The sequence below is a fragment of the Ceratotherium simum genome, chromosome 7, assembly GCF_057802395.1.
Source record: "Ceratotherium simum simum isolate JZ-2026a chromosome 7, ASM5780239v1, whole genome shotgun sequence".
NCBI classification, from domain to species: domain Eukaryota; kingdom Metazoa; phylum Chordata; class Mammalia; order Perissodactyla; family Rhinocerotidae; genus Ceratotherium; species Ceratotherium simum.
In genome coordinates, this window is record NC_141906.1 from 84,635,412 (window position 1) to 84,707,500 (window position 72,089).

Sequence of the window (72,089 nt, forward strand, 5' to 3'; positions counted from 1 at the left end):
CACACTCCAACTCCAAAGAAGAGGGAAAAAAATCACCAGGGGGCAAGGGGAAACGTAATATTTATGAATAGCCCTTCATAGTTTACACTGCTCAGGCATCTATAATATATTAATTCTCCCAACAATGAGAGGTTACTCTTATTATGCCTGTTCTACAGATGCAGAAAACAAAGGCTGAGGAAGTCTGGCGACTTTCTCCAAGACACACAAGGACCAGAAGTGGTTTGATCTTCAATCCAAGGCCAGTTCCTTCCCCACAGCCACTCTAATATTTTGCACACATAGAGGTCCAGGCCAAAACGCACACAAACCATACCCAAACGCACATGTTGTGTTTATTTTTTACTTTTTTGCATTTAAAAATAAAAATAGTCTTGATGTAAAGTTAAAAACAGGAGGGTGATTTGCATAAGACCCTGAGTTCTCAATTACATCAATTACTTTATAATTACAGGCAATGCCATCTTGGGTTTTTCAAAACCTATGTCTATTCTTACAGAATCTGTCAGAAAGAAGGCTTCTTCTCAGGGAGAGGTTCCAATTAGTATGCATGTTGTATGCAGAGAGAGAGAAAACCCGCCGGAGCCGAGGAGGAGGAAAGAGACAGGATTTTTAAATATCCCTAGCTTAGCAAATGGGCCTGCTGGGAAACCAAGACCTCTGGAAAACCTCCCACCTCTCACCTCTGGGCGAATGTTATGTCAAGGCAAACTCAGCCTGAACCCTCTTGTCCCTGCCTTCCCCCATCCCACCTGTCTGTTGCCGCAGCAGCCACCTCTATACTTTTGAGGTAGGTGGAGAAGAACTTAGCCTGCTCAACTTGGATTTCTCATAGCCATGCTTACAAGCTGCAGGGGAGAAACAAATGGAATGGGTCTACCTCAAATCCCTCTTGCTGAAATCACTGTCTTATCTTTCTCTTGCTCAGTGCACAGTGAAGTGTCACCATCTTCTCTACCCCAGGGGGTATTCGCTCAGAGAAATTTCTTGGAATGGGGTGTGAAGGAGAGGACATTCGCACTTAGTAAGCCCAGCATTTTCATGTCTTCAAGTTACATTTTCTAGGGTCTAGTTACTTTCCGTGCCCCAACCACCTTGCCGCCAGGTCAGTAATCAGAGTCTTCTCTGCTCCCATGGGTCCTGATTTACCCCTGAGTTAGAAAGACAATCTCAGTTAGTTGGAACATCAAGGAACCTTAGAGATCCCTGAGGCTAACTCCTCACACTATGTGAAGGAGGGCATTTTGACTCTGCCATTTGGGGGCAAGGTCCACTCTAATGTTACTGGTCCAAATGACAGTGTCAACATGCAGAGTCTCTGTTGAACAAAGCAGGTAATCTGACCCTTCCCCCCAAATAAGGACACGTGTAGCCATGAGATAAGGGTACTTTGTTTTGCTCTGACAGATAGACCTCACCTCTCCTCTGACTGCCAGTGCAAGCAGGTAACGTGGTACGTCTGAGCCAACTGCAAACTGGGTGCTCAATACTAGAACAAGCACCTTGGAAGTGCCTGTCTCTCTTCCTCTCTCTCTCAAAGGAACTGCTGCCTTCCTACAATTATCAGTCTCTAGGCTTAGACTGACTCTTCCAAAGATATCTGGTCCATACTTGAAAATTCACATTTCTTCCAGTGTCGATGTCACTCTATCGCACTGCATTTCTTTAGCAAGGACACCTCCAGTTACAGTTTCCTAAGCACCTTCATTCATGTTATCTCAGTCTTCAGGCATATCATTACTGAGAAGGCAGTTTCCACTCTATTCCTCCACAATCTGCTCTCTCCATTTCTACTCTTTAGAAGACAGCTGAAAAAAGGAATAAAAAAAAAAAAAGAAAGAAAGGTTGTAGGCATGGATTTTGGGAGATTGGATTTCTCAGTGGGGTTATGCTTTGAGTGGCTCCTTTTACACAGAAAACAAAGTCTAAGCTCTCTGGCCAGGTCTTGCACAGCATCAGGGCCTCTGCTCTTTTCCCACCCCCTAAATTATAATCAGACTTTTCGTGAATGGAAAGCCTTTCCCTGCTTGAATCACCAGGAATTTATATTTCTCTTTCTTTGCTTCCATAGCATGTTGCACCTCTATTAAAATAGTATTTCTTATCTTGCCTCTTATCATAGCCATGTGCCTCTCTCACCTATCCTACTGATTTTCTGAGTCCCTCACTACATGTCCCAGGTACAGCATCGCTAATTCTGGTATTATCACCCCTATTTTGCAGGTGTGAAATGTAAAACTCAGAAATATTAATCAACTTTCCCAAGACCACATAACTGAGAAGGGGCAGTACAAACACTAGCATGAAGACAGTATGAAATAGTGGTGGATAGCATGGATTCTGGAATCTCTCTCCCTGGATTCAAATCCTAGCTCTGTACTCAACAAGCTGTGTGGCCTTGGTGAGTTTTTTAAACTCTCTGTGCTTCACTTTCTTCCTCCATAAAACAAAGATAATAGTGCTCCTTCATAACATTGCTGTGAGGATTAAATGAGTTAATGCATGTAAAAAGATTAGAAAATGCCTGGCACGTAGAATACACTCACTAAACTTAGGTATTTTTGTTACTCTTTTTCCCTCTTTGTACCCAGTCACCACAAGCAGCCCCCATCTCCCAGGCTCTGACACCCATAGGCTCTGTGCATCACCTTTTCCGATCTTACCTCTCTTCTCTCCTTCTCCTAACACCGTACCGCTTGTCCTCTAGAACTCAAGGCCGATCATTAGCCAGACTCCATATCTTCTCCTTCTTGCAAGACCCCGTGTCTTTGCCTTCTTCTGTAAACACTCCTCCACCTTGTGCCTCTAACGAAAACCCTGGAGACATGGCTTCCTCTTCAGGCCTCTCAAAGGGCTCCTTTGGCATCTGGGCCCTCTTGGGATGCATCTGCCCTGCTCCTTAGGGTGTCTCCCCCTCTTCTCTGTGCTCCCCTATAAAAGTACCTGCTTGGACTCTCATGTCATCTTATTAAACCACTCGCCTCCCATCCTTGTTATAGTTATCTAGTGCCCCTTTTACTCTGAAGAGTTTAGCTTCTGATAATCCCTCTCTGCAACACTATTTTTTTCCTCACTGTGGTGATTTAACAAATAACAATGCTTCAAATACCCTCACCTCCATTCCCCCATGGAGGTTTCCTCTTGCTTAATTTATCCAGTCACCCTCATGATCACGCCCTTGATCTTGTCATTACCAAAAGATTCAGTCTCTCTGAAAGCATAATTTCAAACATCACCTATTCTGACCACACCTCCTGTATTTCAAGTCCACTTCCTCAAGTAGCCCAACTCCAGCACTCATTCTACCCTCTCCCCCAAAATTTTTGATGCATTGATTCTACAAGCTGTCCCTGTCCCAGACTTGCCCATGTCTCCAGCTTAGATCCCATGTCAATCATATGCTGTACTCTCACCTTCACTCTAAGTGCTCTCACCCTCCTTCCCACTACTACCACTTACTTTCTTATACTCAGCCCAATCACTATCTAGTTTTGCCCGACCAGATTGGACTGCACCTGCATAGCTGGGCAAGTTTAAAAGAAAAACACGCAAACATGCTGGCTTGCTTTAGTTCGTGATCAATAAGCTTAGGGGGGCTGTGATGCTGTCTGGCATTCATAACTGGGGCACACACTCACACTCTCCTCCTCTGCTAGATGGCTATGTCCTGTAATCTCATCGTTAATGTTGGATGGCTCCCCACCAATCCCCACTCTCAGCCGATGAGTTTCTACTTAATTGAGAAAATTGAAATAATATGAAAAGAGTATCTGCAGGCTCCCACCACACATCTATCCGCCTTCCGGCATTTGTACACGTAACGTTCCCTTCTCTTCTATCACTGTGAGTGACTGAGCTCATATCTAAGGCCAGCCTTCCACTTGTTCATTTGATCCCATTCCTCCTCATCTTTTCAAGGACAATGCTCTAGCAATTTTCCTCTCTCTTGCAGTATCAATTTTTCTCACTCAACTGGATCTTTTTTACCAACATACAAACATTCTGTTGTTTTTGCTATTTTAAAAAAATCTCTCAACCATGCTTCCTCCTTTAGCTATCCCTCATTTCTCTCTTTCCCTAGAGCAAAGTTTCTTTAAAAACTTGTCTACTCCTATTGTTGCAAATGCATCTCCTCCCATTCACTCTTGAAATTATTCTACCTCAGTGTCCACTCCCACATTTTCACCAGCACTGCTCTTGTTAGGGCGACCAGTATCACTCATGTCGCTAAAGCCAAGGTCAATTTTTAGTCCTCATTTTGTTAATTATCACCAGTAACACTGTTGGGCACTTTTTCCTCCTTAAACACTTCCTTAGCATGGCTCCCTGGGTCACACATCCACCTGGTTTCCAACAAATTTTGACCATCCCTTCTCACTTTCCACCCTTGGCTCCATCTCACCTCATCTCCAAACTCTAGAGTGCCCCAAGGCTTGGAGTTTAGACTTCTTCTCTATCTCTTCCCACTGCCTAGGTTTCAACATCTAGTCGCCGGTTTTCAATACCATCTATGTGCTAATAATGCCCAGATTTGTATCTCTAGCCAAGGCCTTTGCCCCAAATTCAACTCATATATCATACTGACTGGTAAACATTCCCATAAGGATGTCTAATGGACATCTGAAACCTAATATGCTTAGAACTGTGCTCTTGATATAACCAAACCTGTTCTTCCTGCTTTCTTCCCAATTGGTTAATGCAACTTCATCAGAAACGTTGGCGTCACTCTTGACATTTCCCTGTTCCTTATCCCACATCTGATCCATTAGCAAACGCAGTCATCATCCCTTTAACATATACGGAGAATCTGCCCTCCTCTCGACTCCACTGCCACCACTCTAGTGCGAGCCCCCATGATCCATCCACACTGGGATTATGACAAAAGCTACTGGTCCTACTTCCTGCCCTGTCCTGTCAGTCTACGGTCTGTCCTCAGTACAGCTATCAGAGGGACATTACAGAGGCCAGATCATTTCAGTTCTTTGCTGAAACCCTCCATTGAGTTCCCAACTAAGTCCAGGGGACATCCTGAGGCCTTGCTCTGACCTTCCAAGCCGAGACGGTCTTCCCTCTCCTTACCTTTGTGACTTCTCGTGTTCTCAGCCCCATTCACGCTGCTCCATCACACTGGCCATCTCTCTGCTCTGGGTCACCACAGGCGTTTTCCTGTCTTCAGACCCATGCAGTTACAGTTTCCCCTGTCTTGTAGGCCTTCCTCCAAAATCTGCTCAGCTCCTTGAAGCCTTTGCTTAAGTTTTACCATCAGTAAGGACTTCTCTGGACATCCTATCTAAAACTTCAACCTCTGTATGTTTCTCTTCTCTGCTTTACTTTCTCCCAGACACTCCTCGCTTTCTAGCATGCTGTATACTTATTTACTCATCTTGCATGTTGCCTTCTAGACTGTGCTCCATGAGGGAGAGGAGTCTTGTCTGTTTTGCTTCCTGCTGTATCCCCAGTGCCTACAACAGTGCCTGACACATGATGGGTGCACAGTAGGTAGTGGGTGAGTACATAACTGACAGCCATCATTGTCTGCTTGATGTTGAAGCTTCCAGACCAGAGCTCTTGATGTACACCACCCCCAGCCACCCACACACACACCTGATTTATTATTGCCCAGTATTCTTCTACCAATGTTAGAAACCTGGGGTTCATCCTCGATTCCTCCCTTCCCCAGGGCCCCAGACCCAATCCACCACAGGCCTGGCTACTCATCCTTCAACACATGCCCCAACGCGAGCTCCTGAATCCATCCTTCCCTCCTCTTCACCCCACACCCTCTGCCACCACTACTCCAGTGAAAACCTCTCTCTGGACAAGGTTTACTGCATCTCATGGGTGCCTCCTGCACTGTGCCCTGCTCACTCAGCTCTCAGCACTTTGGCCTCCCTCTGTTCTCACCCAGGTTTCTCAAGCATCTGCCACAGGGGCTAACAAGCCTTTTCCCCTAATGCCCTTCCCCAGCTCTTTGCCTGGCTGGCTTTTCCTCCCTCAGGTCTCAGTTTAATCTCCTCAGGGTGCCTTCCCTGACCACCTCACTGCCCACCCATCCCCTGCCCTCCACTATTCCCAGCACCTAAATTATTTCCCTCCAAGCACTTATCCAACTGCAGTTACCTCATTTATTTATATGCATGTTTCTTTTCTATATCCACATTGGAAATGTGACACCCTTAAAGGCAGGGACAAAGTAAGGAATAAGCAAATAGTAGATCCCCAAATGCACGAAGTGTTGGATAACAGCAAGTTTAGAAGGCTGCAGGCTCTGGAGCCATTCGCTGTCCCTCCCTGGCCCTAGGAACGGGTGTTGGACAGAAGCAGCGACAGGGACCAAGCAAGAGCTCCTAACACATCTGGCCACCAAAGCTGAGTGAGCTTGCTTCCTGTTCTTCTTAACCCATCCCTGGCCTTTCTCTGTAATTTCTCTATCTCAGTTTTGTGGGAGTGAGGGGAGTCCTGTCCATCAAACAGCACCATCCCAGACAATATTATTTGAAAGGACTTAAGAAGCAAGAAATAACTCATCCCAAAATAACCCTTACTTGGCTTCCAGCTGCTCTGAACAGCTGGATGCTTTTTCCGATCCAGATAGCTTCTGTCTCTACACTAATAAGATGGGGAGAAACCAAACACATTGAGATATGCTAAATGGGGTCATTGTCGTTAATTCTCTTAGGAAGATAAATGCCATTGGCTTTCTCCACGCAGATTTTCAACAAAAAGTTTTAAACTCTGTGTTTATTATTGGGCTGGGTATGATCAAAGAATCATGAAGTGCCCGCCATCATGAAATTTATGAACTAGATGTGCTGAGAAAAATGATACATGTTAGACGATTAGCAACAATATGATGGAACATAGTTAAGCACTAAATAGTGTCATTCAGGTTCAGAGAGGATGGACAGCTAGAGTAATTAGGAAAGGCTTCTCGGAGGAGTTTCAAGCTACATTTTGAAAGGCAGGAAAAGTTTAAGAAAAGGAAGGCAATCCAGAGGAAGAATACATTTGCAAAGGCTCAGAGGTAGGAACGAACCTGGAGGGATGCAGTGGCCTGATCAGATTTAGAAGCATCAAGAGAGAAGGATTTAGAATCTGGATACCCCGGTATGAGTCTCAAATTTACCACCTACACAACGAGTATTAGCACAAGAGTCACTTAACCTCTCTGAGCCCTTTGCCTCACCTGCTAAATAAAAATATTACCTGCAATACCCCCTTACTTACCTCAGAGAGCCCTCATGGGAGCAGAGGAGGACCGGGTGTGGAAGAGCTGTGCACACAGGCAGCACAGCAGGAGACGCGTGGCAGCTGGGTGGGATGGGGCCAGCCTACCCAAGGCTTGAGATCCAGGCTGAGATTTAAAACTGAACCATTTGCCTTGGAAAACCACTGAAGGCTTCTCAGCTTGGATGTAACAGGATGCACACTTTGTGGAAACACATTTTTTTTTTCTCATATTGAATACAAGATGGCTGGTAAGCCAAGGCCGCATCCTAGCAAGCAACAGCAGCTCCTTGCTCGACAAGTGAAAGATTTTATGAAAAGCATCACCCCAGGATTGAAAAGGCATCTAGTGCTCTTTCAAGAAAGCTATTATGCCCTAAAGTTACACTTGTCCTGTTCCGTGACTTTTTACAGCGTTGTCTCTGGAAACAAGAGTTTGGCAACTTTCTGTGGTAAGGCTTTGTTCCCTCCTAAATACCACCATCTGTGTTTAGGATATGAGGAACCCACTAGTTTGTCTGGCATTTTGCTAGCTTCCAAGTAGGAACACATGCCCTTCCAGGAAAGAGGTGAGCTGCAGTCTGGAGCAGGAGGGGTTAACAGCGGATGTAGCTAGCCAGAGCCAGCTAGCAGTGGGAACTTGCTGAACACCCCAACCCTCCTTTTCTGAATATTCTTCTGAAGTCCCACAGAAGACTTTGCCCTAACACAGAATGGTGTGTGTTGTGGGGTGCCCACAGTGTGTTTCTTAGCTCCTCCCTGCTGTGTGAATCATCATATGCAGTCTCCTTAGTGAAAAGAGCACTGAATTTGGAAACACCGAATCTGAGCTCAGAGCCTGGCACTACCCTGATACCAGCTCACTGTCTTGAACCAGTCTTTGCACACCCCCATCTTGGAGTCTAAGTTGCCTCCTCTATAAAGGAAGAGATTGGTCTACTTCAGTATATCTCAAATTTAGCTAATTACCAGAATCACCTGGGATGTATATCTAAATGCAGGCACCCAGGTGCTGGGGAAATTCTCATTCAGTCAGTCTCAGGTACAGGCTTGGTAATCTGTATTTTTAACATGGACCCAAGATGAATCACAGTGTTCAGGAACCGCTGGGTCACTGGATCCCTCTCTGATGCGGACTCTCTGATCCTCTGACTGGTTTGATGCAGCAGCCGATGCAGGACAAAGAAGGAAAGAAACGTGCTCCTGCTGTAAAGACTTCCCTGAAGCTCCCCCCACCCCTTCCACCACGCAGACTCAGTTGACCCCTCTCTACCTTTGGGCCTGGGACCATGTTGGAGCTAGTTGCCTGCTCATCTCTCTTACAGCCTGTGAACCATTGAAGGGCAGAGGACATGTCTTATTCATGTCTCTGTTCTATTGGCAGCACCCAGCACACTGCCTGGCATCGAGCAGGCACATGCGAATTTTGAATGGTGATGTCCTTAGTGCTGCAGGTCTGCGTTCTTTCTGTTCTTTCCACCTCCTCCTGTGGCCAAAAGACACTTGAATTAGGATCAGAATCAGCAAGCCAAATGTCAGAAATTTCAACCTGGGCATCCCCAAGGCACCCTTGTATCACCAAGTGCACCACAGCCCCAAGAGGCTTAGCTGCCTTCTGCCCTCCCTGCCAACCCTGGCACAGCCAGGACTGTTAGAGATGGGGACTCCTGGTCTGCAGGGTTACAATTCATCCCAGCATTCTGAGGCATGTCCTGGGAAGAAAACTGGCCTCCTCCCAGCAGAGAGCTGGGCTGCAGCCCCCAGCCACAGGCCCCACTCTGCAGCCGTGCTTGTCTTTTCCAGCTCAGCCTCTCTAGGCACCCTCCTCCCCAGGCAGTGCTCCTCCTGAGAGAGGAGTGTGTTTCAGATTCCCGGCACAGGGTGTAAGAGGCGATTCCTAGCATCTCTGCAGAGTGAACTAACACCACCAGGTTATTCCCCCTCGGTTCATTCCATCTTATTAGGGCCGGCAGGCGCCCCGCGGTGCTCATTACCTGTGCCACTCCAAGGTAAGGCTCTCTTTTAATGAGCTGAGCAATGTGGGGAGCCCCCTGCTAAGCACCCCAGATGGACACATTTGTGCTGAAAAGGGGGAAGCCCTGAACCACCCAGACCTGTCCACAGGGCAAAGTTATTAAGAAGAGAATGGAGGGGACTAAAGGGCTGACAATGCTTCTGTGCCTGGTGGAGGTCAGAGGACAGAGGGGGCCGCCCTTGCCCTCCCTGCCTGCCCCAGCCTCTCTCCTTCCCTCACGTTTGACAGCTTACAGGAAATGTTTAGTTTACGTCAGAGGCCCCCAGGCTGGAAAGATCCCAACTTCTGCCCACTTAATCCAACTACGGCCTCAATCATCACACCCTGTTTTCCAATGAGGTGTGCCATTTCCTCCAAAAGGTCTCATTTCCAGGGCCTTTGAAATTACCCCAGGAAAGAAGAAAAGAGATGGAGTTTTGCATTGGCAAGTGGGGAGAGAGGGCGTATGAGTGTGCACGCACGGCAGCACCTGGGCGTGGGCTGTGGGCGGCAGGTGAGGGTGTGGCAAGAGGAGCAGAGGTCAGTGCAGCACTGGCCATCTTCATCCCTAAATAGCTCTGGCCTTCTCCCTCGAGCTGCTGTCTGCATGAAAGAGATCTGCGCTAGTTAATCTAGGCCTCTCCACCTCGGTGAGTGAGGGCTCCCACCAGAGAATGAAAATACTGCAACAGCTAGCAGAGGATGGCCAGCTTGGCGCGGCAGGCCAGAATGAGGTGGAGGATGCATCAGGAGGGCACAATTATTTCACCAACATGTGATGCATCTGTTCCCAGAAACCTCACTGCCAAGTGCATTCCTGCTCCGCACTCTCTCTCCTGTTTGTCTGATCTGCATTTTATCCCCCCATCTCTGCTCTGCCCCCTACTCTTGTTGGGTGGCATTTAATTTGTGCTCCTTTTCGTGAGCTTGTGTCTGTGCACATTTATGTGTTTTACTACAGTTCTTAATTTTTGTGGTCCAAAGGGAGGAGCAAAGAAAGAACATGATACAGGGAGCAGGCCTGTGTGTTGGGGGCAGCTCCTCCGATGAAGGGCCTCTGCACACAGGAAAAACTCGGAGAGGAGTGGCCCACAAAAAGAAAACAGCTCACTGTGCACACGGTGGTTTTCAGCATAAAAGGGTCGCCGATAGAATGGCCGCTGTGAGGCTTCACTCACAGGGGAGTGGCAAGAAACTCTGTAGAAGGAAACTAAAGTAAAAATATTCCTGAAAAACAAAACCAAATAGGCTCCGGGCACCTGGCAGGAAATAAGTAAGAGTAATCAGATCCCAAGACTCTTCTGCCATATCTACTGCCTCCCCATCCCATCGCTCTACCACCATACCCCAACTTCTACGTGGGTTCTAATCCTGCTCTCTTCGCCCTTTGACTTCCGCTAATAGCTCACCAGAAGGGGGCCGGTTTCCAGACAACTGGTATCACTTCTCTGTGCCTCAGTTTCTCTTTCTATAAAAGGGGTGCTCTGATAATGTCCCCATCTACACCAAGGGAATTGAGAGGATAGTAGCCTTTGGAGGTGAAAGTACTTTGAACTAGTTGGATGTAGAGCACTATTCCAACACTATTCCAATGAAGGAGTTGAGTGGATTTTGCTGCCTTTAGGAAGAACAAGGGTCAAGACTTTGGGGGAAGTTGGTGGAGAAATTATTTGGAATCATAAGTTTTGAACTTGTGCTTCCACCAAGAGGGAAACAGTGAAATCTCTGTGCAGTCCCTCACCAGCCCACAGTTCTGTTCTTCAGCCCTCACCATTCCAGCATTGTCCATGCTACTCACAGCTCTTACGCTCTTCTGGCTCCGGACAGCACTGCTTCAGAAGTCAGATTCCTCTCATCCCTCTTCTCTATCACCTCCCTGGCCTCTGCTCCAGGCTTTCACATCAGGAGGGGTGATTAATGAAAAGGCTGTATAGACAATGCATTACTAGATTAAATCCTATAAAGTGCAGCACCTGCAAGATTGAAGAATCCTGGCTAGCATCTGTGCCACACCTGGGCCCCACGAGGTTTCAGCTGGTGTGAGAAATGGCCCAGGCAAAGGGCAAGGAGCTGGAGTCATCAAACCACAGAAGATTTGAGCTGGATGGGGTTTCAGAGGTCATCTAGTCCATTCCCTTAACTGGCTCAAATCCTCCTACAACATACCACATAAGTGGTCATCTAAACTTCTCGTGGAACTCCTCTGATGTGGGAGACCTCACTTCTCCACAAAGTGTTTTATTCCATGGTTATTTGTTAGAAAAATAAGCTCAAGCCTGCCTCACTTTAACTGCTATCTCCACCAGCCTCATTCATTCATATCTTCAATCATTCATTCATCAAATATGTGCAGTTCGCCTGCCATGCACCAGGCACTGGTCTATGATGATGAACAAGACATACTGTTTCCTGTCCTCCCAGAATATAGTCCTGCAGAGACACACACCAGCCAACAGGCACTCAGTCTAGAGCTTCGACAGAAGACGTGAAGAGACCTATAGGGACACATAGGTGAGATGCCAGCTGAGATATTTTTGTGGGTTATGGGGATACAGGTCAGGAAAGGTTTCCTGGGAGAAGTAACGTCTAAGCTGAAACTTGATCTAAAAGTTGGCAAGTCAAAGGGGGAACAAGGGACAAGAATGACATGTGGGGAGTCAGGAGAAGAACTGGGGCCAGGGAACTTGTAAGAAAGCTGTAGGAGATGAACTAGCATAGTGACAGCCAGGGTGGAGAGGAAGAACATGCTCTTGAGATTTCATGAGCTGTTAAGCCCTGATGACCAGCTCCCAAGTTTTGTTCCTGGCCTGGGTCCTGAGCCCCTTTCCTCTTCTACTCTGACCGCAGCCTCTCTACACACTATGACCTCTTGCACTTGCCCCAGCTCCAGCCCAGGGCTTCGCTTCACACCCACCTCCCGTCAGACTCCTGTGGCTGTTCCTCAGTTCTGGCTTGACAGCTTCTAGGTGCCATTCCGTCTCAGATCACTGTTCTCAATGGCTCCAAGGCCCCCAAATCACCGCTCCCTAGTCCTACCAGGTTTTCTCAAGCCTATCAGAAATGAGTCAAAAATTTTCTCTCATTGGTCCTGGTCTTTCCAGCAGGAGGCACAGGAAATAGGTCTAGTTCTTCCATGAGAGCTTCTGAGGTGTTTCAAAGGTGGTCTCAGGACTCCTTTTCTCCGGGTTAATCATCCCTGTTCCCCAGTTTTGAATCACCTCTTCTCCATTATGGTTATTAGTCTCTGGATGACATTTCAAATTAAAATTACCGTTTTATAAGTAAAATGTTATATAGCCACAAAGTGGAATACTCTTCATCCATAAAAAGGAATGAAGCACTGATCTATGCTACAATATGAATGAACCTTGAAAACAGTATACTAAGTGAAAGGAGCCAGATACAAAAGTCCACATATTGTATGATTCTATTTATATGGGATATCCAGAATAGGCAAATTCATAGTGACAGAAGATAGATTAGTGGTTGCCAGGGGCTGGGGGGAGCAGGAAATGGGGATGGGTTTCTGTTTGGGGTGATGGAAATTTTCTGGAACTAGATTGTGGTAATAGTTTCACAACATTGTGAAGGTACTTAATGCCACTGAATTGCACACCTTAATATGGTTAAAATGATAAATTTTATATTGTGTATCTTTTACCACAATAAAAAAAACCCTACCATTTGTATTATTCTCTGTATCGTATAAGGCATTTTCATATAATGTACAGTAGACCCTCCAACCCCCCTTCAGCCTGGGTTCCATTCCTCTTTTACAGATGAGGGAGCTGAGGTTCTGCCTGCCTTGGTGTCACAAGCAAGACCTGGGGATAAGGTCCGGGTCCTCTCATCCAGAGCCACATTCTCAGCACCACACACCCACACCGAGGCCAGGACCAGGCCTGCTTGATCAGCACATGAGGACCTGAGCTGCTGACACAATGCTCTTACTAACAAAGGTTAAAGTGGGGTCAACAGTGTGCTGTGCTGGTGAAGAATTTCATTTTACCCACTTTGCAATGGCAGTGTGCAAGTGGGAAGTTTGGCATGGGAAAGGGAATGTCTTACCTGAGAACTAGAACAAAAAAAATACAGCATGTTACCTTCTCCCCATATCGAGACCCCAAGCCTGGAGCCGATGGTGGGGTGGGTTTAGAGGACTATGAAAGCTCTCCTCCCTCTCCTACACTCAGCGACATCCTACTAGAGAAGAGAGGTGCAGAAGAGCATTTGGTTGAGGGAGAGGGAGGAGGGGATTACCCCAGATGCTAGGAAGGACACTTGGGAAGAGATTGGGAGGAAGGATTGGGAAGCATGTGGAAAAGCAGGGAGAGGCATAAAGCGGGAGTCAGGGGAAGACACGCTAATAGGCGGAAAGTGAACGGCAGGAAAGCCCCTACACATGGGCAGGCTGGGGAAGAATGTGACACAGAACAGATTTCCCTTTTCCCAAATCCCCTGGAATGGAGGGAGGGGGCTGCCTTGTGCAGAACTGGGAACTCGCTCTGATGAGGATCCTTTCCTATCTGTCAGGCTACAAATAGCTCTTAGGACCAGATAGAACAGAGGTAGGTGAGAGGCTAGAGAGAGAATACCTGAAGAATAACAGACAGAGCAGGACTGACCGGGGGGTTGGAAGGAGATTAGAAGGCAATGAATAGAGGCAGGTGAGATGGAAACCCAGACAGCTGGAACAGAGTGCGGCCATGCAGGGACCTACCCACACTCAGCCCTGGGAGGGGCCAGGTTGATGCCCCTCAGGACACACAGAGGCGGGTTCTCCTGGGCCTGTCAGGGGAAAAAAGTGACATGGAGGCCTCAGGCCTCAAGAGTCACACTATCAGTCTCTGTTATGACAAAATAATCAGCTAAGCACTTGCAAATGTTATCTGATTTATTCTTTATAAGAACAAGCCAGAAAACTGAGGCTGAGAATGTATAGATTTGCTCATGTGCACCCAGTTGAGATGCAGAGATGGGAACCCGGGTCAGTAATATCAGGATCTCCACCCTGTCCCCCAGGGTTTAAATTCTGGTCTTTAGGTGAAAGGCAAGGAGGGCGGGGGTAAGCTATAGGCAAGCTTACGCTCACAGAACTCAGGGCACTGGGCAGAGGACCTGAAGGGACAGAGCTAGGAGGACATGTTGTCATTGTATGTGTGGGAGGTAGGAACCAAGGAGAGTGTTTGCCTACCTTTCACAGGCACGGTCACATGCACCCACAGGCATGAAGGGCAACACAGGAGCCAGCTCTCTGAGCACACTTTCTCTAGGACTACTGTCATCGCCTAGGGGCCTCGAGAAACTCAAAGGTGGGCTTGCAAGCAATTAACTGTTTTTCCAAGTTGTTTCTTTTCCTTTTGAGTGTTAAGGAGATGTAACCACCAGCCATCCTGAAACTGACGAAACCTCACCACAAGAGCTATACTCATGACCTTTGCCTTATTTTTTTGTTTTAAAGTTTTCCTTTTTTTTTTCTTCATTGATGTTTTAATAGTTTATAACATTGTGAAATTTTGGGTTGTACATTTTTGTTTGTCCATCACCATATATATATGTCTCCCTTCACCCCTTGTGCCCACCCCCTACCCCCATTGTCCCTGGTAACCACAATCCAGTTTTCTCTGTCCATATGTTGGTTTATATTCCACATATGAGTAAGATCATACAGTGTTTGTCTTTCTCTTTCTGGCTTATTTCACTTAACATAATACCCTCCAGGCCCATCCATGTTGTTGCAAATGGGACGATTTTGTCTTTTTTATGGCTGAGTAGTATTCCGTTGTATATATATATACACCACGTCTTCTTGATCCAATCATCAGTCGAGGGACACTTGGGTTGCTTCCACTTCTTGGCTATGGTGAATAATGCTGCAATGAACATAGGGGTGCATAAGCCTCTTTGGATTGTTGATTTCAGGTTCATTGGATAGATTCCCAGTAGTGGGATAGATGGATCATAGGGTATTTCTATTTTTAATTCTTTGAGGAATCTCCATCCATTTTCCACACAGGTTGCACCAGTTTGCATTCCCACCAGCTGTGTATGAGGGTTCCTGTTTCTCCACATCCTCTCCAACATTTGTTGTTTTTTGTCTTGGTGATTATAGCCATTCTAACGGGCGTGAGGTGATATCTTAGTTTTGTTTTGATTTGCATTTTCCTGATGATTAGTGATGTTGAACATCTTTTCGTGTGCCTATCTGTATATCTTCTTTGGAGAAGTGTCTGTTCATTTCCTCTGCCCATTTTTTGATTGGGTTTGTTTTTTTGTTGTTGAACCATCCCTGCGTCCCTGGTATAAATCCCACTTGATCATGGTGTATGATCTTTTTAATGTATTGTTGTATTCGGTTTGCCAATATTTTGTTGAGGATTTTTGCATCAATGTTCATCAGCGATATTGGCCTGTAATTTTCTTTCTTTGTACTGTCTTTGTCTGGTTTTGGTATCAGGGTGATGTTGGCCTCATAGAATGATTTAGGAAGTGTTCCATCTTCCTCTACTTTTTGGAATAGTTTGAGAAGGATGGGTATTAAATCTTCTTTGAATGTTTGGTAAAATTCACCAGAGAAGCCATCTGGTCCTGGACTTTTATTTTTTGGGAGGTTTTTGATTACTATTTCAATCTCTTTCTTTGTGATTGATCTATTCAGATTCTCCATTTCTTCTTGGTTCAGTTGTGGGAGGTTGTATGAATCTAAGAATTTATCCATTTCTTCTAGATTGTCCAATTTGTTGGCATATAATTTATCATAGTATTCTCTTATAATCCTTTGTATTTCATGGTATCCATTGTAATTTCTCCTCTTTCGTTTCTAATTTTATTTACTTGAACCTTTTCTCTTTTTTTCTTAGTAAGTCTGGCTAAGGGTTTGTCAATTTTATTTATCTTCTCAAAGAACCAGCTCTTTATTTCATTAATCCTTTCTACTTTTTTTTTTTTTTTAGTCTCAATTTCATTTACTTCTGCTCTGATTTTTATTATTTCTCTCCTTCTGCTGACTTTGGGCTTTGTTTGTTCTTCTTTTTCTAGTTCTGTTATGTGTAGTTTAAGGTTGCCTATTAGGGCTTTTTCTTGTTTGTTAAGGTGGGCTTGTATCGCTATGAGTTTCCCTCTCAGGACCGCTTTTGCTGCATCCCATATGATTTGGTATGGCATATTTTCATTTTCATTTTTTTCCAGATAGTTTTTGATTTGTCCTTTAATTTCATCAATGACTCATTGGTTGTTCAGTAGCATGTTGTTTAATCTCCACATTTTTGTCACTTTCCAAGTTTTTTTTTTTTTTTTTGGTGGTTGATTTCCAGTTTCATAGCATTATGGTCTGAAAAGATTCTTGTTATGATTCCAATCTTCTTAAATTTATTCAGGCTTGCTTTGTTTCCCAACATATGGTCTAACCTTGAGAATGTTCCATGTGTGCTTGAGAAGAATGTGTAGTCAGCTGTTTTTGGATGGAGTGCTCTGTATATGTCTACTAGGTCCATCTCATCCAGTTTTTCATTTAAGTCCACTATTTCTTTATTGACGGATGATCTATCCATTGATGTAAGTAGGGTATTAAGATCCCCTACTATTATTGTGTTGTTGTTAATGCCTCCTTTTAGGTTTGTTAATAGTTGCTTTATGTACTTTGTTGCTCCTATGTTGGGTGCATATATATTTATAAGTGATATGTCTTCTTGGTGGAGTGTCCCTTTTATCATTATATATTTCTCTTCTTTGTCTTTCTTAACCTGTTTGATCTTGAAGTCTACTTTGCCTGATATGAGTGTGGCAACACCTGCTTTCTTTTGTTTGCCATTAGCTTGGAGTATTGTCTTCCATCCTTTCACTCTGAGCCTGTGCTTGTCTTTAGAGCTGAGATGTGTTTCCTGGAGGCAGCATATTGTTGGGTCTTGCTTTTTAATCCATCCTGCCACTCTCTATCTTTTGATTGGGGAGTTCAATCCATTTGCATTTAGGGTAATTACTGATATATGAGGGCTTAACGTTGCTGTTTTGTCACTTATTTTCCAGTTCTTTTGCATTTACTTTGTTTCTTGTCCCATTTGTTTCGGACTGCCAATTCAGTTTAGTTGTTCTGTCTTATGACTCTTCTAGTTTTCTCTTTGTTTATCATATGTGATTTTGTTTTTATTATTTGTTTAGTGGTTACTTTGAGGTTCATGTAAAAAATCTTGTGTATGAGATAGTCCATTATCTGATGGCCTCTTATTTCCTTATACTAAGTCAATTCAATCACTTTCCTCTTCCCCTTCTAAGTCATTCTTGTTATACCTTATTCTGTCTTATGTTGTGGGTGTGTGTTTACAGTGATGAGGTTATATTTATTTTTGGTGAATTCCTTCCTTTGATCTTTGATTTTGGTATTCAAGTGTTTGCTAACTTATTCCAGTAAAGATCTACTATTTTTCTGATTTTGTCTACCTATTTTTCTCCTTGCTCCAAGCTTTGTATTCTCTTTCTTTTCTTTTTTTCAGGCCTAAGGGCCTTCTTGAGTATTTCTTGTAGGGGGAGTCTCATGGCCATAAACTCCCTTAGCTTTTGTTTATCTGGGAAAGTTACTATTTCTCCATCATATTTGAAGGATATTTTTGCTGGATAGAGTATTCTTGGCTGAAAGTTTTTGTCTTTCAGTATTTTGAATATATCATTCCAGTCTCTCCTCACCTGTAAAGTTTCTGTTGAGAAATCTGCTGAGAGACTGATGTGTGTTCCTTTGTAAGTTATTTTTTGTTTTTGTCTAGCTGTCTTTAAAGATTTTATTTATTCATTTTTTCCCCCCAAAGCCCCAGTAGATAGTTGTATGTCACAGGTTCACATCCTTCTAGTTGCTGTACGTGGGACTCGGCCTCGCGTTGGACGGAGAAGTGGTGCCTCGGGGCGCCCCCGGGATCCGAACCCGGGCCGCCAGCATCAGAGCGCGCGCACTTAACCGCTAAGCCACGGAGCCGGCCCTAGCTGTCTTTAATATTGTTTCTTTGTCATTGACTTTAGCCAGCCTTACCACTACATGTCATGGAGTGGGCCTTTGCCTGTTGACATATTTAGGTGACCTATTGGCTTCACTTACTGGTATTTCCTGCTCCTTCCCCAGATTTGGGAAGTTCTCAGCTATTATTTCCTTGAACAGGCTCTCTGTTCCTCGTTCCCTCTCTTCTCCCTCGGGAATACCTATAATTCTTGTGTTACATTTCCTAATAGAGTCAGATATTTCTCGGAGACTTTCTTCATTTCTTTTTAGTCTTAGTTCTCTCTCCTCTTCCATCTGCAGCATATCTGTATTCCTATCCTCTATAATGCTAATTCTTTCCTCCATATTGTCAGCTCTGTTCTTTAAAGACTCCAGATTCTCCTTTAACTCCTCCATTGTGTTCTTCATCTCCATCAGGACTGATTGGTTTTTCTTTATGATTTCAATCTCGTTTGTGAAGAAACTCCTAACCTCATTGAATTGTTTGTGTTATCTCATATTTCATTGAGTTTTTTATGACAGCTATTTTGAAATCTTTGTTGTTTAGGTTATGGATTTCTGTGTCTTCAGGGTTGCTTTCTGGGTGCTTGTCATTTTCCTTCTGGTCTGGTGATTTCATGTAACTTTGCATTGTGGTTTCTGTATTGGCTTTGTTTTTCCTCATCCTGGAAATATCTGGTTGCAATTTCCACCCACCGCCACCATGTGGGGGTTAAGGGCTGTGTAATCCGAGCCCTCTGCCCTCTGCCCCAGCTGCTGGCTGTGATCTGCCGGCCACTTGGTCTGGTCTGGTCAGCTGAGCTGCAGTGTCTGGCATGCAGCGTGGGGGGGGGCTCTCTCTTTTGCCCGCTGGGTCCCTGGTGTGGGGGGATTCTCGTTCACCCCTCGTTATCTGCTCTCCTGGGGTGCTCAGATGTTGATGGTACCCCTGTAGCAGTTCTGAGTCCTCTGTGTGGGAGTTTCCCACTGGCTGAGAGAGCCCGAAGAGCTACAGTTTCCCTGCAGAGGGCCGCCCCTCCCCCCTCTTTTGGAGCCACGTGGACCGGGATGGCTGATCTGATGGGGAGGGAGAGGAGTTCTCCTTACCTCTCCCCACTTCCTCTGGGAGCCCAGCACGTTCCACTCTCAGATGTGTGGCAGTGTGGATCTTTCTGATCTTGCTTTTCACTGTCTAGGAGTCCGTTTTTGGTCTGTGACTGTTCCTTTTGTTGTATCTTATTGGGGGAAGAGTTTACGGGAAACTGACTCTGCCATGACGCTGACGTCACCCCTGCCTTATTTTTAATGCAAAGATTTCTCTAGGAGGAGCTTAGGCATTATGTGGAAGCATGTTCTCCAACTGAGCCTGTGCAAGCGAATACCCGCCTCTCCCTTTTGAATATTCATTCCCCAACCAAATAAAAGTTCCTGCTTTCCTTTCTTCAGGGACACCATGACTTTGGAAGTGATTCCTCATGGCCTCCTATTTGCTGCAAATACACTTCACTTTGTGAGACAACTTCCACTGGTGTAGAGTCTTATTTAACTCATCAGGCGGCAAGCCCCCTTGGCTCGGTATCATTACTGCTTAGAACTGGTGAGTTGTCCATTTCCTTCTTAGCTGGGGAACCCTGTGTTTGGTGAGGGGCTTTTTCCACAACTGTGTTCTGATCTCAGTCTAAGGACACCCGTCTCTTGAATAAGGAAGTCTGCCCTACAAGTTCCATCTCACAGATGGGGAAATTGCCACAGAGGGGTTAGCTAAGACACCCAAGGCCACACAGCTGATAATAACAAAACTAATCTTTAGACCTAGGGCAATCTGATCCCTTCAACCATGCTTTCCCACCATGCAAGACTGCCTGTAGACTTCTCAGTGAGATCATTCTTGAACACTGGTCCTTGACCAGGTTAGCTTCTTCCGAAGACCAGATGCAAAGAAAGAGAGCTGCGCACAACCCAGGGGGCCGAGCACTCTGATTCTCTGTGTGTGGTGTTGGTGGAGGTCCACTAGCAGGTGTCCTGCCTCTGACTCACAGCCAGAGACCCCCTTTCCTTGGGCCTCGTGCCACAACCCTGCGCCATGTTTTGAAAAACAACATGAAAGAAGCCACCCAATAGGAACCACTCTACTCCAAATTTAGGGACCATGTGGGTTTTCAACCAGAAGCTGTGGTTCAAAAGCCTGAGTCACAGGTTTTGATACAGGATGCAATGCCAATTGTTCAGATTTTTTTACCCCACATAGTCTCCTTAAGACAGTGGAGATCTCTGTCTCAAGACTGTCTTTGTCAGCTGCCATTCTGCAGAGCACTGTCCTGAATGTAAAACCCCTCTCTCTATCTAGATATATCAAGAAGGCATTCAACCAGTCTGTGCTTCTCTTTTCCCATCTTTAAAATGGATGAGAAGAACCAGACATGCCTCACACAAACCCTTGCTCTGCTCTCTCTAGATGTGTGGCCCTCGTCAAAGCACCAGCATCTGAGAGCCTGTTCCCCCTTCCACAAAATGGGGAAAATCATCATCATATACTTTTTACTTTTGAATCTGCCCAGTATCCATCCTCCATTATTCTAAAAACATCATCTTTACCTTCCTTTGAGGTCTGATGGGTCAATTCCTTCCAGGAGGTATAGGGCTTGTCTTGTGACTCAGGCCCAACCAATCAACATATTCCATCCCCCTGGCCCTGCTGACCAGTTCAGGGATAGGCCACATGCACAGAGGGCAATTCCAGGATGTTTGCTGAAAATGCTGTGATCATTTGCAGTAAGGATGACATTAGCCTGAGGCTGTCCGGGGCCACCCTTAGGAAAGAATTCATCTGAGCATGAAGCCAACATAGAGGAAACCAGAGCCACAGTAGGAGGGGAGAGGGATAGAGGGAAGAGAAACAGACCAAGTCCTAGTGACGTTGGTTGAGTCCCTGGAACCAGCTATGCTTGAAGCCAGTCCTAACTCCTCCACTTTGTTTACATGAACCAGTGGAATTGGGTTTCTGACACTAAAATAGAAGTGATGCCTGTAAAATAGGTTTGCTGTGAGGCTGGTTGAGATAATATAATTGAAGCACTTCATCCAGTGCCTGGCACATAGTGAGCCCTCAACAAATAATGACGACTGTTGTGGAGAGCAAATGAGATGACAGATGTAAAAACACTCAGAAAGGCAAAAAGTGTTATATAAAAGTAAGGTACCTGTTATATGCTTTCCTGTTCTCCAGTGATCTACACCTCCCACTGTGGCTTTATTGCCTACTCTCTCATTCTCTAAATATTTCATGTGCCCAATTAGACTCTGAGAACCTCATGATAGGAACCAAGGGTCATATTCTGTTGTAGCCATCGTAGAATATAACATGGTTGAAGCATACCACAGCATAGCAAGGTGGTTCACATCAGAGGTTTTAGTGCCTGAACACCTGGCTTCAAATGCTAGCTCTGCCCCTTTCAGGCTGGGGAACCACAGGGTGCTGATTTCACTCTCCTGGGTCCCAGTTTTCTGTTCTATAAAGTGGGGCCAATGATAGTACCTACCTCATTTAGTTGTTGTGAAGATTAAATTCAGTAATAGTTGTAAAGCATATATGACAGTGCCTGTCACATAGCGATCCCTACAAAAGTGTCTGATAAGTAAACACTTCCCAATTATTTTGTTAGTGTAATTCAAAAGTATTTACTGAATACTCAAATGATATACAGTCCTTTCCTTAATATTGCAATGAAGAAGACAAGCCCCTGCCTTTCAAATAATAACAGCTATCATTTTCCAGGGCATTCTCTCTGCCTTCATCTTTTATTCCTCATATTCTCATCATGCACTTTAAACCTGGAGGGAGCCAAAAGAGACTTCTCACTTCACGGATGAGAAAAGAGAGGTCCAGCAGGCTTCATGATTTATCCAAGCTGGCACAGCTTGCTAGAAACAAAATGAGAGGGAGAATCCAGGTGCCCTGACTCCAGACTCGTTGCTCCTTCATCACTACACCACACTGCATAAGGAGACAGTACACAAGCACATGGCCAAGACCACAAACACAAACACCTGTGGCTGCACAGATTCCTTCCTTCCTTTAACAAATATTTATTTAGCACTGAAACATGTACAACTGACAAGAAATCAGGAAAATGGACTAGAGTGAAGCAGAACCACTCGCCACCCTGTTGTTCTTGTAAAACAGGTAGTGTAGTTATCTTTCTCATTCATTTGGCAAATATTTAAGCACTTATAATTTGCCAAGCACTTGGGAAAGATAGTGTCAACATGAAGAACATAGTCCTTGCCTCCATAGAACTTAAAAAATCATGGATTTGGCCATACTATAAGTGCTCAACGATGTTTATTGAATCAATGAGTTAATCATTGAAAGTGCCAACGAACCAATGGATGGATGGACAGATGGATTGATGGATGGGATTTTCCAGGGACACACGTCTTTGAGCTTTGTGCACAGGACACTGCACAATTGTCTTCCCTCAATTTTTTGCCCCAAGGAATTTGACATGTCGCATGAGAGATTGAATTTGGTAATTTAGGAGATGGGAGGAACCTGAGAGATAGGGAAATCCAATTCCCTAACTTTATAGATAAGAAAAGTGGCACTCAGAGAGATGGAGGTCACACACATGTTTGATTCTGCAACTACCTTTACAAATATAGCCATCCAGCAGCATAGATTCCCAGTCCTGGAATGGGATCACATCCCAGGAAAGTTAGGGTTCATCCCCAGAGCTCCTCTTCGACCCAGAGAAGCCATACTTCAAGAAGGCTACCTCTAGAATGCACTTAGCTTCCTCTAGAAGGTTATTCAGGCCTTTGTCCCATCAGGAAAGAGTGAATCCTAGCTAAGGACTCAAAGATCATCAGATGGAGCTTAGGGCACCAATTTGTAAGGCTCTAATAAAGTCCATCTGCTTGCAACAGGAGTCTGCCTCTTCCAGTGATTATTGCTCAATAATTGTTCTTGAGGGAAAACATCTGTTGTTTCTATCCTGTCGCTGGTTATCTTCTCCTATTTGTCTTACCCACATTGCCGGTCTGATCATGGCTGGGCTGGTGTGCTGTGGATAGGCAATATGTGGCTCTGGTTTCCTCTTCATTTCCAATTGTGCCTTGTCCCTTTGCTAGTCCTATCCCTCCTTGGCCCAGCTGTATCCTCTGTTGCTTCTTGCTCACTTAGTATCTTCATTTGGGAAGTATCTAGTCTAACCCAAAAGTACTGGGTCTTCTCTCCTAATCTCCTAGACTATCTTGAAACCGCAATACCTTTGGCTCCCATGCCTGGGCATACCGCTCAAGTATACCTTCACTGCTTTGGAAAACTATATCAGTCTTCTCGGTTTTCAATGAGATCATCTCATGACAAAAGAATTCCAAACTGAGACTTGAAGGTGATGGTGTTAGCCACAATAACTACTATCAGACAGGAGGCAGAGTACTTATTCCTTGAAATTTTGTTGCAAACCACCCAGGCTAGTGTAGGATTCCTAAATGCAATTTAACTGCTGGAAGGCAATGAAATTCCTCATAGCCTCCCTATGGAACCAAAACATCAAATGACACAGGTTAAGAAATGCAAACCTAGCCACCTGCTGTGCTCTTCAAATATTTCTAACGATTTTTCTGATGCTTTGAACTGATCTGACCCAAAGAGCATTTGGCCCCTAAACAGTTATTCCTTTGATTTTTTAACTGGGGTGTAATTTAATTCACAGAGGCCCAACTCTCCTGTATTTCTCAGTACAAGGCTGGAAGCCACAAACCTCCAAATCTCGTGATACTTTTTTCCTTAGGACAAAAAATTATGGTTTATTTCTGTCCAAAGAACATGACCTAAGGCAGGGAGGAAAATGAGCAAAACCACAAAGCCCCAGGGACAGAAAGAAATTAGGTTGAATCTAAGGAAACCACGTATGGAGCATGGAGGGATTTAATTTCCAAACAGGAGATGTGTCCTAGTCTAAACCCCTGGTCTTGCCTTCTTCAAGATAGTCCTGCTCGTTGACAGTGATGGGTAGCCTTCAGGACACTGAGAAAGGTCACAAAATCTGGGGACCATTAAGGAAGACAATTAAAAATTCCTTCCTTTAAAAATTAGCCCAGCCTCCTACACTTGTTTTACCTCTGAACCAGAAGATAAGCAGCTACAACCAGATTTGAGGTACACTACGTCTCACAAGGCAGTACATCAAAATAATCATCTCTCCAGGGGCAAGGCAGGCAGGGGCAGAGGCAGAGGCCAGGCAGAGGAACCTAGCTTGAAATGAATGGAAGCAAATACTGAAAAAGGAAGGGATGCCAGCTTGAATTTGTAATGTCCAGCCTCTGGTGCAATCATCATTCTACTAACTCCATTTATTTGTATTGAAGAGCCAGCGTATTTGTTCTCAAAGCAAGAGCTTCCCTACAAGCACATTCAGAACTGTTTGCCGAGCCTGTGTCCTTAAATGTTCACAGTATTTTTATCGAACATTAGGAAAGCCCTTGGTAATTTGCAGCAATTTAGTATGCTTGCTTTGCTTTCAGAAAATCCACAGCAATTCAATAAACACCCAGTCACTGTGGCTGTTAACACATACACAATATCTCTCCACAGCTGCCTGCCAGCTGTCACTCCAGGAAAGCAAGCCATCAGAGCCTCCCCACAGCCTCTCCTTCTCCATGACCCGCACTCCATCCTCTCTTCTACTCTATGTGAAGATCAGCCCCTGAAAACCATGTCCCCCACAGCCTGCATTCCCCTCCTCTCTGGGGCATTTGGAAACCCAGGGCACACAGATGAGTGGGTGGGCCCATTGTGTGCCCCAACCTGTCTTCATTTGACTGTTAGGGGCCATCTGTTGCATTGTCAAGGTTGAGCAAGACCAGAGAAGAAGGATCCACCTCCCCATCTGCTCTCTTTAGCACACGCTGGTTTGGACTTGCTAAGCCTGGTCCCGGATGCACACATACAAAGGCAATAATCTGGACTTTACCACCAAAGCCTGCTTCTTCTGCTGGTTCCTAAGTTTAATTACTGGTCTTTAAATTCCAAATAACCTTGTCTTTACCTATTTTTCTCTCTTGACCTGAAGTTCTAGGGATAACAATAGCGATTCTCCCTGAATAAATATTCTACTCTTTGCACTTTACCAAAGAACATACTTGCACAAACTATCAACAGGTATCATCCTGTCTGTGAGATCACAGTTCTGGAGGGACCTACTGCTTTTTTGAGCCAAGACCACATCTTTCGGGCCTTATCTTCACATTCTTAGCATAAGACTTGACATATAATAAGCACTGAATTAATATGTATTGACTTCAATAAATGAAATCATTCATGATTCAGCACCATTGTCTAATTACTTAGACAGTGGAGCATAAAAAGGCTCAGTGACCTTGCATCTTGTCCCTTCGATGAATCCAAACCAAACACCTTCCTGGCAATTTCTATCAGCAGCCTTTAGCATCTCTGAAATCAGTTAAACTCAATATTGTCTCCAAATAAGACTAAAAATTTTGACATTCCCTCAGTAAACAGGTCATGCCCATTTGACGCTATGCATCCCCCCATCAGTCGTCAGTCAACAGTTATCAGCTGACAGTTGCCACTTACCCGTAGCCACCGACGACTAGAAGCAGGCATCTAGCAGCGGCAATCTTAGAGATACATCTTCACTGCAGCTTCCACCATGTTCCCTCCTCCGACAAACTTACTACAACTAAGGCAGTGCAAATCTGGCCACCTCCCCCACCCATCTCTAGCACTCCTTGAGCACACAAGCAACTGCTCCTCCTCACACACGACACAGAGCCATGTCACTACTTTCACACGCATGTGCCTTCTAGCACTAAATGGTGAGTAGCATCTTCTAATGGGGCCACCACCTCCTGTGGAGCATGATGTAACCACAAAGGCTACTTCAGGATGCCACCCTGCCATCCTCTTCATCCCAGGCCTTCCAGCCTGGAAATCCTCACAGCCACAAACAGCTGTCAGCAAGGAACTAGCTACTTTTCTGAGCTGTGTCATGTTTGGGTTCAACACACTGCTTCCCAGCTGCAGATACACGTTGTGATGGATATCTGTGAGGTATGCCAATGTCCCAGATGGCCTCCATCCCCAACACTGTCCTCCAAAACCCAGCCTCCCCAACGGTCGCATGTTATCACAGCCTCAGATGAACACTGTGCTGAGAAAGGGATGGGACAAGAATTTTAAACGGTGCTTCCTGCATCCATGGCCCACATCAGAAGTCCCTAAAAAGACTTGTTTGAGAAATTCATCCAAAAATCACAGGTGACTAGGAGCGGGGTGAAGACAAATTCTTCACACATTTACAGGTTTATTAAATATTTAGAGTTGCCACACAGATCTAAAGAGCCAGGTTATTTATTTTTGCAGGGTTGATCCATCATTTGTTTCCCCAAAGAATGCCAGACCTTTAACTACTCATCTGATTGTGTCTGCGCCAACCACACTGTCGCTGCCCTGGTGCTTAATATTTTATCTGCACGGCTCCCGGGCTGACCAGTGGCTGCGTGAGGCTGATGCTCCAATGGGACTATTTGCTTTGAGAGTCATTTTTCCATCCCCATCGCATTCAACACCCCCTCCCCAAAATTAAAAGGAATTTCTTTTAAAGAAGAGAAATGAAATAATAACTGTTTCTTTCTTTCCTTCTCACTTCAAACAGGAGATTTACTTTCAAAAACCCCATTAAGAGTTTGATGTGTTTGTTGAAAAATTGCTGCTGAGTTAAAAAGCACCAGAAAACTACATTGGCCTGCAGCCTCTAGTAGCTGTGAGACTTCAAGATAAGGCAGGGCTCTTGTCTCAGCTGCAGTGGTGTCGTTTGAATTGATACCAGCCCAAGCAGCAATTACCTTTCCACATGTTGGGTGGCAGGAGGGATTCCATTATTTGCCAGTCTCCATGATAACAATAAACAGGTGTTAAGTGCCTGCAGGTAAGCTCGACATGGTCCCAGATACAGAAACAAGGACGCCGCCCTCAAGTTGCTTCAAGCTAGAAGAGACGAGGCAGTGACTCTGTCCCCGATTTGGACTCCAGCCTCATCGGACAATTTGCTTCCACTCGGAGCCACCTATTTCCTGCAATGTCACAGTAACACCTCAGTCATTTGCTATTCCTAATTATTTGGTTTAGGCTGTAAACCTACCTTTACATTAATCTGGGGAAAAAATTGGTGGAGAGAGGAATGTTGGGGGAAAAAGAAAAGGTATAAATGAGCTAAGGGAAAGAATTGTACTTCCATAGGAGAACCAAGCAGATTTACACACCAAGCAGCAGGCACTCACATCATCGCCATCATGTCAAGGGGGATTTCTCAAAGGCTGTCAGACACTGTGCAGGTCCAAGTCCAGAACAGATGTCTTTGTTCACATTTGAACTGGAAAGGGCCTTTCAGATCAAACATGGTCATTTTCCAGTTATGGGAACTGAGGCCCAGTGAGTAAAAAGACTTTCCCAGAATGTCTGAGTGTTTCCATGATGCTCATTACCAGTGTTTAACATCCCAATCACAGGAATAAAGAAAGTTGGGCCCTTGGAAGCCAGTTTGAGGTAGATCTGACACACACACACACACACACTCACACACTTATTCTCGTACCACCAAACCCTTCCCCAGACCTATAATTTAAGCAAGCATTCCCAGCTGTGAGCATAGCATCTGCCCCAGACACACTCACAGTCTAATTATGATGGTCTAGCTTAGGAAAACATTACAGGATGGAAATCCATTACACTACCTGTTAGAGTGTGTAGTGTTGGCTCTAAGGGGCTCAGTATAGAATAAGATGTGGCGGCCCAGTGAGTGTGAGCAATAACAGTGATAGTGGGGAGACATCCCAGCCAGCTGGCCAGGACTTGGCCAAACATCTGGACTACCACCACACCACCCTGATCTCTCCCCTGGCCTGCAGAGACAGCCGTGAACTCATCTCTCTGCTTCTACTCTTACTCTCTACCCTTCCTCCGCTGCTAATTCATTCTCAGTAAAGGAGACAGAGAACTTTTAAAACATGAATCAGATCACATCACACTCCTGCTTAGCACCCTCCAGTGGCTTGCCATTGCTATTGGAATAACTGCTTACACCACCCCCAAGACTCTTCATGATCTGGCCCTGAGAACCTTGTCAAGCTCACCAACAGCCTTGCTTCTCTGTGTCCCCCTTGCTCCAGGCCTTCCTTAGTTCTGGAAGCAGCCCCGGATGGGTTGTGTCACAGGTCTTGGCAATGGCTGTTTCTTCTGCCCAGAACACTGCCTTCTGAGAATGATCTCTGACTACCCTATTACCCTCTGTCACACTTCCTTGTTTCAGTTTCCTTTACACCACATATCACTCTAAATTAACTTGTTTAATTATAGGTTTATTGCCTGCTTCCCTGTAGAGTGTTTCTGATGGCCTATGGATTGGCAGGGAGAGAACACACACGTACAGTAGAGTCTAGATTCCATCTTCTCAGAACAGAAGGAAGCATATGGAGGAGCCCAGAAGCTTTCAATGACGTGGTCTGGGTAAGGTTGCTGCAGAGCTGAGAAGCTCAGTGCTGCCCTCCCACTCTCTTACACTCAGAGCTTCTGTCACCATTCAAGAGGCATTTGCAGTTCAAGGAACCGCTTACAAAATCAAGTCCTCCTGATCCTTCAGATGGGCTCATTTTTGGCGAGACCACCTACTCATTGGGGTAGAGAGAGTAGACTCAAGTGCCCACATGCTTCTATCTCCAACTTCCCAGCATCTAGAAAGCACATTTCCCTCACCTCCTCCACCCGAAAATGAAGGTCCAGAAGAGACAAGGACTCTGTCCAGCTTGTTATTCTCAGTATCTCCAGAAGACTCTCCCCAAACCAGGGTCATGCGCTAAATAGATGTGCAGTCAATTCTCACTAAATGAATTGAAAATTGGTAAAGATACTCACAAATGAAATCCACTAAATCAGACAATTCATTCTGGCTTTGCCTTCAGTTAGGTTAATTTAGTAAGATTTATATTAAGAGGTTTCTCTCATCCTCTAAGTAAATCCCATAAAAATATCTAACTCATTGACTGATTTACTTTTTGCCTCAAGTCACCACAGATTTGCAGGAACTTTGAAATAATTGAGGAATTGGGGGTGAAGAGAAAAGATAGATGAGAAAACAATGAAGTCCAGTGCACGTCAGTTCACAGAAATGTGTATAAAATGGACCTACCTGGGTGAGTCAGCTGCAAACTTGACTCCGTGTTTCCTAGTAGCTGAGGCAAATACTACACAGCGCAGTGCTCCGTGCTCCCAGAGGGCCTGCGGTGTGCCCCAGGGTAACTGCCCTTCTGCTGTGCCCTATGTGTTGGTAGGTGCTGCTGTTTGCATTTCTCTTAACCAGCAATTATAACACATCTTTTCTTTTTTTCAAAAAAAATGGGAAAGAGGGTTTATTATTTTCTCATTTATCTTTTCTCTTCACCCTAAATTCCTCAATTTCTAACCTGTTGTCCTTTACGTATGTTTTGAGGTTCCTGCAAATTTTTGGTGACAGGTGGCATAGGGTGAAGCAGTCAACGATGTCCTCTTGTTTGTTTTGTCGTTTTTTAACATCAAGACTAACTTTCTTACAAAAGACTAAGGCTTAACCTTTTCTTGTGAACTTTTTAAGCAGAATATTTTTGGTGAATTGCTCTGACCTTTATTCTTCTAGACCTTCATTTCCCATGATTCACTGCGCAGTTACATGGTGGTTTTCCTTGGACCTGCCCTCGGTGGGGTGTATAAACCATGTAGACAACTCTGAATGGGACAGAGAGGCACCCTGGGGGCTGCAGAGCAGCACTGGGAGCCACGCGGATATTAAACAAGGACTGTGAGTCCCAGCCTGATTGCCAAGTGACGACCCTGCTCAGTAGGCCCAGCGTCTGAAACAGGACTCAGTGAAATCTTGAAATCATGTAATTTTTCGCCTCAGTGAGCATGCAAATGTATTAGGGGAAAAAAGGAGAAAGGAGTCTAGATTCAAAGACTTCTGAAAATGACAAGGATGAATGATAAAAGGCCTGAGATTACAGGCACAATGAGGTGACGCCCATCCCCCCCTTTGCTCAGCACAGTAAAGAGAGTAAGACCCCCAGACAGGACAGTTTGTGCTGGCCTAAGAAAGCCAGGGATACCTAGGGATTCAGGACTTGGTGGGGAGTTGCTTACCAAAGCCACTCGTTATCCTCCTGCTGCACTAAGCACTGCTCTGGGACAGACAGTAGGGCCAACTGAGTGGCATTGAGGGAAGAGGGAGGGGTGAAAGGAGAACATAGACCAGCCCCTGTCTTGAAGGAGGACAGAGAAGATGGAGCATTTGGAGTCAAGCCCATGCAGATGTATATCCCCTATGTCTCATCATCTCTGAGAACAAGCAGAGTGAATCTCTATCTTGGAATTTTCCAGATCCATGGGCATTCTCCAGACCTATCCTAACCATACAATTAGAATAGCCAGTGGTCTTAAAGGAAACAATCTAAACCAGAAAGGGAGAAAATATTTAAAGAATTTTCTGACAATGTCATAGAACTTAGAATAGACAAGCATCAGAGTAATTCTATAATTTTCTAGAATATGCTGTTTGGATCCAGGGAAGGATGGGGAACTGCCCATGTTTCTCACCAGCATCTACCCCACCTTGCACACTCCTGATGAGGCAGAAGGTACCTTCTGTATGCGGGCCGCCCCATCCAAAAAAGCAACATGTTCAGTCTAGGGATGAAATCAAGAGGCTTCCAGACTGACAGCCGCACGTAGAGGTGTTCACAGCATTTGTTCTCTTAATTCCAGAAAACCAGTTCGTGTGCAACTTCAGGAACTGGAAAATAGCATCCTGGATCTCTCCCGTAACCTCACTAAGGTAAGTTAGCATCCTCGGGGCTAATGAGTCTCACAACTTGTACACCCTCTAAAATCTCGTGGGAAATAGACCTCCTTGTTTTCAACATGGGAGAAAGAAGCGAGGAAGAGTGGTGTCAAATGTCATGAGCATATCTCTACCACTCTGGCATGGAAAATATAGCTCCCTATTCTCCAGGAGTTAAGATTTTCACGACAACATACTCATCAAGAATTCAGACTATAGGAGGGGGGAAAAGCAGCATATCACCAAGAAAGAGCATGTATCTGTATTTTCCTATATCTTTTAATTCCAAAGTAATCCCCTTTTAATTATGTTTATAAATTTAAAATGGTTAATATGGTGCCACGTTAGACACTTACACCCACCTGAAAACTGCACGTCAATTTCCAACTCAATTGCACATATAAATTTGAATACTGGGCAGATGAGAACAATTTCACAGCCTCCCTCACATGAGCTGCTTTGAAAACCACAGTTGCACTTTAATTCCTTCAACTACATGTATAAATTTTTAAAAAGTTAATGCCATGCTGTAGAGAAGAGCTTTAATTGAGTGTTAACGAGCTGCCAGATCAGCTTCCAGCCGGCCCCATTACAGCAGGGAGCCTCAGAGGGGTCCCCCGGATACGGAACTAAAAGCATATAAATAAACCCTACGCACCAGTCACCTTCCCATGCAACCCGCACTGGCACTGGCCCTGGATTTCAGATCCTCGCCCTCAGGCCTGGTCTGTCCTGTGAAAGGAGGTTGAGTCAGATTCACACAACAGCGCATGAGCATCAGAAGAAGGGCAACTCTGAGGCAACCCTGACTATTCTATTTAAGGTGACCACGACACTCATATCCCTTTAGAATTCTAGAACATAAGGGCCAGAGCAAACCTAAGAAGTCATCTAAGCCTACTGCCTTATTTTGTAAATGAAGAAATAAGAAATATTTTACTGAAGAGGTTGAATGACTTGGTCAAGTTCACACACTGAGTTAGTGATCAGAATGAGAAATCAATATCATTTCCAACTTACAATGCACTGCTACAAGACACTTTTAAATTTGGGTTTTATTGTAACAAAATAATATACACGCAGCATTTAAAAAGACGAAAGGCCTATGATATACACAGGCTGCTTTCGGCCCCACCCTCCTCATTGCTAGTTCCCACTCTCCAGAAGTAGCCCCTCGACCCCTGGAGGCCTCCGCTCCTGTGCTCCATGTGGGACTGACTGCTTTCTAGGCCCACCGCACAGCTGTAATCCTTGTCCACTATCTTCCACTTCCATCCTGTAGCTTCCTGAACCCCAGGTCTTCATCTTTGGATACTATTCTAGCTTTCCGGTTGCTGCTGAAAGACCAGCACCATCCTGATCCCTAACACTGGGACTGTCATCCACCCACCACAACTGCCCCTTCCCAGGAAGTTTTAGGAGCTTCTCTTTATCACTAGTGTTCTGAACATTGACAACGATGGGCTTTGAGGTAGAATTTTTGCATTCGTTGTATTGGGCACTTGTTTAGCCCTTTCAATATGGAATATACCTGCCTTCAGTTCTGGGATATTCCTGGAAATACTTCTTTGAAAAATATCTTATCTCTGTGTAACTCCCCTTAATTGAAGGATGGGCTTTCTGGATCAATCCATATCTCTTCTCTTCTGCATCTGGACTACTGGATATTTTTTTCTGCTTTATCAACTTTATCCTCAAACTCCTCCATTGAATTTTAAAATTCCTTTTATCGTATTCAGTTGTTAAGGACAGTTCCTTCTGTTTTGATTGTCCCTTTTCATAGCAACCTGTGCTTCTTTCAGAGATGCAACATTTCTATTCTGAGATCAATTGGGGGACTTTGTTAAAGTTTCCTTCTGTTCCCTCAATTGTCTCTTTTCTCTTAGTTCCTTTTTTAAACCTTGTGTGCATTGGTCTCTGTTTTTCATATTAGAGGGTTTTGTCAAGTGTTGGGTGATCCTTGGCTCTCCATGCATGTTTAAGAGAAAGCCACTAAGAAGCTGATTGGAGATTTTGTGTGCATGAGCTGGACTTGGATGGTGAGCATCTGGCCCATGCACAGATATTTTGGTTCTCCTTCCAGGCACATGGTCTGACTTGTGGCCTTTGAAGTTAGCTGTGGCCATGTGACTTACTTTGACCAATGGCATGTGAGCAGAAGTGATGCACGTCCTCTTTCCCTCTGCCATGGCAAGCAGCAGACCTTCAGATGGCAGCTGTGTCAGCTTCTGTCTTGAAGTGAGGATGACTCAGAGAAGAATCTCTAAACAATCCACAAGAAACAGGTAATGAGAGTAAGAAATAAATCTCTGTTAATATAAGCCACTGAGATTCTAAAATTGTATGTTACTAGAGCATAACCTATACCATCCTGAAGATACAGAAATCAACATATGGAGTAAGCAGCTACCACATCAAATACCTAAAATATGTGGCACCAGCTTAATGGTCTGGCAGTGGGCAACAAGAAAACTCACCAGGGGATAGAGGAACGGTGGTCCATGTTAGACAATGGGGAAACATCTGACATTGGGAAACATTTGGTAAAACTTTTGCTGCAGATACCTTAAGACACAGAAAATAACTATGATGATTAATTTTATGTGCCAACTTGATTGGGCCACAAGGTGTCCAAATATTTGGCTAAACACTACCTGTTGTGTCTGAGAGGGTGTTTCTGGATGAGACTGACATTTGACTACATAGACTGAGTGAAGCATATTGCATTTCCCCATGCAGGTAGGTCTCATCCCATCTTTGAGGGCCTGAATAGAACTACAGGCTGAATAACAAAAAATTCTTCCTCTTTGTTTGACTGTATTAGAGCTGGGACATAGGTTTTCTGCCTTCAGACTCAGATTTGGACTAGAACTTACATCATTGGCTCTCCTGGTTCTCAGACCTTCAGAATCTATGTATATATATAGAGAGAGAAACTGAGAGAGATATAGATATAGATATGGATATAGATATAGATATGGATATGGATATGGATATATAGATACATCCTATCAGTTTGATTTCTCTGGAGAACCCTAATACAATAACCTAATGAACTTGTAGCCTAGGGAAACAGAGTGTTAGGAGTGTGCATTTGTTGATGTTAGTTGCATTTGGTATAAAGCTAAATACAAAAGATAGTGATGAGCTTAGAAAAGAACTTGTGAGTGTCCAAGTAGGAATGCAAAGCAAAAGAGTCAGTGTCACTCATTTTCATGGTTGGAAGAAGGACCTGCTTCTAAAACCCAAATAGTAATAGAAAAAACCAAGAAGGACTATGAGAAAGAAATTTTGAAGAATGATTAGAAATTAACCTTAAAGTAAGATCCACAAAAGCATGGCCACCATCTCCAATGCTAAAACTCCTGAATGGACTAAGATGTTCACTTTAAAAAAGAAGATATGGTATCCAGAATATACTTTCAAACGAAAAAATGACTTAAGTATGAGGCTACAGGTATGGCTCTCCCAGCAAAGCCTGATCAGATTTTTCCAAGGTACCTGTAATTCATTTGAGAGAGAAAAAGGTATGAGAGCAAAAGAACAAATATATATAGCAAATTTAAGAAGTTTTTTATAAAAGGACTATGTATGGCTGTGGCTATTTGCACATGGAACTGACTATAATCAAATAAAATTTAACTACATTTTTGAGAGCTTTATATTGTCAAATGAACTATCAGGCTGGACCGTGACTTGTCAAAACTTAAAATGACCCCTGAGCTCCCATGATCTATGGAAAGGAAGTAGGATAAAAAGCCTGCTCTATTCCAAAAGGAAGGCATGTTCCCCAACCTCCACCTCAAATGAGGCAACGAAGGATAATAAAAAAGGAAGAACACTGGAAAAGGCAGAGCAATGAACCACAAAACACAGTGGGCCAGGGAACAAGTGTAGGGCAAGGAACATTCCCTCTCTGAGATCAGGGGACCCTAAGCATGACTGCTCAGGGCATTCACCACTATCCACTGTATGACTCCCCCCTTCTCTTTTCTGAATAAGAGTAGAGTTGTTCTGTCCTGTTCCGTGATTATATATTGGGAGAGTGGAGGGGAGGCCAATAATTGGTTTATTTTGTTATTTGTTTTTTTGTTTTGGGGTGGTGTGTATGTGTGTGTGTTTGTGTGTGTGTGTGTGTGCATGTGTGTGTGTGTTTAATTCCTGAGTCACCAGATTGCTGGGAGCCACATATGTACCTGAAATAGAGACTCCAGAGCACCATCCTTTGGTAAAGAAACTGGCAGGATGTACCACTATCCAGAGGTTGAGCTTGATGCCATTACTAGATGAGTCAGTACAGCGATCTACCCCAAAGAAAGATAAGTGTACTTTGCATGTGGGAAAGAGAGTACAGAGAATATTTGGGGACCAGATGGGAAGGCTCCTGTCCAAGTTGTTCACAAATATTCCAGTTCTCCTTCCAGGCACATGGTAAAGTTTCACTCCCTTACCAACTTTAAAGTTAGACGTGGCCACATGACTTGCTACTGCCAATGAAAAGTGTGTGGGAATGATAGGTATCATTCCATGGGGAACTTGAGGAATCTGTGCAGAATTCACAACACTAGTTCCTTCTGCCTTGATGATGGCTAATGTGCCTGCTAACAGCTGCTCCATTGAGTCCCAGTTTGGCAGTATCCCTAGCCAACCCATGATGGACATGTAGCTCAAGTTGGCTTGACTTCGATTGGGCTATGCTCACTATCCGAAAATCTTTTATTAAAGGCCAATCAGTTTTCTCAGAGAGGAATCATCCCATCTCCTGCTAGAAAGGTTGGTTGCCTGGTTTGGGGAAGAGGATAAGAGAAGGAGGCTGGAAGTCTCACTGTTTAGTAGGCAAACTTGCACTTAATCCTGCTTTCTCTACAGAACAGTGTCTCGCCTCTTCCTCCTCCATGCAAACCTCCTGGTTTCTGCTTGGGTAGGGACAGAGCAGTCACAGAGCTGCACAGGCTGGGGGAGGTAATCCAGGGTCTACTGCTTTTTGGCAAACCAACCTTCTCTTTTCAGCCACAGAGGTAGCTAGTGCATCCAAATCCAAGGCCCAAGACTTTTCAGTTTTCTTTTTGTGTTTTCATCCCACAAATGCACACACACACACACACACATGCACAGGAGCTTAAGTTTTAGCTTGTCTATTTTCAGGCAGTTGCCTTTCTTTCATCTGCTAATATTTATGGTCATCTTTCATATACTTTTGTCTCTTTTCTTAATCTCTTTGTATTTATTGATATTTCTTTCTTTTAATCCTTTACTGCCATTTTAGTGGACTTTGGGGGAGGAGCCAAGATGAAACCATGTGTTCACACCACCAAGTTTAAGCAAAAATCCTCTACTAGCTACTAATTCCACTTAAAATTTACAACATTCCTTGCTGCCGTGAGGGAATTAGGCTTATTTATCAGTCAATTTATAGTTACTGAGAAATTCACATACCATATGGAAGATACTATCATAGGAAAAAGAAAAGTAGAAGCCAATTTTTTTATTTAGGGGTCTCTCAGTCTCTCTCTATCTCTATCTTGATCTCAATCTCTCTTCCTGTCTCTCTTCCTGCCTTTCTCCTTCTCCTGAGTGTCTAGAGTGTAAGAATCATGTATCATCTTTGCAGCTCCAGAACCATCTCAAGGATGATTATTTAATAATCAGGTAAATATTTGTGTAATATCTATGACATAGTTCCAGCCCTCAAAGAACCTCAAGTTCATCTAAAGAATAGATATGTTAGTAGATAGTATAGATAATACAAGGCAGTAAATTTTAAAGGAATGAATACCAATGAAGTCAAGCTGATTTTTTTTCAGCAGTAAACGTTCTTCAAAACAAAAACCAGAAGCTCAGAGAGATTAAGCAAATTGTTCAGCATTACATAGTGCTACAATTACTACCCACTTGTGTATTTATACCCAAACTTGATCTAAAAAGAGTTTAAATTGGCTATACCCCAGTTAGATAGTAACAACAGCAGGCTTTCTGCAGCCAGGACGGTACTTTTACTCTTAGCACTTCACAGAGCCTAAGACTGGCCTTGCCTAGGGAGCTCTACAAAAGGTTCAGGGAAGAGGTGGGGTTTCAGCAGGAACCTGAGTGATCAGGAGAGAGCATCACTACTCCCCAAGCAACCCTGAGGGAGGGCTCTCAATATTAGGTAATTCTAGGAGAGTCCACTCATGTTAGAAAGAGTAGGAGCCCTCACAGGACCATGGAAGTCATCCTGCCCACCAACACCTCTGTATCCCTTTCTCCTAAATCCCCTAAAGCACAGGTAAAAGTGATGTCCCGGGGTCCTCGGGGGGGCAGGAAAATCTGGATGATTTCATCTGAGGCATGTGTGCCATTTATTGAGTGCCCAGGCCCTCTCTGGGCTATCATTTCCACAGGCTTTGACTCACCATATCCAACCCTCATGGCAACCCCACTTAACAAATGAAGAGCCTGAGACTTGCTCTAGGTCAGGCATCCCAAATTCCAACCCAGACATTTGACCCAACATCTGCTGCTTCTCTCACCAGTGTATGCTGCCTCCATACACTTCATTTTAAATTATGGCATCTACTTTCTCTGGCATCATGTTCTCTTCCATTGTCCCCCTACCTTTGCCTTACCAGAAGCAAGCACCAAGGAGCAGTGAGATAGCCCAAAAGCAAGCAGAGAAAGAGCCAGAAGCAGTGCAGCTCCTCCTAAATGGCTGAGACATGCTTAACCTTAAAGCCCAGAGAAGCTCTGTGAGTAAAGTCAAAACAACCGATCAGATCCAAGAGACACTCTGACTCCCCATCCTTGACCACTCAGGGGACATCAGGAAGACGGCATGGAACTCAGGGCCCCTTGAAGATGTCTCTTGTTTGAGATAAAGGTGAAGAATATATGGGGGACTACAGAGCCTCATGCAGATGATTGTAGATAAGAGAGTAGGAAATAGGGGAGAGATGATGGACAACGAAAGGGGAAGCTAGTCAGGTACCGTGCTTTGCAGAGTAGAAACGGCTGCACTGGGTTTGCCGAGATAATTTCCTGGAGAGCATCAGAGGGTTTGCACAGAGGCTGGTCTGTGAATTCCCACTCAGATGGCTCCAGCTATGAGGACAGGAAGCAGCCTTTAAACCCTGCCGGAACTCACAGATGGGAGTGGGAGGGTTGAGTCAGAGAGGCTGGCGAGGGACCGGAGTGTACCAAAATGGGAGCCATCTTCAAATCAGATTGAAACTCTCCATGCCAGTGGTCTGATTACCAGAACTTTGATGGCTCATCTACTAGTTTTTAAAATCCCCAGAGTTTCAGGCTTCCACTTCTAATCTTGATTGGAATTAGCCATCGGAGGCAGATGTGTGAATCAGGCAGGGATATCAAAGTAAACTTGTACAAAATGAGAAGTCAAGGAAGTAGAAGGCAAAAATGTCATCACCCTATCCGCTCCACCTTGCCTCAGAAGTTCTTGCAGTTTCATTTTTAAAATTCCCTAAACAAATAACTAGCCAAATCTTTTCTTAGAAGGTCTTGAACATGCTGGTTCTTCTAAATAAAGGAGTAAAGACAAATAGATTCAGCCAAAGCAAGTAAGGATTAAAGATATGAGATGCAAACCAGCAGGAAAGGAACAGGGAGCCCTTCACAGATGGAAGAAAAGCCAATGGATGGAGACCATCGGATACTCACTGAATACTTATTCTATTCCAGACAGCAATGTAAGAGGCTTTATAGGTGTTATCTCATCAATCCCCGTGGGAACACTCTGAAGAAGGTATTCACAGATGAGAAAACTGAGGTTCAGAGTAGTTCAGCAGCTAAGCAAGATAACAGTTATAGCAAAACTGGCATTTGAGCACACTTTTCTCTGATTCCAAATCTTACATCATCTTCCCTACACCATGCAAGAAGAAGCACCATGTTTTATAACTCCAAACCACATCCATGACAAGCAAGCTACTTCATCTCACTGTCTCCTATGATAGGAGTTCAAATTGCAAAAAGCTCGAAAACATAGTACCCTACCCCTAGGATGCCACCTCATGTCAACTCTTTTTGCCATTTCACAGTTATAAATTAGGATGGGCAAAGGGCTGGCGCAGAGAGGTCTCTCTCTCTCATGGTGGGTGAAGTCATTCAGTTTTTGCCCATTCATTTCCCCCACCCCCATCTCCAGCTCTAACAGGCTCTCTTGCCTTCTGATCTTTAGCAATGTATTCATGCATTCATTTAAAAGTTCTGTCTCTGCTGAAGCCAGTGCTGCTTGTAATTGCTGGCAGCCAAATCTGTTCTGTTTTTTCTGGCTGAATGTACCAGGCAATCATCAGCTGTAATTATTTCGAGTCTTGTTACAGATGGAACTTCGAGGTTTTCAGTCTTAAACAGAATTCATTATTCAAATGTTTCCAGAGCTGACAGAAAGGGGCAAGGGGTGAGCCTCCTGGTGAGCCCAGGAAACTACAAAAGATTCAAGAGAAGAGGGCTGCCCAGGTCACCAGACACTGTGGTGGCTAAATGTGACCTTTAGCCCCAAATCTGGAAGCCTAGGCCTCAAGGTGCTCATGCCACTGTCTCACTCTTGAGACTCCAGTTCCTTCTTGCTAACTATTCAATTTCTTCACCTCAACCTTTCCCAGGGACACAAATGTGACTTCACACATCTCCCTTCTCCAAACCCAGAAGAAGACCACCATAGGTGTATCTTTAGTCCCCAAAGTACAATCATAGAGTCTCCCTCATGAACCTTCACTCGGTTAATACCGAGTTTCTTGGGAACAGAGCTCTTTTGAGAAACAGGGCAATTTCAAAGCTCTGAGGGAGTGAAGCAATTCTCATGACATCAACTCCACTAGTACCAGGCTCCAGTCCAGCTTTGGAAACGTACATTAGTGATCTCCCGACTCCTGGGAGCTTCATGAGCAGGTAAGTGAGATGTCACTCTGACTGTCCAACCAGCTCCCCCTCCCTAGAGGGAAGGATCCTCCAGGGGGGAGGAGTGGCAGGTAGAAAGTCCAAGGTTCCATCTCTTAGGGCCCTTCTGAGGACCAGATTTGCATAGAGAACAACTTTAGAGGCAGGATCTAGAGGAGAATTTTGAGGCAACTGTTATTGAGAGACTAGGCCCTTTGTCATAAAGGTATGACAAGACTCCATCAGTACATCTCTCCACTCCCATTCCAAAATGACAGGGAACAGTGTACACACAAGCTCTCTCTGTCTCCTGTCCCAGAGGGAAGGGCCAAGTGCCCAATGTGGATCCAAACAATAAGAAGCCCCATGCTCCTGGAAAGGATAACATCTCTGATTCAAGAGATAACTGCATCCCAGATACTTCTTCACTGCTCTTGGCAATTTCAAACTTACTCCAGTCTGCTGCTCAGCTCCTGCTGTGTCCTGGTTTCACTTTCTTGCCCTTTGGCTCTGCAATTCCGCTTGCATGATGCAGATTCTTGCTTATACATCACAGCGCTCTCCTGCGCTCGCTCTCTCTCTCTCTCTCTCTCAGGCGTACACACACTCTCTCTCTCTCCACCTCCCCATCCTTCTCACCCAGCCCTTCTTTCTGACTCCATTTCTCTTTCCATTTCTCCCTTTCTCCCTCCTGATTCTCTCACTCTCTCTGCTTTATTTCCTTTCTCCCTCCCATTTTTTCACTTGCTCTCATTTTTCCACACTCCTAACCCCGCTTCCACACACAATATCCACACCCTCCTATCTGGCCACTTCCCCCTGATCAGGGTCAATCAGGGTCCTAAGAATGGCACTTGGCTTATGAGGCCTCTGGGATGGGGCTGGAGCAGAGAGGCAGCCAGGATGGGACTAAGGCAGAAGGAAGAAACAGCAGGAAGATGCAAAAACAGATGGCAAGGCTGCTCTGGCTACACAGAAGCGGAGGCAACCCCCACTCCCCAGAAGGTACCTCCCTCTGGGTGACGTCTGCACCAGCCCATCACACTCTACTTCTTCAATCTACCACAACAACAAGCCCCCATCTATTCCACCTGGCAAGTATTCATGAGGGGCCTACTATGTGCTTAGTGCTTGCCAGGTGAGCAAGTGGGCAAGAAAAGTAATGAAGAGGTCAGAAGCTTATCCAAGTGGTTGATCTACAGCCTAACAGGGAAATCTACAATTACAGAGATGGTTCCCTGGCAGATTTTCTGTTTCTGTGGTTCAGTCAAGGAGTAAGACCCATGGAGGCCTGTGATCTCAGTTCTAAGTAAAACTAGAAGATTAGAACTTGTGGTTTTCTGTGTTCCGTTCTTGTTTTATCAAATGATGCTGTGTAGGTAGTAAGCAGGGAACATTTGACAGTGGTACTCATTTATGAAAATAGCTCTGTTATCATCAGAGGGGAAGGGAATTCGTAGCTATTGATAACTTATATGTCAAGCACCATGATGGAAACATCACACATATGAACTATTTGATCTTTGTAACAACGCAGTTGTATAAATATCCCCATTTAATCCCTGAAGGAACTGAGTCTGCAAGTTGCTACATAACTTGCTGGTAAGTAGTAGAGCAGAACTTGACCTTAAGTCTTATTGAGGCCAAAATCTAGACCACTAGATGGGTCCTGAGTGCTGGATAGCTATATGCTCATTCATCTCTGTACCCAACACCTAACATACTGTCTGGCCATGGGAAGAACCTAATAAATGGTGCTGAAAGGCTGCTGTACAACATGCCTTGGTCCCTGCTCATAAGAGGTGCACAGTTGTGTCAGAATGCTAGGAAATATATGAAGTAACTGAGCACCTGTGCATGAACATAAAAAATTAAATCCCAAAGCAAATAATATGTACCATAGAGATTAGAGGATGCTGTGGCCTGGAATGGTTGACAAGGCTTCATGGGTGAGAAAGGATGTTCACTGAGCCCTGACTGTGGGTAGGTGAACGGAAAGGCAGCAAGTGCCCTGGCAGGGGAAGCATCACACGCCGCTGCTGATGGGGAATAGCACTGTGTGCTTGGGAGAGAGTGAGCCCACACAGCTAGAAAAGACAGGCTGCATGTTGGGAAATGTGAAAGACACAATGCCACAGACATCAGGGACGACCGGTCCTGAATGCCAGACCAGCAACAGGACTGAATTTATTGATAAGCAACAAGGGACTGTTTCTAAGCAGAAGAATGCCATATGGCAATAAACTTTTGAGGAAGATTAAATGGGTAATGGGCAGAAAGAGTAGCAGAAAAGAGGATTGTAAAGAGACAATTACATTAAACCAGGTATGAAGTGATGAGAGCCGAAACTAAAATGGTAGAAGCAGAAATAAAAAGAATGTAATGGATACAAAACGCATTTAAAATGAGTTAAAAAACTTGAGGACTTTAGGTGATGAAGGAGCAAGAGGAGAAAGTCAGGGAAAACATGACTTTGTACAGCAAGGCAAATAAGGGGAGCTGCTAAGGAGTGAGGTGCCGGGGAGAATGAGGTGGGTGGGGCCGGAGGACAGTTGCGAATGTAGACATTTGTTGGCCAAGCATTTGCTGAGCATTGCAATTGACACAAAGAACTGTACTCGGCATTGAGCTGGGAAGATGAAATGCACACACGTGGAAACAAGCAAACACACACTACGCATGGAACAGATGAACAAAAGGAAATTGTCTGGTATAAACTCTGTACATAAATACTAAAATTGCATTCGTAAAGGGAATGAAGTGAGGTTCAGTAACTTTTCATGCATTTAAGATTGAAAGAATAAATTGAAAAAGTCTTGAGCAGTGTTCTGTTCTCCTCTCATTTTTCCCCTTAACCCCTTCTTCCCTCATGCCCCTCCACTCCCACCTCCACCCTGCTTCTCCGTCTTATGAATTTTCATGCTCACGCCACCAGGAATCAGACAGCGGGCCTCAATGACCTTTGATGGACTCCTCTTCTTTCCATTCCTACCACACCCAATTTTCACAGGTTTTGCTTCTTTTATTTAGTTGGGTAGCAGTTCTGAGTTGGGGGTTGCAGGCAGATGTTTCTCTTTTCTGAGCCTTGGGAGGATTGAAGAGAGGAGGGCCAGAGGGTAGGCGGACACAATAGTGAACATCACTAAAGCAAACCCGGGTTAGGGAGCCTTCTGGTATCTTTCCTCGGGAATCTTGACAAGTTAAAGCCACAGTTAGAGCTGGGAGGAGGGGGACCCTGGGCCTTGACACTGGACCTGCCCTCTGGGAAGGAGCCAGCACCTAGAGAGGTTCCTCAGGGTGATGGCAACATCGGGCTGAGCCCAGGCAGACAGCCATAGGGAAGAATCCACGACAAAGAACAGGGGGATTGGAAGATGAATGGAAGCCTGGGACTGGGAAATCAAAGCTGACCATGCTAGGGAGCCCAGAGAAGCTGGACAGTGGGGTTAGGGTTAGGGTTAGGGTTAGGGTTAGGGTTAGGGCTAGGGCTAGGGTTAGGGCTAGGGTTAGGGCTAGGGCTAGGGCTAGGGCTAGGGCTAGGGTTAGGGTTAGGGTTAGGGTTAGGGTTAGGGTTAGGGTTAGGGTTAGGGTTAGGGTTAGGGTTACTGTAAGTTTGTCCGGTAAGAGCAAGGCCCCACGGCTAGACTGGAGGCCAGAACAGTGCTCCAGCTCCAGAGAGAAGAATGGCAAGAGAATGCTGGGCCATACTCCTAAGAAAGGTCAAGGGAATAATCAACAACAGTTTTTTCCACGGTTCATTGAGCACCTCCCTATAACAATTCCAGACTCTTTACTATGTCAACTCACCCTATATACTAACCATAACAATATCACTATGAGGTAGTATTATTATCCTCACTTTGCAAAGGAAGTAACTGAGACTCAGAGAGGCTATCATTTTGCCTGAGTCACACATAGGTAGGAGCAAAGCTGAGACTCCAATCCAGGTCTCTATTATCCCAAGAATAGCAGTTTTAGAGAAAGAGACAAAGGCAGGAGAGAAACTACAGGAACTAGAGAAAGGCCTTGCTTGTAGAAATGAAGGTAACACACCAAGTCCACACAAGAATCCAGGGTGGCTCCAGGCCAGAGCACGTGCATTTGATTAGCAAGGCCTGCGATCTCTCTGCCTGAGGGCAGCGTTGGACTTGGGTGTAGGGATTCACCTGGGATTGCACCTGGGGACCAAATTGACCTATATGGGGGTTGAAGGGGGAGTCCATTGGCTAGGAACCCAGCTGTGCTTGACTTTATATGCCCAAGATTTTGGAGCTACTTCAAATCCATTCTAGAGCCACCGTTTTCCGAGTCCTGCCTACCAAATTGTGACCTGAAAGAGTTCACCAGCTTAGGCAATTTGTAAACTTCTTTGGTCCTCCAGTGAAATAAGGAGATTAAACACAGCTATGAAAGTTTCTCCCAGCCATATGATCCTATGATCAAAGGGTCCATAGCTTGACCTAGAATACAAGATAAGATGCCTCAAAATCTGGGGGTGGCTCTGGAAGAGCAAAGAGGAGAGAGGAGCTCCTTATTCAGAGTGGCTCCTTGAGGAAAACTCACCAGTCGCAGCTGAATGATACTGGAGCTGCTTCTCCCACTGCTATGGGCCCTGACTAGCTCCCTGAGACCCCCGGGGAGAGCATGCGCATTTTACAGTGTCTTTACTTTCCAGTCTGTAGGTATCACTGAATTCTCTGGGCCTCTTCCATCTCTGGTATTCTGTGATCCATGAAATCTGTGAGATGATGCTGCTAACGTGTGGACAAATGATTCCCATTCAAAAGTGCTCATTAAACGCCCTACTATGTGCCATGGACTGTACTAGTTAGGAAGTGGGAAAGGGACAAAAGTACTGAAGAACAGAAAAGGAGTTGTGACGTGCTTCTTTCAACAAGACTCAGCACAAGACCTATATCCCTAGCAATTCTGTAATTCAAGGAGGTAAGCAAACCACATTTGCACCATTCCTTCCTCGTGTAGTTCAGGAAAAACAATTGGGTCTGGCAGAATCTTTGTTACATAGTAACACTGACTTTGTCTTATATATGTTTATTTAAAAAAATTTTTAAGCCCTGAAGAAACGCAATTAAAATATTATAATTATTTGTGTTGAAGTATTTGCTTTTATCAGCCCCTATTTAAAAAATATGCAAATTTGGAGAGATTTTAGTATCCTAGAGGGCCTTCTGCCTTCTACCAGGTCCAACATATTCACTTTATGGAAATGTGTTGGTTGGACTCCTTTAAAAATTGTTATTTGGTTTTCAAGTTTTTTTTCCCACTTCCCTCTCAAACTGGCAAAATAATTAATTAGTTGCAGAGGGTTTTTGTCTTTGTGTGTTTTCCTTCTTTTCTAGCCCAGATTGGCAAATCAATAAGGAAGAGTGTGACAGAATAAGAAATGCAAAGAAGCACACTGTTGTACGAATCACTATCAGGTATTCTGAGATCCCAAGGGCTCGCTAAAGGGGCTTGACCCAGATTTTCATACTATCTTGGATTAATTTTTAATCGTTTTTCCAAAATCATCAAAGCACTTCATAACATTTTATTTACTCTAAAAATATCCCTGGAAGACAGCCAGAGAGCTGGGACTGTGAACAAGGAGGCTAAGCTTCAGAGAAGTACAGCATATCGCCCCAGGTCCCATCGAGAGTCCAGTACCTACACAGACCTGGAGGACTTGATGTACGTGCTCCCCTACCTCAGCAATCAAAAATAAAGTGGTTCTATGCTTCTGCCTGAAGCCTTTTCTTTACACTACTGGGATGTCCTCTTCTCTGATATCTGATAACCTTCTTTGGTTAAAAACAACCAAAAAGACTTTTGTTAACTAAAGTTTAAGAGACAAAAGTATTTATTGGAAGGACATTAGCATGTCCCACTGAACCCAGCCTTGGGAGGGCCAGGAAGTGGCACAATGGCTCGTGGCATTTCTCTGATGTGGCCCCTAGATGGCTCCACTCTGACCATCTTTGTCCCCTCATCTTCCCCTCAGTCTAACAGATTATCTGTTGTTGCTTGACCTGGCTCGGGTTACCAGTTGATCCTTATACTCAGCAAAGCAGGGCACTCTGATTGGCAGCTCCACCAAAAGCATATGGAGTGGAGAAGAGGCAGCTCCCCAGAGGAGCGGTTAGTGAGTGTCGTTACCACAGTAGCGGGAAAGGATACTCATCAGACAAGCACTGTGCCTCTCTCCTCACTGATGAGGACACCAATGGGGTAATGTGTCTGCCTACGATCACACTGCTAGTGAGAAACCCAGGTCTTCTCTCTCCTATCCCACTACTTCCCATCAGGTTACACTTATTAGAGGCAACCCCATGAGTCAGATTTGATAAGCCTCATTCCCAGAGACAATAATCTCTGGGATTCTCTCATCACAAATAGCATATCAAAGGAGAGGATAAGACAGAGAGGGTAATGAGGCATAGAGAAAGGACATAAGCGAGCTTTTCATATACAGTAGTCCCCCTTCATCTGTGGTTCTGCTTTCCATGGTTTCAGTTACCCACAGTCAACCAGGGTCAGAAAATATTAAATGGAAAATTCCAGGAATAAACAATTCATAAGTTTTAAATTGCACACCATTCTGAGTAGTGTGATGAAATTTCATGCCATCCTGCTCCATCCTTCCCTGGAAGTGAATCATCCCTTTGTCCAGAATATCCACACTGTATACGCTACCTGCCCATTAGACACTTAGTCGCCGTCTCAGTTATCAGACCGACTGCCACAGTATCACAGTGCTTATGTCCAAGTCACCCTTATTTTACTTAATAATGGCCCCAAAGCACAAGAGTAGTGATGCTGGCAATTCAGATATGCCAAAGAGAAGCCAAAAAGTGCTTTCTTTAAGTGAGAAGTTGTAAGTTCTTGATTTAATAAGGAGACAAAAATAATCATATGCTCAGGTTGCAAAGATCTACAGTAAAAACAAGTCTTCTATTTGCGAAATTGTGAAGAAGAAAAAAGAAATTTGTGCTGGTTTTGCTGTCACACCTCAAAGTGCAAAAGTTGGCCTGAGTGCATGATAAGTGCTTAGTTAAGATGGAAAAGGCATTACATTTATGGGTGGAAGACATGAACAGCAAACGTGTTTTGATTGATGGCAACATGTTGCACCAGAAAGCATTGAGCCTATACGAAGATTTCAGCAAGGGATCCTCTGAAACGAGTCACACCAAGCCATTTACTGCATGTAAGGGATGGTTACACAGATTCAGGAATAGGTTTGGACTGAAAATATAAAAATTACTGGAAAGGCTGCATCTGCTGATGAAGAAGCTGCTACCACATTTCCAGCAAAGTTGAAGAAGTTGATTAGCATCAAAGGACAAAGGATACTACCCAAAGCAAGTCTTCAATTGTGATGAAACCAGTGTCTTCTGGAAGAAGATGCCCAATAGAACCTACATTCATGAAAGTACAAAGGAGGCACCAGGGCATAAAGCATGGAAGGACAGATTAACTGTGGTACTATGTGGCAATGCTGAAGGGCATATGATAAAGCCAGGCATAGTGTACAGAGTGAAGAACGCACATGCTCTCAAAAACAAAAACAAAAATGTTCTGCCATGTTCTGGCAACATAATCAGAGAGTGTGGGTGACAGCCATCTTGTTTACGGAACAGTTCTGCCAATGCTTTGTCTCAGAAGTGAAGAAATACTTGGAAGAGGAAGGGCTGGAATTTAAAGTCCTATTAATAAAAGACAGTGCACCTGGCCATCCTGAATCTGTTTGTTATGAAAATGAAAATGTTGAGGTTGTATTTTTACTTCCAAATACAACCTCATTGCTTTGGCACCTTAACCAGGGTATTATTCAGTTTGTCAAGGCCACATATCCCCACCTGGTATTTGATGGCATTTGATTAGCAATTGATGAGAGCCCAATCTGGACATAATGCAGTGCTGTAAATCATTCACCATTGCTGATGCAATAACATTCATCAGAGCTGCAGTGGGTGAATTAAAACCAGAAACCGTAAGTGCAGCTGGAAGAACTTAGGGAGTGAAGTTGTGAATGATGTTAAAGGCTTCCCAGGGATCAGTGGAGTAGGTAGGAAAATCATTCATGCAGCAAGACAAGCTGATAGAGAAGGATTTGCTGATGGGCTTGATGAAGAAGTGGAAGAACAGGGGCCGGACCGGCGGCCCTTAAGTGCGCGCACTCCGCGTCAGCAGCCCGGGGTCCACAGGTCCGGATCCGGGGCGTGGACCGATGCACCGCTTGTCAAGCCATGCTGTGGTGGCGTCCCATATAAAGTAGAGGAAGACGGGCACGGATGTTAGCTCAGGGCCAATCTTCCTCACAAAAAAAAAAAAAAGTAGTGGTAGAACATATTGAAGGCCACTGAGAAGTGTTAACAAATGAGGAATTGCAAATCATCTACAGAGGAAGAGGAAGATTAAGAAGAAACTGAAGCAGAACCAGCGATGTGGACATTACCGAAATTTATAAGAGTGTTTCGAATTGCAGAGAGACTAAAGGACAAAATTATGGAACATAATCCTTGGATGGAACACAGCATCTTTTCACCCATATAATCATCAAAGAATTACAACCTCTGCAGCAACACTTTGATGTGTTAAAGAGACAGCAACTTCCAATTACAATGTTCTTCCAAAAAGTTTTGGCAAAAAACCTTCAACTATTGACGATCCCCAACCACTGACATCGTGTGCTCCTGACATCCAACCGTCAACATCATCATGGCTCCATGATCCTCCTTCTGACGTATCATCAGAAGGTCAATAATAACCTAATGCTACGTCACAATGCCTACGTCATTCACCTCACTCCATTTCATCATGTAGATATTGTATCATCTCACATCATCATAAAAAGAAGGGTGAGTACAGTACAATAAGATATTTTGAGAATGAGAGAGACACCACATTCATATAACTTTTTTACAGTATATTGTTATAATTTTTCTATTTTATTATTAGTTATTGTTGTTAATCTCTTACTGTGCCTAATTTATAAATTAAACTTTATCATAGATATGTATGTATAGGAAAAAGCATAGTATATATGTATAGAGTTTGGCACTATCCGTGGTTTCAGGCATCCACTGGGGGTCTTGGAACATATCCCCTGTGGATAAGGGGGGACCACTGTATTCAGATTTTCTATGTCTCACTTTCCAGGAAAATCATTACCTCACTTCCGTCAGTTGCTAGTTCTGCAAAGTCTTCATTATTTCTCATTGTCCACATGGCTTTGTGTTTCTTGCTGGGAACTGATTTGCCAGTGTGTCCAGAATCTAAGCATGGAAGAGTCAGCATTAATTTCTCCTCTTATTTATTAGTGGGTCAGCTTTTCTCCCTTGTTTCTCTTTTTCCGTTAATATAATTTCAGCTACAAAAAGACAAAGGCTGAGTCTCCTCGAGTGGTTTTCCTAGCACTGTGGGGGGAGGCCTTTCTTCTATTGTGTCTTTATCTTTCCCTCCCCACTTTCACTGAGGAAGTACAGTCTGTGTCTCTGTTATCTTGCACATTTCCCAGAAAGATGTGTTCCTTTACTTGGAGATTTCACCCTAAGTCATCTTTGATGAGGTAAGGCTGAAGGGATAGTATCGTGAATTCTTTCTTCATCAAAAAGGAATGGTAATCTTATGCATTTTCAAAGACAAAAAAAGTTCTTCAGAAGACCTCAGCTTTGCCCTCACAGACAAAATTTCTCTCTCCCTGATGTTTCTCAGTAGTTTTCTACAATTTCTAAAGTAGCATTTTAAGGAGTCAAGCCCCAGGATCACCTGGATACTGGATTTTATGGCTCACATCTGGGCCCAGGCCTCTCTCCTGATCTGCTAAACAATTTTTATTCAGTGCTTGCATAAAGTCACACAAAAGTATGGCTACTGAATTTGTAAATGACTCACAGCTGAGAGACACGGGAGACACAAGAATAATAGAATCAATGACTGACCAGCTGAAATTATGAGCAAAACTCAATCACATAAAATGTAATAGATAAAAAAGGTGAAGTATCTCACATGGATTAAAAAAAAATGAAAGTGAAAAAGAAACACTTTGTGAGATAAGAGACACGTGTGTTTGAAGCAGCTCATGGGAGGAAGTACATTAGTATGTGATAAACTGACTCAGAGTAAATGGTTTTGTTTGGTTATCTACTGCTGTGTAACAAATCACCCCCAATTCCAGCAGCGTTTTTTGCAGAAATTGACAGGCAGATTATAAAGTTTATGTGGAAATGCAAAACATCTAGAAAATCTAAAACAACATTTTTTTAAAAAATAACCAAGTTGGAGTACTCACACTTCCAGATTTCAAAACTTACCATAAAGCTACAGTTATCAAGACAGTATGGTACTGGCATAAGGATAGAAACAGAGATCAACAGAACAGAATTAAGCAGATAAAATAAACCTTACATTTATAAACAAATGATTTTGCAATGGTGCCAAGGAAATTCATTGAGGAAAGCACAGTCTGTTCAACAAATAGTAGTGGGACAAATGGATATGCAAAAAAAGTTAACAAAGACCCTCAACTTATACCATACAAAGATATTAACTCAAAACAAATTGCTCCACCTGACATGCATGGGAATAGTCTCTTTCTGCATGATCCAATAAAGTGAATTAAGAAACATTAAATGGAAACTACAGGAAGAAAATACTGAGACACAAGACAAAGAGGAACTTTCAAATCAAAAAAGGATAATTATTCCATTATCAATAAATGTATGTAGAAATCTCCCACTATGAAGGTGGGTTTATCCATTTCTTCCTATGGCTCTATCAATTTTTACTTCACAGATTTTGAAGGATTTTTATTAGGTGCATACACATTTAGTATTGCCATATCCTCTTGGTGAATTGAACACTGTTTTATTATAGAGTGATCCTCTCCATCCCTAGAAATGTCAAAATCTATTTTATCTAATATTAAGATAGCCACATTAACTTTATTTTGCCTGATTTGTCTTCTTTCATCTTTTCATTTTCAATCTTTGTGTGTTATCCCATACACAGGCAACTTCCATTTAAGGTCAACAATCTGTTCCTGACAAGTAGGCATCTTATGTGAAAACAGTAATCAAGAGCCTAATCTGCTTTATTTTATCCTTCCAATAATCCAATACACATCAATCAAAAACCCCTGATCTATTTCATAAAACATAAACAAATACAGTAAAATACCTATATGTCAGTAACAAACTTGTTAGATCATAACATATTTAAAATATGCATTCTCAATCACCAAAAATCAGCATGCTTGTTAACAAAAGTTTCCTCATTTGCAATAATAACTCCTCCATTTAATCATTTTTCTTACTCATTTTGCTTCCCTTCCACAGTTTTCTCCAACATTTCTCCAACAACTATCTTGGGGACTTGTTTTACAACATTAAGCCAAATATGAAAGGCATTGTAGAAACATGTTCAGAACAAGTGTACAATGGCAGAGAACTGCTCAACTGAGAATGATTCTGAGATGCCTTTCAGCAAAATCCAAGATGAACATTCTCCTTGCTAACACTTGTCAAGATTTTCAGAATCTCTACACATGAATTCACCAATTATATTTATAACATAACTTGTTATTTTTCCTGAAATCATTTTGCCAAAAATTAAATTGAGTTTGATGGGTATAAATACAATTTTTTCCCATTAAAACATTGGATGAAAAATGTTGCACAAGAAGTATATGTTTTATAAAGTTTGACTAGTAAAAAGAACTTTGTACCAGGAAAATTTGAACCAGAGAATAAAATCTGTACTTCCGCCTATATCTGGATATTTCCTAATTCAACCTATCAATATTTGTCTTGTAAATGGGGAATTTAGTCTATTTATATTTATTGTAATATTGATCTATTTGAATGTGTTTCTGTAAAATAATTTAATTTTTTATTTTATCCCACCATTTTTTATTCTATTCTTACTTTTTAAAAAATATTATTATTTTCCCCTAATTAAACAGAAATTTTAGTTCTCTCTTAGGCTCTTTGATCCTTGACACCCATCATATTTATAGTACTCTAGACTTTTAATTCTGGATTACCATGAATAAATTTCCTTTTTTAAAAGACAGCATGCTTAGGTAGTTTATTACCTTCTCTTATTTTACATTGGTAAAACATTCTGGATTATTCTTTCCTAGTATTTAAGTATTTAATCCAAAACTGTTTTCAGTGTGGATCTTTGTGTTCCAAAGCCTTGTATGTCTGAGAATATTTTTATGATACTCTCATATTTGAACAGCAACTTGGCTGGATATAATTCTAGAATAAAGTATTCTTCAATACTTTAAAAATACTATTTCAAACTTCTGGTTTTCTCTCAGGGAGGTAGAGATTGGGAAAGAACAACAATCCCAACCCTATAACAACATAAAAAAAAAGTAGTGCAAACAGCAAGTTCATGATTTTTCTTGAACTAGCTGGAGTGCTGAGCTCACAGGACAATAAACTGGTCCAAAATCTAGAGACATGTGCCAATAGGAGAGATGAGATGTAAAAACTGGTTTACCTTGACAAGAAGCAGTCAGATACCTGTAAGACAAATTTAGCTAGAAGAATTGACAAAATAATGGAGGATGAGAGGGCACTAGTGATAGATGATTAAGCCTCTAGAGGACACAGGAACTAGGGGAGTCCATGCACTATTACAGGCTTTTTCTCTAGAAACTCTACTGGGTACTCACAAAAAGGTTTGGGAGATTCCTGAGTCTCCCTGTGGTGCAGACCTAAAGGAGGGGAAGAGCAGACTCTGCAGGAGGGGCAAAACTCCACTGGTATCTTTATTCTCTATCCTCTTTTACTAGTGAAGCACTAGTTAAGACCCACTGCAGCTGAGAAAAGGTAACAGGGAAAAAAACCTCTCTATCCTTAGATGAGGGGAATCACACTAGAAAAGCCCACATCCCTGAAACCCAGGGACATGGTGCTTACCAAAGAAGGAAGCTTAGTCAGAACAAAAGAGAATATCCCCCACCCCTATGGGTAGGCTAACAAGCATGGAGTAACAAGTAAATTGAGAGATGCATACCTTCTCTTAGATGCAGGGCACAGTGAAGACCTCAAGCCAGAGGATGGAGCATACATTGAAAAATACTCTCTGGCAAAGCATCCCCCACCCTAAACGTAAGGTATTCGGCTAGGGAAATTTGAAGTCTGTAACTCTCCAAGCATAACCATAGCAGTAACAAATCCAGCCCAATTCCTAATCATATTAACTCAAACTCTTGTACTAAAGTCTTAGCAAAATGAAAGATATATCTTTTTTTAGGCACAAAAAATATTTACCTCAGTCTCTAAGGTCCTGAACAAGATGTATGTCTTTCAAGAAAAAGTTACAAAGCATACAAGACAAGAAAGGGAAACACACTCCCAGGAGAAAAAGGAATCATCAGAACCACATTCAGATGTGACACATACGTTGGAACTATATGACAGTGAACTTAAAACAAGTATAATTAATACGTTAAGAGTGCTAATGGAAAAAGTAAAGCAGATGCAAGACTTTGTGGGTAATATCAGCAGAGGAATGAAGTTATAAGAAATAATAAGATGGAAATGTTAGAAATAAAAATGCAGTAACAGAGGTAAAAATGCCTTCAACTAGCTTATCAATAGATTCAGTAAGCTGAAGAAAGAATCAAGGAACTTGAAAATCTCAAGAAATTACTCAAACTGAAGCATGCAGACAAAAAAAAGAAAGAAAGAGAAAAACTGAACAGACAGTCCAAGAGTTTGAGAACAAATCAAATAGTATAACAAACAGGCAACTGGATGCCATAAGAAGAAAGAGAGAACAGAGCAAAAGAAATATTTGAAGAAATAATTGTCAAAAATTTTCCAAGATTAATGACAGACACCAAACCACAGGTCTAAGAAGCTCAGAGAACACCAAGCAGAATAAATACCAAAACAAAGACGCAAACAGAAAGCATACCTAGTCATAGAATAGTCAAACTGTGAAAACAAAAGACAAAGAGAAAATCTTGAAAGCAGCCAGAGAAAAAAGACACGTTACATATGGAACAACAAAGATAATAATTATATTACACTTTTCTTCAAATATTATGAAAGCTAGAAAACAGTAGAGTAACATTTTCAAAGTGCTGAAAGAAATAAAAATTCTCAACCAGAATTTTATGCCAAGTGAAAATATCTTTCAAAAATAAAGGAGAAATAGAAACTTTCTCAGACAAAAACTGAAAAAATTTACTACCAGCAGACCTACACTACAAAAAATATTAAAGAAAGTATTTCAGGCAAAAAGATTATGATATGAGACACGAAACTTGGATCTAAACAAAGAAATTAAGAGCACTGGAAATGGAACAAGTGAAGGTAAAACAGAATTAAGTTTTTCCTTATTTTCATTTACTCTAAAAGACTATTGCTGGTCTAAAGCAAAAATAATACCAATGTAATCAGTGCTTATAACTTATATAAAAGTAAAATATATAACAACAATTAACAGAAAGAGTAGGGAGGAGGTATTGGAAATATATGCCTGTAAGGTTCTTACACCACACGTGAAATGGTATAATTTTATTTGGGGGTAAATTGATTAATTAAAGTTGTATATTGCAAACCCTTGGGAAGTCATTAAAGAAAAATTTTAAGAGGTGTAAATAAATCAATAAAGAACACAAATGAAATAAGAATTGTTCAATTAACCCATGAATTCAAAAAAAGAGAAAAAAAAGAAGAACAGATGGAACAAATAAAAAACTGCTAACAAGGTGGTAAAATTAAATCCAAAGATATCAATAATCATATTATATGTGAATGGCATAACGTACCAGTTAAAAGACAGAGATTATCAGATTGGAAAATAAAAAACCCAGACTTAAAAATATGTTGTCTGCAAGAAATCCATATTAAATATAAAAGTAAGTATGAGATTTCTGCTCACAGGAAGCTGAGCCTGTAAATGTACTTTTCCCTATTCCTCCCATGAAAGCCCTGGAAATTATATCTAAAGCAAACAAATAAGCTCTGAAAGGTAAAAAGAAGGCAGATCAGCTAGGTAACTTGGGACCTAAAGAATGACACTGTAGTGAGTTTCTTGTGTTTTCCTTTTGCTTTATATATCCAAAACTTGGAGTTGAAGAAGGCAGCAACCTAGAAACACCAACAGATGCAGGCAAAATAAGCCCCAACAGAAGTCTGCTCTCTAGTCAAAGGACAAGGAAAGGGCAGTCTAGCAAGACAGAATTCTTTTACACAACACCCACTCTATTTCAGGCAAACATCACAGAATAAATTTGCTCTGCAGACGTTCCTGTTAACAGGATAAAAGATAAGCTACAGACTGGGAGAAAATATTTGCAAACCATGTATTTGACAAAGCACTAGTACAGTAATCCCCCTCATCTACAGGGGATATATTCTAAGACCACCAGTGGATGCCTGAAGCCACAGAGAGTACTGAACCTTATATAGAGACTATATTTTTTCCTATACATACATATCTATGATAGAGTTCAGTTTATAAATTAGGCAGATTAAGAGATTAACAACAGTAATTTATAATAAAATAGAACAATTATAACAATATACTACAATAAAAGTTATGTAAATGTGGTCTCTCTCTCTCTCAAAATATCTTCTTGTATTTTACTCACCCTTCTTCTTCTTGTGATGATGTGAGATGATAACAATGCCTACCTGATGAGATCAAGTGATGTGACTGACATAGGCATTGTGACATAGCATTATTTTTGGAGCATGGTTGACTGTGGTAACTAAAATCACAGAAAGCAAAATCATGGATAAGGGGGGCTACTGTATCTAGAATATATAAAAAACTCTTAAAATTCAAAGGTGAAAAACAAACAATCCAAGTTGAAAATGAGAAAAAAAAACAGTGAAGAGATATTTCACTGAAGAGGATATAGCAAATAAGCACATAAAAACGTGTTCAGCATTGTTAACCATCAAGGAAACCCAAATTAAAACCACAATGAGTTATTACTACACACTATGAGAATGGCTAAAATAAAAAATAGTGACAACACTAAATGCTAGTAAGGATGCAGAGAAACTGATCACTCATATATTCATTGCTAGTGGGAAGTAGAATAATGCAGCCGCTCTGGAAAAGTTTGGCAGCTTCTTAAAAAACTAAACATACAGGACTTGTTCTCCTGCGCATTTATCCTGGAGAAATAAAGACTTATATTTATACAAATATCTGTGTATGAATATTTTTTCATAATAGTCCCAAACTGGAAACAACCCAGATGTTCTTCAACAGGTGAATTGTTAAACAGACTGTGGTACCTCCACATCAGGGAACACCACACAGCAATAAAAAGGAACAAACTATTAACACATGCAACAACTTGTATGGATCTAAAGAGCATTATGCTGAGAGGAAAAAAGTCACTCTCAGAAGGTCACATACTGTATGATTCCATTTATATAACATTTTTGAAATGACAAATATTATAGAAATGGAGAACAGGTTAGTGGTCACCAGGGGTTAAAGAGGTGGCCACTGAGGGAAGTGGATGTGGCTAGAAAAGGGATATTTGTGGTGATGGAGCTCTTATGAATCTTGACTGTATCAACATCAGTATACTGGTTGTGATATTGCACTATAGTTTTGCAAGATGTTATCATTGGGAGAAACTTGGAAAAGAGTACACAGGACTTCTCTTATAAACTGCATGTAAATCTGCAATTCTCTCAAAATAAAAAATTTAATTAAAAGAAAACAATGTATAAGCAACAACAACAAAAGATGAAAATAATATACCATGTGGGTTGGGGGTCCCCTAGACCACCACATGGCTGAAGATTTTCTAGAAGAACCCATGGGGGCCGGCCCCATGGCTTAGCGGTTGAGTGCATGTGCTCCGCTACTGGCAGCCCAGGTTCGGATCCCGGGAGAACACCAATGCAGCGATGCACCGCTTCTCCAGTCATGCTGAGGCCAAGTCCCACATACAGCAACCAGAAGGATGTGCAACTATGACATGCAACTATCTACTGGGGCTTTGGGGGAAAAAAGGAGGAGCATTGGCAATAGATTTAGCTCAGAGCCGGTCTTCCTCAGCAAAAAGAGGAGGATTGGTATGGATGTTAGCTCAGGGCTGATCTTCCTCACAAAAAAAAAAAAGAACTCATGGACTCAGCATACAGTTGTACTCACAGATAAGATTTATTACAGTGGGTAGTGAGGATACGCAGCCAGATCGCAAAGGAAAAATACAAATGTGGAGTCTGAAAGAAGCCACCTGTAGGCTTCTGTGTGCTGTCTCCCTCTCATGAGCACACTGTTCCCCCAGCAATAAAAATAAAAACATGTGTGCAATTATTATGCCCAGAGAAGCCCAAAAGAAATTCAGTGCCCAAGGGGCTGATTAATTGTGGCTAGTCATGTAGGTACCCTCCACTTAGTGTATATCAAAATTCCAGACTCCCAGAAAGAAAACAGATGTGCAGCATAAACCACATTGTTTGCACAAACAGGCTAAGCACAGTAAGCCTCCTTTATTAGTGAGGCAATGGTGGGAATATCTCCAAAATCCAAATTCCCAGATGCCAGCCAAGAGCCAACCTCACCCACAAGCCTTTCTACAGATAGCAGCCTTTGGCCTGCTATGTTAATTCTTTACCACACACCATGCAAACACTAATCAAAAGAAAGCTAGAGTGGATATTTTAATATCAGACAAAGTAGACTCACAAACAAGGAATATTATCAGGGATAGGTAGGAACATGACACAATAACGAAGGGTTCCATTCTCAAAGAAGAAATAAAAATCCTACCTGTGTATTCAACCAACAACAGAGCTTCAAAATATATGAAGTAAAAACTTACACAACTGAAACAGATGTGACCAAGTCCACAAATACAGCTGGATCCTCAACACTCATTTAAGTAATTACTAGAACCAGCAGGCAGAAAACCACTAGGGATATGAAAGTCCTGACCAGCACTGTGAACCAAAACTGTCCAAAATGACACAGAATCCACATTCTTCCTCAATTTACAGGAAACATTCACCAAAGCACACCATATCCTTGGGCATAAAACAATGCTTTAAAAAATGAAGTGAATGGAAATTATACAAAGTATAGTCTCAGACCATAAAGAAATTAAAGCAGAAATCAACAACAGAAAGATATAACTGGAAAATATTCAAATATTTGGAAACTAAACAACACACTACTAATAACCTATTAGTCAAAGAGGAAGTCTCAAGGAAAACTTAAAAATATTTTAAGCTGAATGAAAATACAGAATATCATAATTTGCAAGATGCAGCTAAAGCAGGGCTTAGATGGAAATTTACAGCATTAAATGCTTATATTAGAAAAGATCTCAAATCAGTAATCTAAGATTACATCTGAAGAAGAGCAAATTAGACCCAAAGCAAGAAGAAAGAAGGAAAAAGTACACTTAAGAGCAGAAATCAATGAAATTTAAAATGGAAAAACAATAGAGAAAAATCAATGAATCCCCAAACTGGATTTTAGAGAAAAATCAATAAAATTGATACATTTCTAGTCAGACTGATCAATAAAAAAGAGAAAAGACACAAATTACCAATATCAAGTATGAAAGAAGGGCCATCACTACTGCTCCTACAGTCATTAAATGATAATGAGGGACTATAAGGAACGACTTTATGCCAATGGCTTCAACATCTTAGATGAAATGGACCGATTCTTTGAAAGATGTAAACTACCAAAACTCACTCAAGAAGAAATAGATAACCTCAACAGCCCTATATCTATGAGGGAAATTAATTTTGTACAGTTAAAACACTCTAAAAAAAGAAAAGTACAAGCCCACATGGTTTCACTGGCAAATTCTACCAAACACTTAAGGAAGAAATAATACCAATTTCTACACAACCTCTACTAGAAAGTAGAAGAGAAGTAAACACTTCCAAATTCATTTGATGAAGCCAGCATTACCCTAAAAATGCTAAGACTAGAAAAAGACATTGCAAAGATTTAATTTCAATAGAATTCAACTTATTATTTTTTGTTTTATGGATTGTGCTTTCAGTGCTGTTTCTAAAAACTTTTTGCCTAACCCAAGGTAACAAGATCATATCTATCCTCCCTTTGGAAGTTCAGTGATTTACACAAAAGGTCCAAGAAAATATTTGTACATCACACTTCTGGTTTGTTTCCAGAATATAGAGAGAATTCTCTTAGCACAAGAAAAAAATAAAAATCCAAATTAAAAAAAAAAGACAAAAGACCTGAACAGACACTTCATCAAGTGAGCATCAAATAAGCATATGAAAAGATGCCCCAAATCATTAATCATTAGTCATTAGGGAAATGCAAATCAAAACCAGGAGATGCCACTACACAGCTATTAAAATGTTCAAAATTATAAAGATTGTCCATGTCATGCTTTGGTGAGAATGTGGAGCCACTGGAACTCTCATACGACAACTAGTTTGTTATCAAATTTTTTAACCCTGGAGATAACAGATTATTTTTTACCTTTTTATTTTGAAAGAATTTTAGACTTACAGAAGAGTTACAAAGATAGTGAAGAAAGTTCCTTGTTCCCTTTACCCAGTTTTCCCTCAAGTTAACATTGGACATAATCATGGTGAAATTAACAAAACTAATAAATTAGGAATGATACAATATTATTAAGTAAACTACAGACATTATTCACATATCACCAATTTCTCAACTAATGTCCATTTTTTTGTTCTGGATTGAACCCAGAACCCTACATTGCTTGTAGATGTCCTGTCACCATAATCTCCTTCAATCTGTGACAGCTCCTCATTCTTTCACTGTCTTTCATGACCACGACACTTTTCAGGAATACTAGTCAAGCATTTCACAGAATGTCCTCAATTAGGGTTTATCTGATGTTTTCTAATGATTAGAGTGAGGTTATAAAATTTCGGGAAGGATATTACAGAAGTCATGTACCCTTTTCAGTGCATCATGGAGTAAATAATTTTGATATATCACTTGGTCAAGGCAGCATCTTCCAGGTTTCTCCACTATAAACTTACTGTTTCCCCTTTGTAATTAATAATGTTTGGAGTTTTTGTTTATTTCTCCACTTTGGCATGATATGAGCTTTTTGCTGTTGTTGTTTCTATTATTTCTCCCCAGAGTTTCTCTTTTCTACTTTTATCTCTTGTATCCTTTGATGTCCTCTGCATTGCTGGCTTTGTGGTACCTCTAGGGACTGAATTTTCACCTACTATTTCTTTTTTCCATGTCTCTTAGCTTTTCTATTTCTTTTTGCTTTCTATCTTCTTTCTTGGAAATGTCCTATATCTAGTGTTCCATATCACTAGTTCACTCCTCAGTTATATTCTTTCTGCTAAATAATCCATCATTATTCAGATACTATATATTTCTTATGTAAATTTTTACTTTGTCCATTTTGTTTTCCTGTTCCTATTTTATGTTTCTTTGTCTCTTATTTATTAGGCTTGTTTTAAAGTCTTGTTCTATATGTTCTAATATTTCTGCTTCTGATGGAACCTGTAATGCACTATTGTTAATGCCATTTTTCTTTTGAAATAGTTGTACTTCTCATATGTCTCATTATTTTGGCTAGTGAGCCCCTTTTTCCTGGGGGTATCTGCCACTCTGTCAGACAATGAGTGTGGGGAAGCTAGAACCCAGTCAATATTAGCCAATTAGCTCAGATGAACAAACCCTAGGTTGGAGAATGGCAGGACCAGTAAACTATAGTCAATCACTCTCTGCTCCGTAAAACAACCACCTAGTTCAAGATTTTACTTTTTGTCAACCCAAAAGAAACAACAGTGGGAGAAACTCCTTGGATAATAATTCACCATGGGGTAGGAGAGGGGGGTGGGGAAGGGTTAGATGAGAAGAGGTAGGAAGCAACTGCCCAAAGTGTGTTCCTTCCCAACTGTTTTTTGGCTCCTAACAAGCACAGGGCTTTTGTGCTGTACTAATTTATTCCTGAGGACACCTGGACTTGAGCTGCGTTGCCATAGGTATGGAACAGGCTGTGTACTTCCTAAAGCAATGATGGAAGGAAAGCAGAAGCAGCCTCCAGCGGTTCTTGTCTACCCCAAGTCAAAGCCATCACTCCCTCCCACTCACAAGTTTAAAAATCCTCTATAGCCCCAGGAATTTTCTCACAGTTTTTCCTTCAATTTCCTGTTTTCACTCTAGAGCAAGTTTCTCAACCTCAGCACCACTGACATTTTGGGCCAAACAATTCTTGGCTGTGGGGGCTGCCCTGTGCACTGTAGGGTCCCTGCAGCATTCCTTGCGTGTACCCACTATAAGCCAGTATCATGCCCTCCTCAACTGAGACAACCAAAAGTCTCCCGGGGTGGGGGTGAATCATCCTTGGTTGAGAACCACTGCTCATAAGTTCCTCAGCAGTTGGTCTTAGGGGCAAGAGCCTGCACTCCTGCTGGTTTGGTGTCTTGGTCAGAACCACCAAAGAGCAATCTCTGCGATGTAACTGCCCCTGATAGGTGTTCAGTAGGCATTGCTCCTTCTCCTCTTCTCCCCCTTTCCTCAAAGCAAGATGACAAAAAAAATCAGACCCACAATGGTGCTGGGGACAATAGAGGGGAGAAAGCATAGGTAAGGTAATTAACCATAGCCTTTGAGGCATAGGTGAGGCAATTAACCATAGCCTTTGAGGAATGCAGCCCTGACAATGCCTTGAGGGCAGGGGGCTTCTCTGCCTGCTGACGGCGCAGGGTCCACTAGTCGCTGCCAATCAGGCTTCCTTGTCTCCCAAGAACTGGTGCAGTCACAGGAGCCAAGAAATCCGTGCTGGACAGCTCACGGCATAAGCTGATGGGCTGTCTCATCTGGGCAATGCTCGGGCTGAGCTCCCCTGCATTTAATTGGTATTAAAGATTAAAAAGCAAATTACCAAAGCAATCACCAGAATCCACTTGTCTATATCTTGCAACAGCTCCCAAGCAGTTTGATATTTACTGTCAGCTGGCATTTAATTACTCAGCCAGATTTGGAGGCCATAATTGACAGAATGCTGAAGACTAATTCTTTAAAAGGATGCTTTCCCCATACAAGAACACTTGGGCTCAGAGGTGATGCTGTCTCCCTGTTCCAAGGATCAGGGAGACAGACATCAGAACAGATTGATTCCTTCTCCCTCACTCCTCCCTACTGTTCCCTAGTGGATTTAGATCCTCAAGCCTGCTGGAGTCAGTGGGGAAAAGCAAATGAGACGTTGAGACATGAAACATTTCCCCTTTCTAGTCGCCAGATCCAACCTAGTCCCAACTCTACAGAAAATGCCTGGAGAGGGACCTGCCCTCAAGGCAGAAGTGTGCAGCCAATAGAACCACATTTTTGCCAAGTACAAAGGAAAAAACTTCAGTTAGAGGCAGTCTGAGGAACCTGAGGGAACTGCTATTTAATTACACATTTCTGAAACTTCACCAAACGTAAAAATCTCCACCTCATCCTTGCTGCCCACGTCTCGTGTTTCATTGCACATTGTGTTAACTTCCTAATCCTGTATCAATTACATCATTTACCATTTAATAATTTAGACATTTCAAACTGGATTGGACTCAACAGCATAAAATATAGAAAAGAGGACAATGCAGTTCTAAGGATATATAGAAAAGAGAGTAACTGATCAGTTATTTCTCTTTTCTTCCAAGGTCTCTGTCCAAAACAGCTCAGTGCTGTATTGAAAATACAGAGATCTTAATACAAAGGGAGGAGCTGGTAGCCCACTTGTCACAGCTTTTTTATCTTTTTATAAGTAATACTAAAACTCTAAAAAGGGGCAAATTTCAAAAAGGAGAAATAAAACATTCCTAAATAGTCCTAATTTCAACAATGGTTCATCAAGGTCAAGCACCAGTCTGGGTAAATATGCTTTTGTTTTCTAAGATGTTTTTGTCTTTAAACATTTAGACTCAAGAAAAAAGAAAAACTTATCAACAACAACAAAAAAAGGTTGAAGAGATAAGGCTGAGAGAAAAGCCTAACTTTGGAAGCATTGTTTCAGCTTGAAACTTGTGCTCTCCACCATGAGTTTGTCCTGGTCGCAGTTCTCTGCACTCAGATCTCAGTCTCTCTTTTCAACATTAGGAAACTGTAGGTTCTATTGCAGTCGTATTTGAATCTGAACAAGGCCAAACTCTCCAGCTCTGGATGAAATAGCATGGTTAGGAATTTTATAAACTGGATTTGCATGTAAATCCTCCTGGCTTTCTGTGGGGCTATTTTGGACTTCCCATTTAAAGCAGTGGAGCTGCCCTGTGCAGAGAGCCGGGCGCAGTCTGGGCTGAGGCTGGGCACGCAGCTGTCAGCGCCTGGGCAGGAGCCCACAGCAGATGCTCTTGTGGGGCACCAGTCAGATGGATTAGGTACCTGGATTCGCTCCAGCAACTCTGTGACTGCACACTCGCCCAACCGGTTCCCCTGCCCTGATTTCTGTCACACACCTCTTCCCAAGTGCTCTTCACCAGAAACTTTATGGGCATGGCCTCTGTTCAGACCTGGGAGTCCTAACAGGAATTTCTATGTAACTGGCTGATTGCCTATCTTAGGAAATCAATGAAAAGAACAAGTATCATCTATTCCTTCACAATGTCTTTTTGTTGCTACACCACGTCTGCTCATACAGAGGCGACAGCAAGCGCCCCACTCCATTTCCAGTGCTTCATTTTCACCCGTAGATCTCTTAGCTCTCGGGTAGGAAGCTCTCACCCCTCTTCCTGCTCACACAGTCAAGGTAGTTTTCATTCTTGGTTCCGACACTACCAGACTGCCATGGTGAAGGCCCCCATGACATTCAGCCATCAACAAAGAATATGCGCTTTAAAAAAATAATAACAACATTGCTAATAAACATCCATTTAAAAATAATGTAAAAACCAGAATTTTTTAAAAAAATCCACAATCCCAGTCACTATTAACATTTTGATGTATTTCCTTACAATATTTTTTTAAATAAAATTTATTTTTTGCACTATTAGGATTATGCAATATATTTATTTTTGTACTCTGTATTTTTTACTTAATTTTTTGCAAGCATTTCCCCCATTGAAAAGTATTCAAAACCTTCATTTTAAGTTGAAACAAAACTCCCATAGTATGGACTCACCGTCATTTATTTACTAATTCTCCTATTTTGGGGCATTTAGGTGGTTTCATTTTTTTCATTGTGATGAATAACCTGGAATGAACATCTTTAGACGTAAATCTTTGACCTTATCATTGATTACGTTCTCACGTTTCTAAGAGCGGAATTATTGAGTCAAAGGATATGAATGTATTAAAGCTCTTAAAATAAATTGTCAAATTTATATCCAGAAAGCTTGCTTCAATTTATACTCCCATCAACATATGTTATCTTTATTTTTTAACAATCTTTTTTAATCTGATAGCCCCAAAATTGTGTGAAGTGAAAGTTATTGATCTGTCTCTTTGTGATTCTTTCCACCATTCCCCATTCCAATGCTAAGAAAGACCATCCTCATTCAGAAGGCGGAAAAATAGCCACCTAAATATTATTTTGTTTTTTCAAGGATTCATTCTCTCACACCGAACTCTATAATCTATAATCTAGTGAATGTGGAAGGAAAGACTCTTTTTGGGAGGGTGGAGCCTCCTTTCCCCATTCCTTCATGCTTCCATGTGGAGGGCTCTCTTTCTCCTGCTCTTTTGCCCAAATCCCCACGGCAGGCAGGCAGGTGACTTACTGATTGATGTGTGTGGGAGAAGGCTCAGCTCTTCCCCCACCCTCTTTGGTTCTGCCTTCCCACTGAGAGCTCTCATTCTGGTCTGCTCCTCCACCCTGCAGCTCCGCCAGAGCTGGCCCCCATGGGAAGACCTGCAGTGCTTAGCACAGGAACTTGCCTAGGCAAATCTATCCAGTGCAGGTACAGAGTGGTAGCCAGCCTTGTTTTCTAACAGATCTAGAGCCACGTTCTCCAACGATCTTTACCAGTGATCAGTGATGGTGCTCAGGGCAGGCCACCCCAAGATGCACCACTCTGGTATGTGGATTATTTCGAGCTGAAGACAATAAAGGCTCAGAAGACTCAGGAAGAACATTTGAGCTTCCTCTCTCAAATCGCCTAAAGAACTTAACATAGAAGGCCTGTTCCAGGAAGGAGCCACTACCATATGATGGCTGTAGTATAAAGTAAAATAAATGCGATAAGAAAGGCACCAACAAGCCCATCTTATCAAAAATTCTGGCTCTCCAGCCACATTTTCTGGGTGGCCCTGTAAAGAGTTGTCTGACAAACATTTGCATTTCCATCTCCATGTGAATTGTCTTCTTCCCCTCTGAAATCCCAAACCACTACCCCCAACACCCTCCTTGCCTTTAGCTGAAAATACTTAAGTGAGAAGCTTAGTCAGAATGACAAGTTGCTCAGTTTCTATTTTCTGAGTTTCTCCCATGTATACATATTATTAAACTTTGTTTGATTTTCCCCTGTTAACTTGCCTTTTTAATTATTTGGCCAGCCATAAGAACCTTAAGGGAAAGGGTGGAGGGGGATTCTCCCTCTTCCCCAACAAGTTTAATATATTGAATATGTTGATCTCCATTCGTCTGATTCTATGTCCATCTCTCAACTCTTTTTGAACACAGACAGTATAGAGGAGGTTATTTATCAAACCCCATAAAATCCTAAAAATTTTGATTTTTTCAAATAGCTAGGCAATATTTCTAACTGAATTGTAGTTTCCTTCCTCACCAATCCATCAGTCTTCCTTCATTTTATATTATATCTTTGAATATTTATGTAATTAAGCCTAGGCTATTTACTCTAGTCTGTACTCTGTTTATGATATTGATCATTCTATCTAGAAGGTACTATATAATACGATAGTTATGATATTCTATTTATATAGGTTTTATAATTTTTTAATTATATACTTATAATTAAATCTATAATATGATTTATAATGTTCTACTTACAAAGAGATTTATATGATTTATAATGTTTTATTATGTATGATAAATAATAAAGATTTATAATGTGTGTTATTATTTATAATATTTTATTTGTTTTTTGAAAGATGCAATGATTTATAATATGTTTTATTATTTGTTTTTGAAAGATGCAATGATGATATTATTCCTTTGAATTGTCATAGAGAATCCCTTAGGACAGTGATTCCCAAACTTTGCTGTACATTAGAATCATCTGGGGAGCTTATAAAAATAGTGATACTCAGGTTGCACTCTATACCACCACTTAAATCAGAATATCTGGGGGTGGAAGTCAGGCATTCATATATTTTTTAAATGTCCATGTGAATCCAATGGGCATCAAAGCTTAGGAACTAGATTTGCCTTAGGAGGAGGCACTGGTGCAGAGCCAGGAGACCGAGAACCAAGGGATTTAGTGCCAATTCCTCTACTGCCCCCTCAGTCCTCACATGCAGAACATGGGTACATTAATACCGATCATTGCTTCCCACACTGGAAACATTTTCCATTAAGAAAAGAATGTCTTTTCAATAGTTCACACTACCCAAAAGAAATATGTTGAATTATCTTTAGTGATAAACTTTGCTAAACAATACAGAGTATATTGACACAGATGTGGCCCCTGTTTTCCCAGGGGATTATGAGCTAGAACAGACAATGGAAATGTAAACCAATCATAAACATAGACTGCATCACAAATGCATGATGCTTAAACCCATCAATTAATAATAAACTACTAAATAATTACAGTATGCATTCATTTTACCAATTCAAAGTATTATGATAAGGTTGGAAAAAATCTCATTTTGGTTTATAACATTTGCAGAGCTTTCAACTCGGTCCAGACTAGGAAAAAAACCTAGAATTTATATAGCATATTTCTCCTAAGGAATCATCCTCTCCACCCCCAGCCCCAAATGTGCATCTACTGATTTAGCTTTCTGTGCCTCTCTGTCACTGCGTCTGTGTGGGCCAGAACCACCACATCTTCCTCAGCCCCCTGACGCTGGACTGTGTCTGCTGGGGCAGAATTTCAACACAATGCCCCAATACCCTCTGAGAGCCTCACTTCTTCCACCCTCCAGGGCTTCGGTGCCCCAAGAAGGATCCCCAATCTGGCATCTTTCTCTGAATCTTGCCCAGACTGGACTCCATGCTGGCTGCAACTCACAATCAGCTCATTGTAGTCCAAAAAACTTGCCCCAGCGCTTCCACCTCCGCCTTTCTTGTTGCCCCAGAGCCCCAACATCCTGTCCAGTGTTTAGCCTTGGACTTGAAGCCCTTCCCCTAAGCTCCCACAACTCTTCCATCTGGCTCTCTTTCCCTAGCTTCCATTTTCTGCTTTCCTCCCTGCACGCCATTAAGCAGAGGTACAGCTCAGCCAACAGTCACAGGGGCCTGTAAGCTGGCCTGTGACTTTGCTCAATGACCCCTCCTCCTTTGGAGCTCATGCTGCTCAAATATAGCTTTTTCTTTTGCGGCTTGCCCTTCATATGAGACACTGCTGTCAAGACCTCTGCATACCTATTTTCTTTCCAGCCATTCCCTGCCTCAGTACAGGAGCACTCAGAGTTTTGTCTGCATCCTCCTCCTCTCGTTGTTCACAGCCTGTCCCTGAGCTAGCTGGTTTACACTCGTAGTTTTTACAGTCACCCAGTGACAAAGCCTTCAATCCCCCAGCATTCTCCAGAGTGTCAGGCCTGGGTCTTTGCCAGAGGCCCTCCCCTGAACGTTCTAAGGTCCTTAACGACGAAGATTCCAAAGGCAAATGCTTTCCCTTCCCCCGTTCCTCCGATGACACTCTTGCCTCTTTAAATGACTCTACTTAGCTCCTTCAACCACGGCCAGAAGAAAAGTATTATAGTAACAACAGTAGCAACAATGATTAGTGATAGTCTCATTTATCAGGAACTTACTATGGGGCCAGGCACCTGGCTGAGTTCTTTACATGGCTCATCTCACTTAGTTCCTAGAGCCACCTTGCCAGGCAGGCAGTGCCATCTCCATTTTTACAACTGGCAGACTAAAGGCAAGCTGAAGCTTAGACTGGCTAAGTACCTTGTCCAGGTAACATATAGACTAACATGTAGATTCTAAGTCCCTGCTCTGGGTGCCTTATCTCTGCAAGGTGCTGAGTTCCCCATTGTTCTCCCAGTACCCCATGAGTAGTGTGGACACTGCAGACAACTCCCCAACATTTATCTCATCCTTGATGATTTAAGCAAGTTACAGCAAGTGTCTCTCTTTGCGGTACTTAATTCAGGGATAGGCTGTTGTTGTGGGTTGAATTGTGTTCCCCTAAAAAAAGATATGTTGAAATCCTAACTCCCAATACCTCATAATGTGACCTTATTTAGAGATAGGGTTTTTGCAGAGGTAATCAAATTAAAATGAGGTCATCAGAGTGGACCCTAATCCAATATGACTGATGTCCTTATAAAAAGGAGAAATTTGGACACAGAGTCGGGACCACAGGTAGAATGCCATGTGAAGACTGGAGTTATGCTGACACAAGAAAAGGAGCTACCAAAAGCCAGGAGAGAAGCCTGGCACAGATCCTTCCCTAGAGCCTTCCAGGGAACATGGCCTTATTGATGCTTTTATTTCACACTTCTAGTCTCCAGATCTGTGAGACGATAAATTTCTGTTATTCTAAACTTCCTGGTTTGTGGTACTTTGCTATAGCAGCCCTACGAAACTAATACAGCTATCCTCGGCCAGCTTGGGGTGATGACACATGACAGGAGAGCTGCCCAGGAATTCTGAGGAGAATCCACTAATCTTCTCCTGCTGGTTGTGAAAAAAGGGGCATGTTGCCACCAGTTGGTGCTGGTGACCATCATGAGAACATGAGGGGAGGCAACACATGGACAGGGCAGATCCAAGAGGATCACCAAGTAGTGGGCCAGAGTTCCAAACTTCCTACACCTGAGCCTGCCCCCATCTTGGAACTTCCTGTCCTTTGACAGGACTCTTGCTGTTCAGTTTGAGCTGTGGTGGCAGCAGCAAGCACAATGTCCCCATTTTCAGAGGTCTTAGAGAGGTGAATTATCCACATGTAAATGTGGCAGAGGTGGGATTTGACCCCAAGTTCAACCAACCCCAAATTCAGGGCTCTTACCCAGTATGCAGTATTGAGTTCCATTTAATAAAAGTGATATTTTGGCATCCTGGGCTGCTAAAGGCAGTAGATCTTCTCTGTTATTCCTACCTCCTCACCTTACTCTCTTTGTATTATAGTCCACTCCTAGCTTTGTTCCCATAACCTGGATTCTAGTGCAAATATGCTGTTCTCCTTCTTAATCCTTGGCACATTTCAGACTGTTCTGGCCCCACTTCCCTCTGGCCACTCTAGATCACCAGCACATCTCAGTGAGCCTTGATCCTCCCTTCGCCTCCAACTGGGGTCTCAGCCTGGGCTGAGCCACCTCTACCAGGTCTATCTACTCCAGGAGAGGACGAATAAGAAACCTCCTCTGCACCCTACTGCACTGTGCTTCATACTGTAGTCATTCTCATAGGTTTGCCCTCACACTAGAGAGCAGCCACGTTGAGGGCAAGGCCATGCTGTCTTTGAATCTTTTAATCCTGACTTGGATTTCAGGCCACTTGGAAATCAAGGCAATATCTCATCACTTTGCCTAATTATACATTTTCCACTCATTCAGCAAATATATCAACCCCTACTGTGTGTGAGGCACTGTGTTTGACAGGATGACGAAGGTCCCTGTCCACACTGAGCTAACTGTATAGAGGAGAATACAGACACAAAAAGAAGGGAAAGAGAGATGCAAACACAAGGCTTACTTAGGGGGAGAGAGTTCCATATGTCTGGTACATGGAGCTGTAAAACTCCACTGAAGACGTGAAGAACATCAGGTGTGGACGCCTCCTAAGCCATGTTAATTGCCTTGAATGTAACACGCATTAAACCCTTTCAAGTATTAAGCGTTACTCATTTGCCCTAAAATACATATGAAGAGTTTAGTTTCACGACCAGAAGGGGAATTGGCAGCACAGAAGCCCGGGTGGTAGCTAAAGAAGTCAAGGGGCAGACGCTGACTTTAAGTCAGGGTTCAGGATTCACCTCCTTCCCCACCCAGTCCTTTTCCTGCGAGTCTGCTGGTACTGCTGATCTGGAGGAAAAGATAAAAATTGGACTTGGCAAAAGCTGCTTCCTATCAGCTTTGCTGGGCTTGGGCCCCAGCCCTGCTGAGCTGTAGGGCACTGGGCTGTAAGAACCATGTTGGAAGTCACTCCTTTGATGTTTTCAAAGGTCGGAGCACAACTCTCCCCTTTTGGAGTGTCACTTGGCTGCAGGTGGAGAATGTTTCAGCTGCTGGGAGAGCAAATTAGAGCCAATTACAACCCAACTAACCTCCCACGACACTGAAACTCCTTGTAGAACTTGCTGGCTTCTTGCAAAAATAGTGTGCATCTGGGGCTAACTCCAGTGTGGCAAGTGCCTGCCTACAGAAACCACTGGTGGCTCAGTCCTTGGTCACTCCAGCTGTATATTACAATTCCCTGGGCAGACTTTAATCACTGATACCTAGCCCCCATGACCAGAGAGTCTGGTTCAGTTGGTCTGAGAAAGGGGGTCAGGCATCACTATTTTTAAAATATCCCCTGGGTTGAAAAACAGTGATGTATCTGAATTCACCCAGAGAGATAGCTGGGCTCTCTGAAACCCAACCTATGCCACTCGTTTTCCATTATATGCAGATTTTTCTGGATTAGTTGGCACCTGCTTCTATTAATATTAGGTCCTTATTTCATATATTTTTATAATTCACTCTATCATGAACTCTTTCAGATATGTTCCTAATATATTTGCATTTTCATTTGATTTTATTCTTTCTTAACCAAATATATTTTAGGTATCTTAAACTAAGCAAGTGGACAAAGGAAAAGTTTTTTGAAAACTTTTTTCCAAGGTAGTTTTGAAAACTATCTCTTTTTATCCAGTTAACAGGAAACTGAGCCCATAACATCTGGAAATAAATTGGCATCTTGTACAATTATAGGCACATGCTTGTTGTGAGTGTGAATATTTTCTTGTATTTATCTATAAACATATATCTTTATTTCTCATACATACACAAACATACAACTCACACATACACAATCTGCCATAGCACAAAGTCTTGTACAAAGCAGATATTCAATAGGAAGTAATTCCTGAAGGAAGAAATTAATGAACATACACAGAAGCTGAAACTAAAAGATAAACTTTTATTCTCATATATGGATATATGGATATGTAGCTTATATGTAAATACAACCTTATTTCCAGTTAGCATATTATAAGAGGACATCTGATATAAATTTCAAATTCTTTATTCAATCAGTGTATGTAAATAACTGATGAAAACATATAGCAGGATGTGTTTTAATTTTTTAAATGTTAGTGTACCTCATTGATGCCTTTAATAATGATTAAATAAACAAAACTTCATTATCTTCTTATTATTAAGTGGGTATTTCCAAGATGAATCATAAGATGTAAGAGGATTCACTAGATTCCATGATGATAAATGAAAAAAAAAAAAATAGTAACTTCCAGAACAACTCGAGTTCCAGATGATGAGAATAATTTTGAATAACATCAGAGACAATTGAGTCCAATAATTTTCAAAGGTTTTGATTTGGTTTGTGGCAGCAGAACTTTCTTTAGATAAAACCTTAAGCAGAAAACCACTATATATAACCAGAACTCAGCTGCCCTGTTTGAAGTGGGGAGTTGAGGCCTCAGAGCCCATAACCCCAGCTTCCCTCCACTCTGGAGAAGCACAGTTTGGAAACCATCAGTCTCTTCAAGTGACCCTCAGTCCTCACTGCAGGTTGGAATTACCTGGCAAGGCTTTTAAAAAATATCAACTCCAGACCCCACCCCAGGGACTCTAGTTTTGTTGGGCTGAGGTGTGGCCTGAGCACTGGTATTTTTCAAAATCTCCCGGGTGATTCTGATATGCAGCCAGGATTGGGAACCACTGATTCAGCACAAGTCCTCTAACATGAACAAAACTAGAGCCCAGTGAGGCATGATGAGCTGGCAAAGACAACATAGCTAGTCAGGGGTCATGCCAAGATGAGAACCCCATGCTCCTGAGTTCTGGTCTGGTGATAGCACTGGGCTCCCAGTAGACTTCTCTGAGTGGATTGATGGATGACCTCCAGAAGAGT